Source organism: Zea mays, chromosome 1, assembly GCF_902167145.1.
Source record: "Zea mays cultivar B73 chromosome 1, Zm-B73-REFERENCE-NAM-5.0, whole genome shotgun sequence".
Lineage (NCBI taxonomy): Eukaryota > Viridiplantae > Streptophyta > Magnoliopsida > Poales > Poaceae > Zea > Zea mays.
In genome coordinates, this window is record NC_050096.1 from 150,171,342 (window position 1) to 150,243,430 (window position 72,089).

Consider the following 72,089-nt stretch of genomic DNA (forward strand, 5'->3'; position numbering starts at 1 on the left):
TAGGAACTGGGCTAGCGCGCTTTCCTATTTGTCGTCGAGGCTGGAACTGATGATCATGATCTTGCGTTCATCAGAGAAATCGAGGTTGATTCTTTTAGTTTCTTCATTCGATCGCATAGAGGTCGAGGTCAGGGCTTCATTCGAAGGGATTGTAAAATCTTCTTCCATCGGCTTGCCATCAACCTATGTAGGAAGGGCTACCGAGGGCCCGACAATGAGAGCCGTCTGAATGGCACCCTAGAAGCATTCGGTGGTGCCTTGGAAATCAGCACGCACGGTGATGATCCCTTGAGGACCTAGCATTTTGAGTATCATATATGGGTAGTGCGGGATGGCCATGAATTTTGCCAACCCCCGTCTCCCAATAATGGCATTGTACCCGCAGTCGAAACGTGCCACCTCAAACCTCAGGAACTTAGTTCGATAGTTCTCTGGGGTTCCAAAGGTGACGGACATGTAGATGTGTGCTAGAGGGTACTCCCCTTCGGTCGACACGATGCCGAAGAAAGGAGTATCCGACTTAGTGAGATCGTCGATGGCGACCCCTAGGGCCTGAAGCGTTCGGGGAAAGGTGATGTTGATGCTGCTACCACCATCCACAAGTACCTTCTTAACCTAGCATTCTCGGATTATAGGGTCGACGAGTAGTGGGTATTTGCCGGGGTGATCGAAGTTAAGCCACTGATCAGCTCGGCTGAAGGATATTGTGTGCTCTGACCATCGGTAAGGAGCTGGAGCGCTGTTTGTGGCCACTAGAACTTGTCGATCATTAAGTTTTTGTTGCATTTTGCTTTCTTGCACCACGTGGCCTCCGAATATGACATTGACCTCCCTGTCGATGCATGGGAAAGCTCCGCCTCTACCCCCTTCCTGCTGCTGAGGCTGCCGAGGCTCATTAGGCTCTCCTCGAGGTGGGGGAGGCGGTAGCGACTGGAATGGTCGGCCATGCCTGACGGAGTTTTTGAAATCCCTGCAGTTCCGCAGGGTGTGCCGCATGTCTTTGTGGTACGGGCACTGGGAGTCTAGGATCTCATCCAGTGTCCTTACCCCTCTACGGGGTGCACTGGGGGCTCGAGCGGCAGGTGGCCCGGCGGTGTGTACCTCCTCCCGGGGTCTATTCTCCCAAAGTTTGTCTGGTTGTTGGTTCATGTCCCTTCGTGGTGCTGGTAGTATGGGCTTTGCACCTCTAATGAGGTCTTGAGCCCGCTCATCCGTGGTGATGTAGACATCCGCCTCCCTGAACAGTGGTTCAGAGGTGGCGGTTGCTTTTTGAAGTATGGTTCGAACGAAAACTAGATCGTTGGATCCCCAATAGAAGTCTTCGATCACAGTCGCCTCAGCAACGTCGGGGATATGGTTCCTCATTGTTTGAAATCTTCTGAGGAATGAACGAAGAGTTTCATCATTCTGCCTCCTGATGGATTTGAGGTCCCACGGCTGCTCCGATTTATTAGAGAGGGACTAGAAGTTCGTGATAAACCAGCGACTGAAATCTCCCCAATCATCGATGCAGTGTCGAGGCAGATGCTGGAGCCATTGTAGCGCATCCTACCCCAGAACGATGGGCAAGTACGCCGTCATGATGTCCTCCGTTGCCCTAGCAGCCCGGGCGACGGTAGTGTAGACAGCCAGCCAACCCCCCGGGTCCTGCTTGGGTTCGTATTTGTCGATGTTAGAGATTTTGAAATTGGGAGGCCATTGGATGGCCCGGAGACGAGGGGTGAGCATGGAGACCCCACACCTATCCTCCTGTCGATGATCACGTCGTCGGTCCCGGGGAGGGGAGCGAATGTTAGGTCGCCTCAACCGTCCCCGGACCGAACTGTTAGTGGAGGCTGCTGCTGATTCGATCCTAGTCGTGCGGCTGTGTGCCAGTACACCATGATCACGGTCGTATTCCTCCTGGCGCCTTATTTCATTCTCATGCCGACAATCGCGCGAAGCACTGATGTTGCTCCGTGTGTCTCGTTGGCTGTTGATGGCGTGACACAGATTGTTCAGTGGGTGGGCGAGAGGTAGAAGACGATTGGCCGCCTGAGTAAGCACTCGTCGATAGCCCTCCACGTCTGGGGTTTGCGGGAGGCCATCGGCTATCTGAGCCAAGATCCCTCCAACTTCGCTCGACGTGTTCAATGCTCGGGCAAAGTCGGGGTACAGGTTTCGGGCGAGGAGCGGATTCTCCCATCGGAGCCTAGCATCTTTCTCAGCTAGCTCCCGCTCATGTTCCCGAGCTTAACGACGGTCTCGGTGGTGGGAGTTGCACTATTCTCAATGTGTTCTTTCATCAGGGGTCTCCCCCATCTTTGAGGCTTCGTCCTAAGAGACGGGTTGTGACGGGTCCCGCTCCCTAGCTTCATGGTGTCGTCGCACGTTTCGACGTCTGTTCCTCCATCATTATGCGTCGTGCTGGGGAGGCTCTTCCCCCAGTTCGGTGGATTCGTCATCAGAGTTGGGCAACGACCCTAGTCTCCCCTGAATGAAGAGGATGTCAGGGAAGAAAGGAGTAGGTGCATCGGTATGCTTCTTCTCATCCTCCTTTGAGGGCGGAGGTGTCGGGGTGATTGTCCATTATGCTTTTCTGCTCCGGTCCAGAATATACATTTCCCTTCGCCAGGTGATCCACATCCACTCCTTAGTAGGTGAGGTGGACAACGGAGTTCGCTGGGTTAGGGAGGTCGTGGTTGACTAGCCTTCTACCCTCTGGGGACTTCTGAGCCCAAACTTGCGCGGGACCATGCCCTGTCGCGCTGCTAGCGGGGGCATGGCTCATGCTTTCACTGTAGCTCCCTTTGGCGTTCCCAAGGAGGATTTCTTCTTGGGTGGGGTTGCTATGCGGTGCAGAGTTCCCTCTACATCCGCCACGCAGGAGATGGTCCTGAAGCAAAAAAACAGCTCCTGGGCTAAAGGTGATCTTGCTCTTGAAAATGATGGCCATGGAGTTAGCGTTGATCGACGACACATCCCTACCTGGCGCGCTAGCTATCGGTGTTTTGTGTCCGACCGCACACCCGGGGGTACCCTCGTGGTGCTTTTGTGTCACACTCGGGTTCTAGGGCACCAAAACCCGGGCGCGAAATAATCACCAAGTTGCTGGGACCAAGTCTCACACATATGATGACTCATGGTACAGAAATGAATGTCACATCTTTACTATATAATAAGATTTCTATACAAAATAGATAAATAATTACATCATATGCAGACAACGATCCAGCAAGCATAGTTGACTAAAGACGACGGCCTAGACCACTCACGAACTCATCACGGCTCCTTCATGCGCCTCATCCAGTGGTACCTGTCCTTGACTTGGGGGATGTGAGTACAACAAGGGTGAGCTCACATACGTTCATCGCTCAACAAGTTGTGGGGAATAATGTGCATGAACTCACCAAAGGTGGGAGCTCATGTGAAGTGTAAGGCTTACCAAAGGAGATGGTTAAAGCTAAGCATTGCTATTAAAGTTGGTCAAAATTTTATTAGCAGTTACTAAGTATAAGTAGATACCAACCCAATTAAATAAGAGATCACAATTGATAATAACACCCGTGATGCAATGCATATGACAGATTAAGTTTAGTTCCATAAATTAATCATGTGAGAGTCCTGAGCTGCTCATGACCGTGAGCACAACTGATATACCAGTTTTACACTCTACAGAGGTTGCGCCCTTTACCCACAAGTCATGTATCCCGTCTAGCCAGGGTTAGCTAAACCCTTAGACACTTTCGAGGTGAATGGCTAGGGATCCACTACGAGGCCTTTACAAAGTTCCACTAGCTTCAGAAAACCCGCTACAGTTTCTAGGGAGCGCAATATAGGAACCCCCATCCGAAAAGCCATCGCAGCATGATCGACCCGAGAACCTCCCTATACCGACAACTCCCCTACTGCCCTTGCCCCTTTCGGGTAAGGTAGTCCTCCACTAGCTTTCCTAATTAGTCAGCCAAGGGCGTCCCATTCCACCCTTGTGGTAGCACGTGCTTCTCAAGTTAAGCTTCGTGTTCCAATTAACGCAATGATCTTGTCATGAACAATAATTAAACAACAGTATAACTAGAACATGATCATAATGTAATATTAATCCCAAAACCAGGTAGAGCAATAGCAAAACTACCCAAAAGTTCAGTGGTAAACAAGGTGTGGGATAAACAAGTGTAGGGAAACCTATTAGGTCCCATCAGATTAACCTGAGCATGTCACAGTGATTGACAGGAACATTATTGGGTAAAGAAAAGTGATCAAGGGCACAACTTGCCTTAGACTCGAGATTCCTATGTACTTCATCAACTTGGTCTTCAAGTGACTCGTGACCTCACTTCTATTCGTAGCAATACATAAAATGGACAAGGAGTACATAAAAATAACATTACACCATACATGAGAACAAACAACGTAAGAATATTCTATGCGATGGTACGAGATCGTGGGTTTGAGAATTACTAGATTCAGAATTAGAATAATGAAGTTATGGTTTTCTGTAGTTTTAGGTGATTAAATAGTAAATGTATATTCTATGTTAATTAAGATATTGCAATAAAATGACTAATTCATCTTAATCCTATGTTATAGTTGTATTAGAATCATATTTTAGGTAGACTATAGGCATAGATTGATTTACAATGTCACATTAACCTTGATTAGAAAAGTCAATCAAATAGACAGGTATTTTATTTATTTCTAAAAACACTAAAACAAATGTTGTTATTATGTAGACAATATTAATATAAAGCCAACACAATTTGAACAGATTGAAACAAACTTAAAATGAGAAAGTTATGGATCTTCAAAGTTCTAGGATCCATTTTTGTACCAAAAAGCAATTTCCAGGATTTTATTCATTTATTACGAATTTAAATGGACTGCGTCTGTTATTTATAACAAGGTCGGGATCTATTTCGGAAGAATTTGGACTTAAGTGTAATGGTTTTACAACAGTTAGGGATGGTGGGTTCATTACGCAATAGCTTAGGATCTCTTATGAAATTATACCGCGGCAAAGGGGTATCGACACACGCTGGTCGCTGGATCGACAATCAGCGGTGCATATTAGATTGAGTCTTCATTAAAGGGGTATGTACTGGTAGCCATCGGATCAAGATCAACGGTCGATACAAAACAGGTGCGCGGATCAAATCTCGACCGCACGTGATTCGATCGACGACCCAGACCCATTCACCCTCCTCTGGGCCAGCCAGTGACGCTGGTCACCCACTCACCCTGCGGCGGCGCATTGCCGTGACCCACGAAATCCCACATCCAAACAACAAAACACCAAACCGACAGCTGCCACGCAAAGGGAATGGCAGGGAATACCTCGTCGAGGGTTTCTCACCGCGAGTCGTGCACCCCGAAGCTCCGTCCATGAGGTAGTGCGGCATTGCAGCGGGGACGAATTCCGGCGAGTAATTCACACCAACACCGCTACAGTCTGAGCCTGCCATCGCGATGAATATGTTCGGTTTGATCTCGTGACGGTCCTAGGCCCTACGCCCTCGCAGGAGTGATGGTTCTACCAGATTTGGCTTGCTGCGCCCATATTTGTTTCTCTCGGCCAATTCCATGGTGTCAGCTCAAGATGGGAGAGGGTAAATTCATGGGAGAGACTCGGGTATATAGTCGCAAGAGGGTGGGTCGACCACGCAACGGCTGACGAGATTTTCGCAGGCGGATTCGGAAAGATCCCCCAACGGCAGCGACGTGTTCAGTTGAACCGGGCTCGAAGATGAACCTGACAGCTAGGGCCCATGTAACAAAGGAAGCCAGGGCTGGCGCGTGCCCACGGGTGACCGACAAGCGGGCCCGTTGTGCCAGTGTAGACACTGGGCGGTGCGTGGAGGTGAGTGAAGTGGGCCGGCGCGGTGGGGAAGTTGGGCCGACCAGGTGGATTCGGTCCACAAGCAGATTTGTTTCTTCCTTTTTTCTATTTCTATTTTCTTTTCGTATTTCAAATCCCAATCAAACCATGTTTGAATTCTAACTTTCAAATTTATGCACAAGAAAAACTCCAACATGATGCAGGTATAATTATATTAATTAATTTATTCATGCAAAAAATGCTTCAATCATGCAACCCACACATTATTTTTCCCATTAGGAAAGCATTGTATTTGCATATGTAATCTAAGTAAAAGTTGTTAAAATAAACATTCACACATTTTATTTCCCATAAGTTATTTTATTTTAACTATTTTTAAGGAGTGCATTTATATATAGTTCATAAAGGGAATAATAAATAGATAAAAGTCTTTCTTGTGTTTATGGTTCCAACCTTTTAATTTTAAGTTTTTTATCTAAGTTTTGAAAACCAAATTATTATCAGATAATTTAGAAAGATGTACTTTATAAAGGAAGGAAATCATTATTAAAAGACATTTAAACACAAATCTTTTGGAGAACCTTTATAAATCCCAAAATATGATTTTGGGTGTTACATTTTGGTAGGACGGTGTCGAGGATCGTAACTCGATGGTTCGTGCTTGGGCATGAGAGAGAGACAAGCGGATTTCAGCAGGTTTGGGCCGCTTTGAAGAGCGTAATACCCTACTTCCTGGGGTAGCTTTGTATGTGAGTGGAGTTACATGTGGTGTCTATCGAGTTGTGGGATGCTAATTAGATGAAAATGGAGGAGATCGCCCTTGACCTTATATACACGACCGTGGGGTGCTTCCCGACATGTTGATATTACTTTTCCTGCTTATCTCCTAGTTAGTAGCAAACAACTTTCACTATCTCCAGCGTTTTAGGATGTCGGGCGCGGGAAAAGCGAACGACCTTGGCACGATCACGTCCACGCCGCGACTAGCTTGGGCGCGAGCCCTTTGCGCTCCTAGGTCAGCCTGCTTCTACTGTTTCCAAGCTGCGACTGCCATGTGGCCCCGAGCGAAGTTTTCGCCCCTGAGTGGACCCGGGGGATATCCATCCCCACACATTCGAGCATGCACACCAAGTGGCGATGGCCGCCTTGAGCATAGAGTTAGGGATGACGGTGAAAGCGCCACCGGCCTTGATTCCTAGAGGCAGAAATGCGAGCTTTGCGTATGCTTAGAGGTAGGCTCGTTCGAAGGTGTTCCCCGATCGTAGTATGACGGGGTCCGCCATGAATGCCTCAGAGATCAGGCATAGGAACTCTTCTGGCACCGCCTTAGTCGCCCACGCCTTAGGCCACACGGGTGTTGTGGGGAACAGATATCCCCCGGGTCCACTAGAAGGTAAGAAGGCCTCGCGAGAGGCTTTAGGCCTGTTATCTCGCTAGACCATCCCTTCGTGGGCTAGGAGAAAACTGCTGGCGGAATGGGCCAACACGCAAAAGAAGCAGACTTAGGCCCAAGCGACTCGTGGGACTTAAGCGCTATCCACAGCGCCCACCCGACTTTCCCGTGTGCGGCGACCTTGAATATCGGTGCGAATTAGGGATAAGTCGGTAAGATTATAGGAAGATCAGTTTAGTCGGTTCACTATTGTTTAGGAACATATCATCATCACATACGCATGTAGTGCCCCACGGTCAAATATATAAGGCCTAGGGGGTACCCCATCATTTCCAAGTCAATCACCAACCCGTCTCACTAGTCTCTCTCCATTCCGGAGATTCCTCTTGTAATCCACCACATAAAGATCCACACTAGAAAGTAGGGTATTACGCCTCTCCAAGCGGCCCAAACCTGTAGAAAATTGCTTGTCGTCTCTCGTGCATCTCGAACGAACCATTGAGTTATAGTCAATAGCATTGTCCTACCCAAAAGCACCGTGAGGGGTAACCCCTGGTGTGCGACCGGGCTCCAAACACCGACAGAGGAAGGACATACATACCCGGTGCAATATCCGGTCTACTTCATCAGCGAAGTTCTCGGGCCCTCAAAAATGAAGTATCCCTAAGTCCAGAAACTATTATACGCGATACTTCTAACCGCTCGCAAGCTCCGTCACTACTTTGACGACCACAAAGTCATAGTAGTCACAGGATTTCCAATAGGGGACATTCTCCGCAACAAAGAAGCTACCGGAAGGATAGCCAAGTGGGCGTGTGAGCTGGGAGCTCACGACATAGAGTTCTGACCTCGCACGGCAATAAAGACTCAAGCACTGGTTGACTTTGTATCAGAGTGGACTGAGCACCAGGTCCCAGACAACCCGGAGACTACCGAAGTATGGAGAATGTACTTTGATGGCTCACTGAAGTTGCAAGGAGCAAGTGCAGGGATTCTCTTCATTGCTCCTGGAGGTGTGAGAGCACCTAGAGGGGGGGTGAATAGGTGATCCTGTGAAACTTGAAACTTAATCCAGAAAAAACTTGATTAGGCGTTAGCACAATAATGCCAAGTGGCTTAGAGAGGAGTCTCAACAAAACACAACAACCACAAGAGATCAATCACAGAGATGGCATAGTGGTTTATCCCGTGGTTCGGCCAAGACCAACGCTTGCCTAATCCACGTTGTGGCATCCCAACGGACGAGGGTTGCAATCAACCCCTTTCAAGCGGTCCAAAGACCCACTTGAATATCACGGTGTTTTGCTTGCTTTACTATATCCCGTTTGTGAGGAATCTCCACACTTTGGAGCCTCTCGCCCTTACACTTGAAGTTCACAAAGAAGCACGGAGTAAGGGAGGGATGAGCAACACACTCAAGACAAGAAATCACAGCAACACCACGCACACAAGTCACAACAAGAGCTCACAACACAACTCAAAGAGTTCACAACTCAACTAGAGCTCTAATTGCTATTGCAAGGAATCAAAAGCGCGGAATCGATGTCTTAGTGCTTAGGAATGCTTAGAGAATGCTTGATGTACTCTTCCATGCGCCTAGGGGTCCCTTTTATAGCCCCAAGGCAGCTAGGAGTCGTTAAGTGCATTCTAGGAAGGCATTTCTTGCCTTCTGTCGACTGGCGCACCGGATAGTCCGGTGCACCACCGGACACTGTCCGGTGCGGATCTCTTTCCTTATTTGGCGAAGCCGACCGTTGGCGCCTTGGAGCCGTTGGCGCACCGAACACTGTCCGGTGCACACCGGACAGTCCGGTGCCCCCTTCTAGCCGTTGGCTCAGCCACGCGTCGCGCCCGGATTAAGCGGCCGACCGTTGGCCCGGCGACCATTGGCTCACCGGACACTATCCGGTGCACACCAGACAGTCCGGTGAATTATAGTCGTACACCGTTAATTTCTTCCCGAGAGCGGCAAGTTCGCCTGAGCCAGCCTGGGGCACCGGACACTGTCCGGTGCACCCAGACAGAGCTGACTTTGGCTGAACAAAGCCATCTCTCTTCCTATTCGATTTCTCCTGTTTCCAGTACTTAGACACAATACATTAGTCTCTAAAACAATGTACTAAGTCTGAGAAACATACCTTTATACTTGATTTGTACTTTGTCCACCATTTGACACTTAGGCACTTGTATTGGACACTAAATCACCAAAACACTTGGAAATGGCCCAAGGGGCACATTTCCCTTTCAATCTCCCCCTTTTTGGTGATTTATGCCAACACAACATAAAGCAAGTAGAACAAGTGCAAAATCAATTTAAATAAAAACTCAAATTTGTTTTGATTCAAATTTGACATATATGGATCATTCTTTGCCACCACTTGGTTTGTTTTTGCAAATCAAACTCAATTTCCTATCTCTAAGTCAAACACACATGTTGAACCATAAAGAGAGATATTTCACGAGAAATTGATCAAGGATTCAAAAACTCCCCCTTTTTCCCATAATTAAGCCTTCTCCCCACAAGAGACCAACTTTTGACAATAAGAGGCAAACAAGAGTATTTTGACAAACAAAAACTCTAACTCTACTTTTTCAAAATTCTCAAGTGGTAGCTGATCCATTTCTTGCTTTGGCCTTATTTTCTCCTCCTTTGGCATCAAGCACCAAAACGGGATCAATTTTGGCCCTTTAACCCCATTGCCTCACCAAAATCTTCAACTAAGAGTAAAAAGGCAATAAGTGTATAGAGATGAACTTGGAATAAGTTACTCTTTCATCGGAGTGCAGTGGAAGTCTTGCATGGTCCAAGTCCACCTTTTCCCTTTCAATTTACCTTTGAGACTAAATCAAGCAAACTCAAGCACATGGTTAGTCCTAAAGAGTCAAGTTGTAACACACCTCCCCCTAAATATGTGCATCACTTGCAAATGGACTTGTAAGGTCCGGGGAGTGCTTGTACAACTTGAGCACCATAAATAAACAACAAAATGCTTAAGGAACATGATCAAGGCATAAAACACATGTATGCTATAAATCAATCCAAGTTCCGCGAATCTAAGACATTTAGCTCACTACGCAACTTGCAAAAGGTCTGCTCATCTAAAGGCTTAGTAAAGATATCGGCTAGCTGGTTTTCGGAGCTAACATGAAACACTTCGATATCTCCCTTTTGCTGGTGGTCTCTCAAAAAGTGATGTCGGATGTCTATGTGCTTTGTGCGACTGTGCTCAACAGGATTATCCGTCATGCGGATAGCACTCTCATTATCACATAGGAGTGGGACTTTGCTCAGATTGTAGCCAAAGTCCCGGAGGGTTTGCCTCATCCAAAGTAGTTGCGCGCAACACTATCCTGCGGCAACATACTCGGCCTCAGCGGTGGATAGGGCAACGGAGGTTTGTTTCTTAGAACTCCAGGACACCAGGGACCTTCCTAAGAATTGGCACGTCCCCGATGTACTCTTCCTATCGACCTTACATCCAGCATAGTCGGAGTCTGAATATCCAATCAAGTCAAAGTTAGACCCCTTTGGATACCAGATCCCGAAACAAGGCGTAGCGACTAAATATCTAAGAATTCGCTTCACGACCACTAAGTGACACTCCTTAGGATCGGATTAAAATCTAGCACACATGCATACACTAAGCATAATATCCGGTCTACTAGCACATAAATAAAGTAAAGACCCTATCATAGACCGGTATGCCTTTTGATCAACGGACTTACCTCCTTTGTTGAGGTCCGTGTGTCCGTCGGTTCCCATTGGAGTCTTTGCGGGCTTGGCATCCTTCATCCCAAACCGCTTGATCAAGTCTTGCGTGTACTTTGTTTGGGAGATGAAGGTCCCATCCTTGAGTTGCCTCACTTGGAACCTAAGGAAATAGCTTAGCTCGCCCATCATCGACATCTCAAACTTTTGAATCATCACCCTGCTAAACTCTTCACAAGACTTTTGGTTAGTAGAACCAAATATAATGTCATCGACATAAATTTGGCACACAAAAAGATCACCATCACAAGTCTTAGTAAAAAGAGTTGGATCGGCTTTCCCAACCTTGAAAGCATTAGCGATTAAAAAGTCTCTAAGGCATTCATACCATGCTCTTGGGGCTTGCTTAAGTCCATAGAGCGCCTTAGAGAGCTTACACACGTGGTCGGGGTACCGTTCATCCTCGAAGCCAGGGGGTTGCTCCACGTACACCTCCTCCTTGATTGGCCCATTGAGGAAAGCGCTCTTCACATCCATTTGGAACAACCTGAAAGAATGGTGAGCGGCATATGCTAGCAAAATGCGAATGGATTCTAGCCTAGCCACAGGAGCAAAAGTCTCCTCAAAGTCCAAACCTGCGACTTGGGCATAACCTTTTGCCACAAGTCTAGCCTTGTTCCTTGTCACTACCCCGTGCTCGTCTTGTTTGTTGCGAAATACCCACTTGGTTCCCACAACATTTTGCTTGGGACGAGGCACCAGTGTCCAAACTTCATTTCTCTTGAAGTTGTTGAGCTCCTCCTGCATGGCCAACACCCAGTCCAGATCTAGCAAGGCCTCTTCTACCCTGAAAGGCTCAATAGAAGAGACAAAAGAGTAATGCTCACAAAAATTGACTAATCGAGATCGAGTAGTTACTCCCTTGCTAATATCACCCAAAATCTGGTCGACGGGATGATCCCTTTGAATCATCGCTCGAACTTGGGTTGGAGGTGCCGGTTGCGCTTCTTCCTCCATTACATGATCATCTTGTGCTCCCCCTTGATCACACGCCTCCTGTTCATCATCTTGAGTTGGGGGATGCACCATTATTGAGGAAGAAGGTTGATCTTGCTCCTTTTGCTCTAGTGGCCTCACATCTCCAATAGCCATGGTGCGCATTGCGGCCGTCGGAACGTCTTCTTCATCTACATCATCAAGATCAACAACTTGCTCTCTTGGAGAGCCATTAGTCTCATCAAATACAACGTCACTAGAGACTTCAACCAAACCCGATGATTTGTTGAAGACCCTATACGCCTTTGTATTTGAATCGTAACCTAACAAAAACCCTTCTACATCTTTGGGAGCAAATTTAGAAGTTCTACCTTTCTTCACAAGAATATAGCACTTGCTCCCACATACACGAAAATAAGACACGTTGGGTTTGTTACCAGTTAGCAGCTCATACGAAGTCTTCTTGAGGAGGCGGTGAAGGTAGACCCGGTTGATGGTGTGGCAAGCTGTGTTCACAGCTTCCGACCAAAACCGCTCGGGGGTCTTGAACTCTCCAAGCATCGTCCTTGCCATATCGATGAGCGTCCTGTTCTTCCTCTCTACCACACCATTTTGCTGTGGTGTGTATGGAGCGGAGAACTCGTGCTTGATCCCCTCCTCCTCAAGGAACTCCTCCACTTGAAGGTTCTTGAACTCGGACCCATTATCGCTCCTTATCTTCTTCACTTTGAGCTCAAACTCGTTTTGAGCTCTCCTTAGGAAGCGCTTGAGGGTCCCTTGGGTTTCAGATTTATCCTGCAAAAAGAATACCCAAGTGAAGCGGGAAAAGTCATCAACAATAACTAGTCCATACTTACTTCCTCCTATGCTTAGATAGGCGACGGGTCCGAAGAGGTCCATATGTAGCAGCTCCAGAGGTCTTGATGTAGTCATCACATTCTTGCTGTGATGCGCTCCTCCCACTTGTTTACCTGCTTGACAAGCTGCACAAGGTCTATCTTTTTCGAAAGTAACATTGGTTAGGCCTATCACGTGTTCTCCCTTTAGAAGCTTGTGGAGGTTCTTCATCCCCACATGCGCTAGACGGCGATGCCACAGCCAGCCCATGCAAGTCTTAGCAATTAAGCATGCATCTAGACCGGCCTCTTCTTTTGCAAAATCAACCAAATAAAGTTTGCCGTCTAGTACACCCTTAAAAGCTAGTGAACCATCACACCTTCTAAAGACAGACACATCTATATTTGTGAATAGACAATTATATCCCATATTGCATAATTGACTAACAGATAGCAAATTATATCCAAGAGACTCAACTAAAAACACATTAGATATAGAGTGCTCGGATGAAATAGCAATTTTACCTAACCCTTTTACCTTGCCTTGGTTCCCATCACCGAATATTATTGAATCTTGGGAATCCTTGTTTTTGACATAGGAGGTGAACATCTTCTTCTCCCCCGTCATATGGTTTGTGCATCCGCTGTCGATAATCCAGCTTGAACCCCCGGATGCATAAACCTGCAAGGCAAATTTAGGCTTGGGTCTTAGGTACCCAACTCTTGTTGGGTCCTACAAGGTTAGTCACAATTGTCTTAGGGACCCAAATGCAAGTTTTATCTCCCTTGCATCTTGCCCCTAACTTCATAGCAATCACCTTCTTATTCTTTCTACAAATGGCAAATGAAGCATTGCAAGCATGATATATTGTAGAAGGTTCATCAACTTTCCTAGGAACATTAACAACATTTCTCCTAGGCATATGAACAACATATCTCCTAGATATATCTCTACCATGCATATAGGTAGAACTAGAAGCAAACATGGCATGAGAGTCAAACGCATCATTACAACTCCTATAAGACTTTCTTCTATCATGGTACATAAAAGCATGGTTCTTTTTAGCACTACTAGCCATAGGGGCCTTCCCTTTCTCCTTGGCGGAGATGGGAGCCTTATGGCTTGTTAAGTCCTTGGCTTCCCTCTTGAAGCCAAGTCCATCCTTAATTGAGGGGTGTCTACCAATCGTGTAGGCATCCCTTGCAAATTTTAGCTTGTCAAATTCATTCTTGCTAGTCTTAAGTTGGGCATTAAGACTAGCCAATTCATCATTCAATTTGGAAATTGAAACTAGGTGTTCACTACAGGCATCAATGTCAAAATCTTTACACCTATTGCAAATCATAACATGTTCTACACAAGAGTTAGATTTACTAGCTATTTCTAGCTTAGCATTCAAATCATCATTTATGCTCCTTAAGCTAGAAATTGTCTCATGGCAAGAAGATAGTTCACAAGAAATCATTTCATTTCTTTTAACTTCTAACGCATGAGATTTTTGTGCCTCTACAAATCTGTCATGCTCTTCATATAAAAGGTCCTCTTGTTTCTCTAAAAGTCTATCCTTTTCATTCAAGGCATCAATCAATTCATTAATCTTATCTATTTTAGTTCTATCCAATCCCTTGAACAGACTAGAGTAATCTATTTCTTCATCACTGGACTCATCATCACTAGAAGAATCATAAGTGGCATTGTTTCGAGTACATACCTTCTTCTCCTTCGCCATGAGGCATGTGTGACGCTCGTTGGGGAAAAGGGATGACTTGTTGAAGGCGGTGGCGGCGAGTCCTTCATTGTCGGAGTCGGATGACAAACAATCCGAGTCCCACTCCTTGCCAAGGTGTGCCTCGCCCTTAGCCTTTTTGTATGTCTTCTTCTTCTCCCTCTTGTTCCCCTGTTCCTGGTCACTAACATTATTGAGACAGTTAGCGATAAAATGACCAATCTTACCACACTTGAAGCATAAGCGCTTCCCCTTTGTCTTGGTCTTGCTTGGTTGTCCCTTGTGACCCTTTAGCGCCGTCTTGAAGCGCTTGATGATGAGAGCCATCTCTTCATCATTTAGCCCTGCCGCCTCAACTTGTGCCACCTTGCTAGGTAGCGCCTCCTTGCTTCTTGTTGCTTTAAGAGCAAAGGGTTGAGGCTCATTGATTGGACCATTCAATGCGTCGTCCACGTATCTCGCCTCCTTGATCATCATTCACCCGCTCACGAACTTCCCAAGAACTTCTTCGGGCGACATCTTGGTGTACCTAGGATTTTCACGAATATTGTTCACCAGATGTGGATCAAGTACAGTAAAGGACCTTAGCACTAGGCGAACGACGTCGTGGTCCGTCCATCGCGTGCTTCCGTAGCTCCTTATTTTGTTAATGAGAGTCTTGAGCCGGTTGTATGTTTGGGTTGGCTCCTCGCCCCTTATCATTGCAAATCTCCCGAGCTCGCCCTCTACCAACTCCATCTTGGTGAGCAAGGTGACGTCGTTCCCCTCATGAGAGATCTTGAGGGTATCCCAGATCTGCTTGGCATTGTCCAAGCCGCTCACCTTATGGTACTCGTCCCTGCACAAAGAGGCTAACAACACAGTAGTAGCTTGTGCATTTTTATGAATCTGTTCATTAATAAATATAGGACTATCCGAGCTATCAAATTTCATTCCATTCTCAACAATCTCCCATATACTTGGATGGAGAGAGAACAGGTGACTACGCATTTTGTGACTCCAAAATCCGTAGTCCTCCCCATCAAAGTGTGGAGGTTTGCCAAGAGGGATGGAAAGCAAATGTGCATTTGAGCTATGTGGAATACGAGAGTAATCGAAAGAAAAGTTCGAATTAACCGTCTTTCTTTTGTCGTAGTCGTTGTCGTCGTTGTCCTTTTGGGAAGAAGTGGACTCATCGCTGTCATCGTAGTAGATGATCTCCTTGATGCGTCTTGTCTTCTAATTCTTCCCATCTTTGCGTTTGTGGCCCGAGCCCGAGTCGGTAGGCTTGTCATCCTTCGGCTCGTTAACAGAGGACTCCTTCTCCTTATCGTTGATCACAATTCCCTTCCCCTTAGGATCCATCTCTTCGGGCGATTAGTCCCTTTTTGAAGAGAATGGCTCCGATACCAATTGAGAGCACCTAGAGGGGGGGTGAATAGGTGATCCTGTGAAACTTGAAACTTAATCCACAAAAAACTTGATTAGGCGTTAGCACAATAATGCCAAGTGGCTTAGAGAGGAGTCTCAACAAAACACAACAACCACAAGAGATCAATCACAGAGATGGTACAGTGGTTTATCCCGTGATTCGGCCAAGACCAACGCTTGCCTACTCCACGTTGTGGCGTCCCAACGGACGAGGGTTGCAATCAACCCCTTTCAAGCGGTCCAAAGACCCACTTGAATACCACGGTGTTTTGCTTGCTTTACTATATCCTGTTTGCGAGGAATCTCCACACTTTGGAGCCTCTCGCCCTTACACTTGAAGTTCACAAAGAAGAACGGAGTAAGGGAGGGATGAGCAACACACTCAAGACAAGAAATCACAGCAACACCACGCACACAAGTCGCAACAAGAGCTCACAACGCAACTCAAAGAGTTCACAACTCAACTAGAGCTCTAATTGCTATTGTAAGGAATCAAAAGCGCAGAATCGATGTCTTAGTGCTTAGGAATGCTTAGAGAATGCTTGATGTACTCCTCCATGCGCCTAGGGGTCCCTTTTATAGCCCCAAGGCAGCTAGGAGCCGTTAAGTGCATTCCAGGAAGGCATTTCTTGCCTTCTGTCGACTGGCGCACCGGACAGTCTGGTGCACCACCGGACACTGTCCGGTGCGGATCTCTTTCCTTATTGGGTGAAGCCGACCGTTGGCGCCTTGGAGCCGTTGGCCCACCGGACAGTCTGGTGCACACCGGACAGTCTGGTGCCCCCTTCTAGCCGTTGGCTCGGCCACGCGTCGCGCCCGGATTAAGCGGCCGACCATTGGCCCGGCGACCGTTGGCTCACCGGACACTGTCCGGTGCACACCGGACAGTTCGGTGAATTATAGCCGTACTCCATTAATTTCTTCCCGAGAGCAGCAAGTTCGCCTGAGCCAGCCTGGGGCACCAGACACTGTCCGGTGCACCACCGGACAGTCCGGTGTACCCAGACAGAGCTGACTTTGGCTGAACAAAGCCATCTCTCTTCCTATTCGATTTCTCCTGTTTCCAGTACTTAGACACAATACATTAGTCTCTAAAACAATGTACTAAGTCTGAGAAACATACCTTTATACTTGATTTGTACTTTGTCCACCATTTGACACTTAGGCACTTGTATTGGACACTAAATCACCAAAACACTTAGAAATGGCCCAAGGGGCACATTTCCCTTTCAAGGTGAACAACTCAAGTATGCACTCTAGCTATCGTTTTCGGCATCAAATAATGCAGCAGAATATGAAGCACTGATCCACGGAGTAAACATCGTCGTATCGCTCAGCATCAAGAAGATGATTGTATATGGAGATTCGCTAGTGGTCATAAGCCAGATAAACAAAGACTGGGATTGCTCGACTGATTCCATGGGCAGGTACTATGCAGCCATCCGAAAATTGGAGGACAAATTCGAAGGATTGGAGTTCCATCACGTGGAAAGTGACCGCAACACGACAGCAAACGCGTTGTCGAAGCTGGGATCCAGTCGGGCCCAAGCTCCACTCGGGGTCTTCGTCCAAGAAATATCACAACCAAGTATCCTCTCAGATCAGATGGAAGAGTGCAACAACTTGAGCCAACCAGAGTCGGACCCCAATGACTGGAGAGAGCCTATCATCAGGTACATAAAAGATGAAGAAGAACTGGATGTCAAGGCGGCAACGGAACGCATCGCAAGGCAGTCAGCCCACTACACCCTCATAGGGGCATACTGTACAGAAGAGGTGCGACAGGAGTCCTCATGAAGTGCATTCACTCGGCTATTGGGAAGCAACTGTTAGATGAAATCCATGTCGGGCAATGCGGAGTACATGCAGCGTCCAGAACTCTGGTCGGGAAGGCTTTTAGATCTGGTTTCTATTGGCCAACAGCGAAGAGTGATGCTGTCGAGTTAGTCCAGAGATGTGAAGCTTGGCAATTCTTATCGAAGCAACAACATTTACCTGCACAGCAGCTGCAGACCATTCCTGTAACATGGCCATTTGCATGCTGGGGGCTGGACATGATTGGACCTTTCAAGAAAGCTCAGGGAGGCTATACTCACGTACTGGTTGCCATTGATAAATTTACAAAATGGATAGAGTACAATCCCATTGCCTCTTTGACCTCAGCCAAGGTAGTGGAATTCATACAAGACATAATATTCAGGTTTGGGATACCAAATAGCATCATTACCAACCTGGGATCCAACTTCACCAGCTCTGAATTCTTCGACTTCTGCGAGCAGCGGAGCATCCAGATTAAGTATGCATCAGTAGTGCACCCAAGAGCCAATGGCCAAGTAGAAAGAGCCAATGGAATGATACTAGAAGCACTCATGAAGAAAGTATTTGACAAGAGTGAAAAGCTTGCATGAAAATGGATCAGAGAGCTGCCATATGTGGTCTGGAGCCTGAGAACTCAACCCAGTCGAGCTCTGCATGGAAGTACCCTGTTCTTCATGGTCTATGGGTTAGAGGTAGTGCTGCCCACCGACCTAATATTTGGAGCGCTGAGGTTGACTTTCGAAAGCATAGCCGAAGCAGAAGCTACCAGGCTAGAAGATATCGATGTGCTGGAGGAAGAACGATTGAACATAGTAATTCAGTCGGCTAGGTACCAGCAGACCTTGAGGCGCTATCATGATAAAGCTGTGCGACACCGGTCCTTTGTAGTGGGAGACTTGGTCCTTCGTCGAATTCTAGCGGGGGAAGGACGGCACAAGCTGTCACCACTATGGGAAGGGCCATTCATCATATCAGAGATCACTCGACCAGGATCATACCGGCTTACTCAAATGGATGGCATGGAAGTGGGAAACTCATGGAATATAGAGCACCTCAGAAAGTTCTATCCCTAGCAAGGCCTCAAAAATTCTTGAAGAAACATTGTACTCTGTAATCTAGGGACTTCATCATCAATAAAGTTTTCGTTTTCGAAGGCATTCAGACTCTTGACTTACAGCTGACTTCGATTGGGCTGGGCTTGAAATCAGCACGCTTACTCGACTTAGGGTGGCCACTATACCCGACTAACGGAGCAATCGGCTTAAGTCGGCAACGACTTAAGTCGGTGCGACATGCTCACGCTTACTCGACTTAGGGTGACCACTATACCCTACTAACGGAGCAATCGGCTTAAGTCGGCGATGACTTAAGTCGGTGCGACATGCTCACGCTTACTCGACTTAGGGTGACCACTATACCCTACTAACGGAGCAATCAGCTTAAGTCGGCGACGACTTAAGTCGGTGCGACATTCTCACGCTGACCTGACATATGGTGACCATTGTACCTTGCTAACAGAGCAATCGGCTTAAGTCGACGACGACTTAAGACGGTGCAACATGCTCATGCCTACTTATCTTAGGGCGACCACTATGCCCTACCAGCCAAGTGATCGGCTTAAGTCAGAAAACGCCTTTAAACCAGCATGGCGCACTTGCTTTCGCGTTGTTTAGGGTGACTACTATACCCTAACAGCGAAATAATTAGCTCTTCAGGAAAAAAAGAACGTTTTACTTGTTGGCACCAGGGGCATGTTCTGGCACTCTGTTCACAAAATATTCGAGTTTTAACACAACTATCACATGCATATAGAATTCATATTACATGCTCTAAAAAAGATGCTAACTCGATAAAAAATAGTGCTTTGCAGGACATCACTGCATCGAAACATCTTTGCTGGCAATGTCCTTCACAGGTGCAATGGAAGAAGAAGGACAACTTGCAGCATCGGGCGCGGCCTTGACATCAACAACAATATCGTCAGGCACCACGACGCCGGGCCTCCTCATCAAGATCCGTCCAGCGCGAATGGCTTTATCCATAGCTTTGTCGCACTGAGCCTTCAAGACTGTGCAGCTGTCCTCTAAAGCTTTAAAGCCAGTCGAGTGACCTCTAGCTCCTGCGCGACAAGCTTCTTGAAAGCGCACAGATCCTTGATGGTGGAATCCTTGGTCGATAGCAGTTGTCCAAGTCGCAGAACTTCATCTTGGGATACCTGCATCTCATGGCGGTGATGATCTAGGTCAGACATGGTGAAGCGGTGGCTCCTCTCCAAGATGGTCAAGGAGTTACTGGCATCACGTACAACCGTCTAGATTGTCACGAGAGGCAACAAGTGCTCGCTTCTCCTCCTACAAATAGAAAACAACATTTAGTACCAAGGCAACAATAACATGACAGAGTCAGCCAAGGAAGTTTACCTCATGCGCCATCTTTTCAGAGTCAAGCTGGGCATTAAGAGAGGAGTTCAGAGAGCATGCACCGTCTAGAAAAGCAGAAGTCTGGGCCAAGTCAGCTTGACTTTGAGAATACTTCTCCTCAAGGTCAGAGCATCGTTGAGCCATATCCGACAACACAGCTGAAATGGAGTGCACGATTAAGAACAAGTTAATCAATCAAAACAGCTAGGGAAGCTGTAAGCTCACTAACCAGCATTCAACGCCTTCAGATCATCGATCTGTTTCTGGAGCAGCAATGGATTCCACTGCATCAGAGATAGAGCTTGTTTAGGAACAACAGCGTCGTAGGATTTCAACTGGGCAGATACTTCATCAACAAAATCCTATGATCATAGACATATGAGCAGAAGAAAGATAATTCACTAGTAGGTACAACATAGAGCAAAAGATCGACTCACCTAGAGATTGGAAAGGAACAGCGGTAGACCCAGTGCAGGAGGAGCTGGGGCATGGCTTGACGAGGGAAGGTCAGTAGGAACAATCTGAAGATCACTATCCGGGGTGACCTTAGCCCCACCAGCAGACAGCAGGCTCCTTGCATCTAGCTCGCCGACCTCTAAGGCGACTTGTCCAGTTAAAGCTGTGGAAGCACGTGCTGCCATCGCTCCATTGGACCAAGGTGGGGACGACCCGATGTGGACATCCATGGAGGCATTGGAAAGAGAGCAGACCTAAACACCCTCGGGGACTAGGTTGTAGTTTGCACTACCCACAAGAGCTGGATCGCTACCAGCAATAGCCTCGGGGGCTGGGTAGCTGCCAGCACCAGTCTCGGAGGCTGGGTCTTCTGCAGTAGCCACCTCTAAGGCTGAAGGCCCCTCAGCCACCTCCATGGGAGTCGGATGACTCAGATCAGCGTCTCTGCATGGAAGACTGCCCTCCAAGGTCGATGATGCACGAGACACCACTCGGGTTACCTCTTGCCCGGTGGAATCAAGCAACGAAAGCCCACCATCTGGGACCTCTGAACAGACGACCGGGATATAATCTTCAGAAGGCTTTGATAGCATGTCTTCGGGGACAACCTCCTCTAGTACTTGATCAAAATCTGATATTGAAAGCCCCTGAAGACTAACAAGTGCGACAGAGCTGGAGAGGGAATATCGCTACCCCCCTCGCTGCCTCTATAGTGCCGGCTGTTCTTGCGGATCAGCGGGACTTCTTCTTCTTCTTCCTCTTCATCCTTGTCAAACATGCACCCAGTAGCCTATGCATGATCACAACTGTTGGGCCTATGCTTCGTCGCCGAAGGTCTTCTAGGAAGAAGCGACCTTCGGCTGAAGCTGTTTGTGTAAGATGGCCGAAGGTCCCTCTTCATGAAGCTTCGGTGTCACAAACCGACTTAAAGATAGAATGACCTTTTAGTCCATAAAGGTCTGAGTCAATGTTGTAAACTTTTATAAGGGACATACTTGTAATCTCTCACAGGCTGCGCCCTGTGCCTATAAATAGTGAACAGTATTCCTTTACTGTTCACGCATTCCTGTATCTGCAATCGCATCATTCGGAAACCAATCTTTGCCAAGGCAGAGGTATAACTGTATTCAATAATTAAATATACTGAGTAAATGCAATGTGGTTCATTTATGATTCGTTTACCTTTGATACTCTATACTTTATGTTATTTTATACAATCTATTAAACTACAATTACGAAGATTTAATCTTCGTAATCGTATTGTCATTAACCTTCGTCCAAGGTCCATTAATCCCCAAAGGAATAATCCTTCGTTGGACGAAGGACATTTAACATTTAACACTCTATGTTGCTTTGTTCTTAATTCATAGCATTTGAGAACAAGTCCCCAACATTGGCGCCCACCTCCGGTGAACTCACTTCCACTTCTCGAACTGATGGCTTCGTTCAATGACCAAGTTGGAGCTGCTTCGGACCCGAAGCTGGTGCTCCCGATCACAGGTGGTTCGTCCTCAGAACCAGCTAACAAGAAACAAAAGAAGGAAGCACAGAGAAGGGTACAACATGTTGGGGTGCAAGGACCCTTCATCAAGTCAAGATGGTCCCACATTCCCATTACCTTCTCCCAAGAGGATCTTCATCTCAAGGATTACCCACACAATGATGCCATGGTTATCTCTTGTGTTATCAAAGGATTTCTGGTCCATAATGTCTTGGTCGACACAGGCAGTGCAGCTGATATCATATTTGCTAAGGCCTTCAGACAAATGCAAGAGCCAGAAGATAAGATTCATGATGCTACACATCCTCTCTGTGGCTTCGGAGGGAGACAGATTGTAGCATTGGGCAAGATCACCATGTCAGTAACCTTCGGGTTCATCAACAACACTAGAACTGAGCAAGTTGTGTTTGACATTGTTGACATGGAATACCCTTACAATGCAATTATTGGTCGTGGCACCCTCAATGCTTTCGAAGCAATTCTTCATCCTGCCTATCTTTGCATGAAGATACCTTCGGATCAAGGACCCATCGCTATACATGGAAGTCAGGAAGCTGCCAGAAAGGCCGAAGGTAATTGGACTGACTCAAAAGCAATCCATAACATAGATGGAGCTGAAGCTTGTGAACAGTACAAATTCAGAAGGGAGAAAGCAGCTTCAGCAGATCAGCCGAAGCCTATGCTCTTATGTGAGGACATAGCAGAGCAGAAGGTGCTGTTAGGCTCTCAATTATCCGAAGAGCAGGAGAAAACCTTGATAAGGTTTTTGTTCAACAACAAAGATGTTTTTGCATGGTCAGCCAATGATCTCTGCGGAGTAAATAGGGATGTTATTGAACATTCGCTTAATGTTGATCCATCCTTCAGAGCCAGAAAACAGAGGCTTCGGAAAATGTCAGATGATAAGGCCGAAGGTGCTCGTAACGAAGTCAAAAGACTCCTCAGTGCAGGAGTCATCAGAGAAGTAAAGTACCCAGAATGGCTAGCTAATACCGTTATGGTAAAAAAGGCTAATGGCAAGTGGCGAATGTGTATTGATTTTACAGATCTTAACAAGGCTTGTCCGAAGGATGAATTCCCATTGCCAAGGATAGACTCTTTAGTTGATGCAGCAGCTTCTTCAGAGCTCATGAGTCTGTTAGACTGTTATTCAGGCTATCATCAAATTTGGATGAAGAAGGAAGATGAGCCAAAGACTAGCTTCATAACTCCAAGTGGCACATATTGTTATCTTCGGATGCCTGAGGGGCTCAAAAACGCTGGAGGAAGTTTCAGCAGAATGACTGCGAAAGTTCTCCAGTCTCAGATAGGCAGAAATGTGCTAACTTATGTTGATGACATCATTGTCAAAAGCACGAAGCAGGAGAATCATATTGCTGACTTGCAGGAGACCTTCGCCAGTTTCAGACAAGCTGGTTTAAAGTTGAATCCAGAAAAATGCGTCTTCGGAGTAAAGAAGGGGAAATTTCTAGGATGCTTGGTTTCAACAAAGGGAATTGAAGCCAATCCAAGTAAGATTGAAGCTATACTTCGGATGGAGCCACCAACTACAAAAAAGGGGGCTCAAAGATTGACAGGAAGGTTGGCATCTCTCAATAGATTCATATCCAGATCAGCAGAGAGAAACTTACCATTCTTCGAAGTGCTGAAGTCAGCCGAAATCTTTCAATGGGGACCAGTCCAGCAGAAGGCCTTCGAAGACCTGAAGCAGTATTTAATAGATCTAACAGCATTAACTCCACCTGTGCCAGGGGCTCCTTTATTATTATATGTGGCAGCTTCGCACTCAGCGGTAAGTGCAGCACTTGTCCAGGAGAAGCTTGATGGCCAAGCCAGGAAGCAGGTCCCAGTATATTTTGTATCTGAAGTTCTCAGTATATCAAAGAAAAACTACACAGAATTAGAGAAGGTGTTATATGCTGTTTTGATGGCATCTAGAAAGCTTCGGCATTATTTTCAAGCTTACAACATAATCGTTCCTTCTTCACAACCTCTGAAGGATATTATGAGGAACCGAGAAGCTACTGGAAGGATTGGAAAATGGGCTGCAGAGCTCAATGAATTTTGTATTGAATATGTTCATAGATCTTCGATTCAGTCCCAGGCGTTAGCAGACTTCATTGCTGACTGGACGCCAGGGGCTCAGGAGGAAGAAGCAAATAAAGACGCCAAAGCATGGATAGTGTTTTGTGATGGATCTTGGGGAACCTTCGGAGCAGGAGCGGCTGCTGTGTTGGTTTCACCTTCCAAGGTCAAAACTTGTTATGCGGCAAAGCTTGATTTTAGTTGCACAAATAACATTGCCGAGTACGAAGCCTTGCTTCTAGGTCTTCGGAAGCTAAAAGCAATGGGAATCAGAAGGGCTATACTCAAAACTGATTCCCAGGTTGTTTCGGGTCATATTGACAAGAGTTGCAAGGCTAAGGATCCGAAGCTTGAAAAATATTTGGATATGGTTCGAAGAGTTGAAGCTTCCTTCGAAGGATTTTCTGTCAAAAATATCCCTCGAGGACAAAATGAGCATGCTGATTTGTTAGCTAAGTCAGCAGCACAGGGGCTGCCTTTACCTTCGGACGTATTCTTCGAAACAATAAAAGCACCTTCGGTGGAACTTCTTGAAAGGGCAGTCCTCAGTATATCTCCTGTGTATAGCGAAGATTGGAGAACTGAGATCATCTCTTATCTTCAGGGAAAATTCCTTTCAGATGACGAAGCTTATAACAGGAGGATAGAGGCAAGAGCTCGTCCATATGTCATGATAGAAGGGGAGTTGTACAAGCATGGAGTTTGTGCTCCACTACTCAAGTGTTTATCCAGAACCAAAGGTATAGAGTTGATGAAAGAGATACATGCAGGCCTGTGTGGATCTCACATTGGGTCTAGGCCGTTACTTGGAAAAATTTTCCGCCAAGGATTTTATTGGCCGAAGGCAGCTTCGGATGCAGCGGAATTAGTTCAAAAGTGCGAAGGTTGTCAGAGATGTGCACGAGATCAAAAACAACCTTCGTCCTTAACACAGCTCATACAACCCGTTTGGCCATTGCAAAGGTGGGGCCTTGATTTGTTAGGTCCGTTACCACCGGCCCAAGGGAACCTAAGATATGTTGTAGTGGCGGTGGAGTATTTTTCTAAATGGATTGAGGCAAAGCCTTTAGCCACAATAACTTCGGCCACCGTCCAAAAGTTTTTCTGGCAAAATATTGTTTGTCGGTTCGGGGTACCAAAGGCTATTACTGTGGATAATGGAACACAGTTTGACTCCGAAGCTTTTAGGGATTTCTGTGATCAAATTGGTACGAAGATCCATTTTGCATCAGTCAGACATCCGGAGTCAAATGGACTCGTTGAAAGAGCCAATGGCATCATAATGACAGGAATAATGAAGTTAATCTTCAATCAACCCAGGGGAAAATGGCCAGATCAGTTAACCAAAGTGGTGTGGAGCCACAATACAACAATATCAAGGTCTACAGGCTTTACTCCATTCAAGTTATTATTTGGTGACGAAGCAATAACTCCGGAGGAAGCTAAAACCGGATCAATAAGGGTAATGGCTTCGGCAGAATCAGGTTCCGAAGCTGCTTATTCTGTGGAAAAAGATGCTTTAGAAGGGATCAGGCTGCAAGCTGTGGAGAACATTAATAAATATCAAGCCGAAACAATTAAATGGCGAGATAGAAAGGTTCGGTTAAAGAATATTGAGCCAGGACACTTGGTGCTTCGGAGAGTGGCCAACCCAGAAACAGTGGGCAAGTTGCAGTTAAAATGGGATGGACCTTTCTTAGTAGCATCTTCGTCAAGACCCGGTTCATACAGACTGAAGGATATGGACGGCAACGACGTTCCTAGGTCTTGGAATGCGGATGAGCTTCGGCGATATTATGTATAACTCGATGTAATTTTTCATATTTTTCTTTCATGGCACCCTTTTCCTTTCCGAAGGGGGAGAAAGGTTTTTAATGGGGCCAGCACATGTAATTTCCTTTTTTAGTTCTATAAGAGCAAAATCCCCCAAAGAATGTAAATGTAAAAGCTGAGAACGCACCATCGAGTGCCAAAAAGTAAAGGCGAAGAAGCTCCAAAGTCGTTCCTAAGGGAATGCAGAGCTTACAGCGAAAAGTCAACGCTAATTCCGCCAAAAGTAAAGGCGAAGAAGCTCCAAAGTCGTTCCTAAGGGAATGCAGAGCTAAGGTGTGATTGTAGCTATGGGTATGACTTCGGATACGCGTTTGGACATCCATTTGCACATCACATCATAGCATTTGCATTCATAAACATTCATCTAGGCATATGTAGAATAATCATCATCATGGCATAAATGCTTGCCTTGGCAAAAAGAAAAAAAAGGGAAGAGCTTCGTTTATAAAAAGGAAAAGCTTCGGAGAAAAGGGAAATGTTGTTTTTTATGCTTCGTTGCGCACGAAAAGAAGGGAAGGTGTTTTTTCGCCTTCGGCTCAAAAAAGGAGAATTTCGTTCACATCAAAGCATTTCTCATTCATCAATGGAAGGGTAAGGATATATCACAAGGTATGAACAGAATTCATTAGAGACAAGTTTTAAGTTACATTCACAAAAATTATCTCAAAAGTTCCTCAAGTACTGTCTAGACTACTGTTTAATCTCCAAGGAGCTTCAGCTTCGGCGTCATTTTTAATCATCGGCTTCGGCTTTGTCATCCTACATGAATAACGTCGTTAGTCGAAATCGACCTTGCAAGAAAAGGTAAGCACAAGGTATGGTTTCTTACTGGTTCAAGGTGGCTACGAGCTTCGTCTCCAGCCTTTTCTCGCCCACCTTTTGTCCATATCATTTTTACAAATCTATTCGAGATACTCCGGGCGAGATCAGGAATGTCATCCAGGATTGATGGTGATAAAGTGAAATTTGGCCTATTGACAATCTTTGCATGATCGCAGCCAGCCTTCAGGAAAGCTGCAGCAGTGCCTCGAGAAGCCACCCAGGCACAGAAGTCACCATGCCCAGCTATGACTTCGTCGAGCTCGTCAATCTCCCCCTCAATATGTTCGAAGGTTTTCGGTAGATCTTCAGCTGAGGGGGTGAATTTTTCACTGCTGGCTCCAACTGAGTAAAAAATCTTTCTTAAGCGTTGAATGCATTTGTTGCTAAATTCCAGACATTTTTCTTGAAGGCTTATCAATAGTTTTCTCAAATCTGAATTTTGTTGAGCTTCGGCTTCAAGTTTTGCATTAAGCTCTAGCTTTTCTCGCTCGAACTGTTCAGACTGGCGGAGAAGCTTCGTGTTCAGTTCTGTTATTTTTGCTTCAGCTTCCGCCAATGAACCTTCGGCTGCCTGGAGCTCAAAGTTCTTTTTCTCAATAACATCCGATTGCTCCTTTATTTTGCTTTCTAAATTTTCAATTATAACTTCGTGCTTCTTATCTTCAAAATCTTGCTGCATTTGCAAGGCTTTGCTCAACAGTATACTCTGCACGAAAACAGCCTTCGTCAGACATGTTTTATTATTAGAAACAATAAAGTAAGAGACAAGTAGTTCACCTTGAAGTTGGAATAAAATAAGCTACCGACGATATGTTGTCGTCGGTAGCGGCTGATGTCTGTTTCTAGCTTCGGAAAACCGATACTCTTTGACAGAGTACCGATAATTTTGGCCCCAGTTTGATCTCGAATACAATCTAATTTTTCGTCATCAATGCCTCCGAAGAGGAGTGCTCCAGGTTTGTATCCGCATGATTTTGCATATTCTCTAAGCTCTTCTCTTTCAGCTTTTGACAGTTTTTCTCCAACTAAATTCTGAAACATGAAGGCTTCGTTTTCTGAAGCTTCATCAGCAATTTCTTTCCCTTTCTCCGATGCTGCGGTTGCGGCCCCTTCGACGGCGGTGGTAGCTTCTTCTGCAGCCATGTCTAGCAGTATTTTGTCAATGTGTTCAATTGTGCTCTCCAGGTTCAAATCTTCAGCTGAGGCAGCTTCGGCAGCTGCGGTCTCCGAAGGTGCAATTTCAATATCTGTCTCCTCTGCAGCCGCTGGTGTTTTCTGGGCTGAAGCTCTTGGCGGCGTCTTGTCAATTACCTCTGTCACAGTGATAATTCTTTGTTTCTTTGCCTTGATTGTTTTCTTCGATTTTTCGGGCTCCTTGTCCTTCTGAAAAAACTTTGTCAGTTGAGGGCCCAGTGGACTTAGCTTCGCAGGTAAGGATTCAGTCATTACCTTCAGAATTTCCTCAACGTCAGCGACAGAGGGTGATGCGGGGGTTTCTTCTTCGGATATTTTATGCTTCGGAGAAGATGCTTTTTTCCTCTTCGGCATTTTCTTCTTTGATAGTTCTTTTTCATCTTCATTTAAGGCTTCAGTTATCCTCTTTCTTTTTTGTCTTCCGGCACCTTTGTTCAGATTTTCGTAGTCAGGGTATTCGAAACCCAGGGCGTCCAGCACTCGGTTTAGTCTTCGCTTCGGACGGGTGCCGAAGGCTGCGGTCATCAACTGATCTTCTTTTTTAGAATAATTGCCAAGTATTTCATTGCACATCGCTTCAATCGTTTCCAGCCACTCTTGGCAAGGTGTTTTAAAGTATTTCTTAAACTTGAAGTAGTAAGGTAAACGTACAAGTTCACCTTCTTTCTTTTCCCCTTGCAGCTTCGGCATTTCCCATTCTTTTAAACTGGGAAAAACTTTGAAAGCCAAAAACTCTTGAACCAGGTCCCTTGTGCTGATATGCTCTGCAATAATTCTGAATTCACTCATTGCTTGTTGTGTTGGACCTTCGGGTGTCATGTTGCAGCGAGGTCGGGTTTCTCCGAAGATTAATTCAAGTGGACTTTGTACAAGCTTTTCCTTGTCGTCATCAACCTTGACATAGAACCACTCAGATTTCCAGCCTGCTGCCCATTTGCTTCGGTAGCTAATTACAGGAAACTTTGTAGTTTTCCGATAGGCGAAGTTATAACAACCAAAATTGTCGTGCAATCCATCCTTTCTAGCCTTCGTTTGATAATGCAACTCGTGAACCCGGCAAAAGCTGTCCGCAAATGGTTCCACTGCTTGGCTTCGGAGTGCCCAGATATAAACAATAAGTCTAACAATAGCATTGGGGTCAGCTGGTGAAAATAAATACCGAACCTCTTCAGTACCTCTGCAATAATCCCATGTAGGGGGAACCTTAATCCAGCTTTTAGAAAGCTTTTGAAAATAATAATTTCATCCTTCTCCGGCTTTGGGGTAGTCTCTTCTCCCCCGAAGCGCAATAGCTTCTTCTGATTTTCAGTAAAAAAGCCCGATTTTACCATCTTGGACAGATCAGCTTTCGAAACAGTAGATTTCCCGAAGTCCAAGTGGCTGGGCTTGCTTGGCATGGCAATGCAATAATCATCTTCAGAATCAGTTTCCTCCATATCTTCTTCTTCTGCTTCAGCGATTGTTTGTTCTGCTTGTTCTGCATCATCATGAGGGATCTTTTCCGAAGTCACCAGCCCGGATCGTTGCATAGCTTCGGAGATGGGAACAGTCTCCGAAGCTTCAGTCTCGTCCCCCTCACGCTCAACCCTGGCGGTAGAACGCACTCTGGCCATTTAATTATGAACTTGTGGAACGTTAATACTTTCTTCCTCCGAAGCGGGTATCAAACTGGAGCTTCGTTCGATTCCGACAGACAAGCTTCAGCGACGGTTAAAAATTTTGGCAGCAAAACAGTGTAAATAGCAGTGAATGCTGTGGTAACTTCACACCTACTCGTCTGTTTATATAGTGTTGCAGGTAAGAAGGCGAAGCGCCAGGATTTTTACACCAGGCGGACACCCGCTCGTACTCGCTGCGTGGTGGACCGCAGAGACCGAACAGTAACTCTGCAAGGTGGGGCCGCTACACGCTGAGAAATTGAATCGTTTCTCGACAACGAGCTCAGGGAAGGTGTTTTTTAGACCTTCGGCGCTCCGAAGCTTAAGAAACTTTTTTCACGGATCAAGCTCGTTACAAAAAACGATCTAGCACCGCGAAAGGGGCTACTGTTGGGCCTATGCTTCGTCGCCGAAGGTCTTCTAGGAAGAAGCGACCTTCGGCTGAAGCTGTTTGTGTAAGATGGCCGAAGGTCCCTCTTCATGAAGCTTCGGTGTCACAAACCGACTTAAAGATAGAATGACCTTTTAGTCCATAAAGGTCTGAGTCAATGTTGTAAACTTTTATAAGGGACATACTTGTAATCTCTCACAGGCTGCGCCCTGTGCCTATAAATAGTGAACAGTATTCCTTTACTGTTCACGCATTCCTGTATCTGCAATCGCATCATTCGGAAACCAATCTTTGCCAAGGCAGAGGTATAACTGTATTCAATAATTAAATATACTGAGTAAATGCAATGTGGTTCATTTATGATTCGTTTACCTTTGATACTCTATACTTTATGTTATTTTATACAATCTATTAAACTACAATTACGAAGATTTAATCTTCGTAATCGTATTGTCATTAACCTTCGTCCAAGGTCCATTAATCCCCAAAGGAATAATCCTTCGTTGGACGAAGGACATTTAACATTTAACACTCTATGTTGCCTTGTTCTTAATTCATAGCATTTGAGAACAAGTCCCCAACAACAACCCTTGGCATCAACCTCAGGAATGACCTCTACCGGGACATCATCAGGAACTGGTACAAAAGGGCCGACATCCTGATCCAAGCACGACAGTCGCCGAAGTCGCCTCTTCTTTCTTTTCTCCTCGACAGGTGCAGTCGGGCGGTTCACTTGGTGTGGACGCTTCGGGCGAGCACCTTCGGGTTTCCGAGTTTCCACCTCTTCACCAAATTCTTGCCCGGTTGTGATGGCCATCGGCTCGGTGCGGGTAGAGTCGGATGATTCCCCAGCCAGCAGGCTAAGCACAACATCTATCTCCGCGTCATTAGTGCTGGCTGGCATCTCAAAGTGAGTCTGCCTCTCATCCTCGGGAAGACTCTAAAGTGGAGCAATCAAAGCCTCAATATCTTCAGGAGAGGGTCGCACTCTATGACCTAGGCTACCGTCACGAGCAGGAGGGTTGGATACAAACTCAGAGAATGGCCTAAGTGGTGGCAGGTTCCATGCAGAAATAGGCCACAGGAGCACCAGCATTTGAAACCTTGCCCCTCAAGATCATGTCTAGGCGACTCAGCAAATCTTCAGTGGGAATCCTTCTGTTCGTGACCCGGGTAGAATCGTTGACACCGCTATACAAGTAAGCGGGGTAAACCCTGTCCTTTAAGAATGTTCTTGAATACGAAGTCAGCAACTATAGCCTCAGTAGTTAGACCCCCATCCTTCAGCGAGCAGATCTCGGCAAGCAGCACTTTGGCCTCTATTATCTATGAAGAAGTCGGAGATTCTATCCAGCTAGGTGTGCAAACATCTAGCTGTCTCCCTGACCGAGGGGGAGAGATTTGCAGTGGTTCTCCACAATGAACCACTCAAGGCGCCACCCCTTGATGCTATCCTTGAGAGGAATGTCAAGATACTCTGCTTTCCTCCCTCGGCGAAGCTCCAAACTTGCACCGCCAACAAGCTGGTGATGTCCCCCAGCCATCCTGGGCCGATAATGATAAAGATATTTCTAGAGACCGAAGTGGGGGAGAATCCCGAGAAAGGCCTCGCACAGATGTACGAAAATGGAAATTTGTAGAATGGAATTAGGGTTCAGATGCATCAAGTTTAGCTCATAGAAATCAAGGAGACCGCGGAAAAAGGGAGAGATGGGAAGAGCAAGCCCGCGAATGAGGAAAGGAATGTAAACGACAGATTCATGGGTATCCTCTGTCGGAACTGTGACACCGCGGCAAATCCGCCAAGAGCAGAGCTCTTTTGGAAGCGAAACCCCAACTTCAACGAGATGAAGGAGGTCGGATTCAGAAATGATAGACATATGGTTACCAGCGAATGGCAGCTGGCTGTTGGGGTAGATGGGCGGGATGATTGCAGCAACGGTGCTGTGCCTCTTCCGCTTTGGCGCCATCGCGATCTTCTGGCAGAACGAGCAGGATCGAAATCTTAGGGAAACAGAGGAGTGGTTCGAAGGGAAAAGGTGAAGTTAGGGCTCAGAAATCAAAAAAGCGCGTCGACGCGAGTATAAATGGAGTTTCCCGGGTCGGGCACTATTTCTAAAGTGTCAAGTCACTACTCGGGAAAGCAAAGTTTCAGGCATCACTCGGCGGTTACCTCTAAAATGCCGGTTGTATCAGGCATATGGGCGAACTATCAAGCGCGTAAACAGAACAAGCAGCAAAAGACAACAATCACTTGGAGCAACTAAAGTTCTTCATTAATATTGGAGGGGGTTACACAAACTCAAAAGCTGACTCATTATGAGTCGACCTTTCCCCCCTTTTTTACTACATTACATTACATTACTTCACTACTTACACTACACTACACTACTAACTACCACTACATTATTCTACTACTACTAATTATCTATACTAATATTTAGACCAGAGGCGCTTTGCCACTGGCCTTACCGCTGCCACTGCCGCCCTTGCCGCCACCGTTGCCACCGTCGCCATCGTCGCCGTCGTCGCCTCCACCGCCGCTGCCACCATCGCCTTCACCACCGCCCTTGCCACCTTCGTCGTCGCCTTTGCCGCCGTCACCATCACCACTGTCGTCGCCGCTGCTGCCGCCCTCATCGTCGTTGTCGTCGCCGCTCCGCTCCTCGGACGAGCCGGAGGAGTTCTCCTCATCCGAGGAAACCTCCGACTCATCCGACCCCTCGAGCCCGGAGCGCTCGATGGAACGGGTGTACATCCAAACCTCAGCGGCTAACCCCTGTGAGTCGTCCGAGTCATCGGACGACGTCGGGGGAGAAGCAAGAGCCAGCGATCCCTCGGACCCGGAGGAAACCTCCTCCTCCGAATACTCCGAATCGCCGAAGTCCTTCGAGGGAGGACTTGGGTCACGCTTCCGCTTGTCGCCAGCACGATGGGGCGAGCCTCGACCTCTCTTGCCTTTGCCCATGGTCGGATGGAGAAGAGGAGAAAGGGAGAAGAAAGTAACAGATGATCGAAGGATGAGTGAAGAGAACAACGGTGCAAGCAGGCTATTTATAGAGGCCGGGGTGACCGTCCACTTCCTACCACGCTCGCCGAACAGTCGCAAGTATTCAATAAGCAATTCAAGCCGCCTGAAAATGAGTCAGGCAACAGACGCCGCTTCGCGTAACACGACACCATTTGGACCAAGGTAAACTGCTCGGGCAGTATGATTACACCTCACGGTCACATCAAGTTACTACTCCAGGACAGTGTGCTAAACGCTCTGCATACCAAGACGCCCCTTGGTCACACCCATTGGGGGGGGGGGGTAACCATGAATTTTCAATAGATTTTCTGAAGAAGTCATATCCATACAGTATACGCAATGAATGTACTGAGACAGAAGGAAGAGATCGGTAGAGATCGGAGAAAATCCAATTATAGCTACTGAACCGCAAGTCTAATCAGCAGAGGCATTGAAGCGCAGAGCGGGGTGATGACCAGCCAAGAGCCATCTACCAAACGTCAAATCTGTCACCGATCAAATAAATTTCAGACCTAACAAGGTGTGGGCAGATAATATTGTTTGAATTCGCAAGAGCATGAGATGAAGACAAAATGCTAATTTCTAAAGCATAAAATTATGACAAAATGCTGATTTCTAAAGCATGAGATGAAGATCTTTGAGTGGATCATTTTAAAAAATCTACTCAAAGCTCGGGGGCTACACCCATTGGGTGGACATTCGATGCACCCAATAGATTTTTAATCCCAGAAGACAAAATGCTGATTTCTAAAGCATAAGACGATGACAGAATGCTGATTTCTAAGGCATAAGATGAAGACCTTTGAGTGGATTATTTTCAAAAATCCACTCAAAGCTCATGGGCTACACCCATTTTTAATCCCAGAAGACGAAATGCTGACTTCTAAAGCATGATATGATGATAAGACATTGATCTCCAAAGCATCAAATGAAGACCTTTGAGAAGACTATTTTTACTGAGTCACTCAAAGTTTAGGAGCAACGCTCAATAGGTGCACCTTCGGCACGCCCATTACCAGAGTGGAAAAATCATGCCACAAACTCGCGAGCTAGACCTAGAATCTTTAGGCTGATTATTTCAAAATCAACTCAAAGATTGTGGGCTTATGGGGGACAGATATCCCCCGGGTCCACTAGAAGGTAAGAAGGCCTCGCGAGAGGCTTTAGGCCAGTTATCTCGCTAGACCATCCCTTCGTGGGCCAGGAGAAAACTGCTGGCGAAATGGGCCGACACGAGAAAGAAGCAGACTCAGGCCCAAGCGACTCGTGGGACTTGAGCGCTATCCACAGCGCCCACCCGACTTTCCCGCGTGCGACGACCTTGAATATCAGAGCGAATTAGGGATAAGTCGGCAATATTATAGGAAGATCAGTTCAGTCGGTTCACTATTGTTTAGGAACATATCATCATCATATACACATGTAGTGCCCCACGATCGAATATATAAGGCCTAGGGGGTACCCATCATTTCCAAGTCAATCACCAACCCGTCTCACTAGTCTCTCTCCATTCCAGAGATTCCTCTTGTAATCCACCATATAAAGATCCACACTAGAAAGTAGGGTATTATGCCTCTCCAAGCGGCCCGAACCTGTAGAAAATTGCTTGTCGTCTCTCGTGCATCTCACACGAACCATTGAGTTACAGTCAACAACACCGTCCTATGCAAAAGCACCGCGAGGGGTAACCCCGGGTGTGCGGTCGGGCTCCAAACACCGACAGGTGTGGCAGACGACCCAGATGAGGGTGAGCATGCCACGATGCCGCGCACTGACGGTGCCACTGTTTACCATCAAGAAACGCTCGGGGGGACTGTTGCGACGACGACATTATGTCAGCGTGATCATCCAGGATAGGCAGGATGGCGGAGATCGCGCGGATAAGGCCTTCACGGGGCCCGGGGCTGGGGAGGGATGATCCAAGTAAAACTGACCATTTAATTGTGTTTGAGTAAGAGAATGTTGGTAAATAAAGCGATCTGGAGCATTGATTTAGGAGCGGGGATCTGAATAAGGTTATTTTGTCTAGTGTACCTAGCAATATTTTAACTTGTGGGTTATATAGAATAGATGTATAGATATACAAGAACATATCAAACATAACAATGTTTGTCTCTACTAAGAGGGTTTTACCAAATTTGGCTACCTCATGTGCTACCTGTTTGGTCGTCTTCAGCAGTTTACCCATCCTATCTTCTATCGCATCTTATATTTTGAACTTCGTTCTATGAATACTACAGTGTATTGTATAAAACAATATTTTGCATGGCTACGTACACAATCTGCTGGACTTACATTCACTTGAACAAAAGTCATTAAGGACTCTGATTTCTTACCTGTTACATTCAGTTGAACAAAAGTTATTAAGGAGTCTGAATTCTTTATCTAGTAAAGGGAATCGTGGACAGAAATTGTCAACTATCCCCTCCGTTTGATAAAAAACATTTGCATTTGTGTACGAACCATCCTCGAATCCAACGTCCTCTCCTCTCCGTACTTCCTCCGCAGCTACCCCCATCACATTCCCAAACCCTCCGTCGACCCCTCCTCCTCGATCTACACCGGCGATCGGCGGCGAGTGATGGGGTGGGCGACGCGGTTCCTGGCGGCGGTGTGCTTCTTTGCTGCGGGTGTCCTCTTCGTCCCCGAGGCTCTCCTTGGTTCCCCCTCCGGCGCAGGCGCCGTCACCGCTGCCAAGCTGGCCCACGTCCTCTCCTTTGCCACTTCCTGGGGCGCCGCCCTCTGGGCCACCTTTATCGGCGGCATCATCATGTTCAAGTAAGCTCACGGGCCCCCGGCTCTAAAAATCCCACTTTCCTCTCCCTCCTCTTGCCCCAGCCTATAAGAACCAAAAATTGCGAGGAGGGGAAAATCTGATCTAAAAATTCCATCGATTCATTGAGCCAAAGCAGTACTTTGTTCATGATGTTGAACCTTGTTCTTTGTAGGAACCTGCCGAGGCACATGTTCGGCAACTTGCAGAGCAAGATGTTCCCGGCCTACTTCACGCTTATCTCTGCCTGCGCAGCCATCTCGGTCGCCACCTTCTCGCACCTCCACCCGTGGAAGACGGCGTCCACCGTGGAGCGCTACCAGCTTGGATTCCTCCTATCAGCGCTCGGTTGCAATCTCTCCAACCTGCTAGTCTTCACCCCCATGACAATTGAGGTGAGCCTAATTACTCTTAGGCTTTGGTCTCTTTTCACTGAGGAGCGAATTTTATGAGCACCTAGGATTTGTTATGACAGTAGAGGGTTCATGGTTTGTAGACTTGACATGACCATAAAAATGTGGATCGGTTAGTAAATAATCATCACTAATTTTTAGCTGCAATTGTACAAAATTGAGCAATGCTTTAGAGATCAAACCTGATTAGTGCTGTGCTATAACTGTAAGGTGAATGTAATAGCTTGTAGTTAATTTGACTAACAATGGTGCTTTCTAGTTTGTTGCACCCAGTTATGCTGATTGATTTCTTGTTCACTAATGCTAGCAGCCAAATCATGGAATATCAGGCTTTTGGCTGGTTTTTTTTATGTTCTATTAGAAAGTTAATTTTGGATAGTCTTGGTTTGAACAATTCACCCTTTATGTTATTGCTTTTACTTGTGTGTAACCACTTCAACAAAATAGGAGTCGCTGTCAACAGGCTAATTTTTAACTCAAATGACAAATATACCTTGTGAAATCATTTGATGTTATTTTCTGCAGCTTAAAACATATACCTTTAGCATAAATATGCCTTGTATAATATGGTTGCTATTGCTATGATTCACAATAGTTTACGAAAATGGTTTCTCAAGCATTGTGGTTGAATAGCTTTCGACATTAAAAGCCAAGGGTATTTTAATTCAGATGTCCTTTTTAATATCCTGGTGAAAAATACTGTTATAATTATTCCTCTAATCAATAAATATACTTCACAATTGATACTACAGCCCAAGTTAAGTGTTAAATGACAGATGTTGGCATCACATTATCACAATGTCTCACACAACAAGGTGAGTCAATGTTATTAATTTGGTATAGCTTGCCAGAAATAGTACAAATGCTAAAAGAATTCAGAATTTGTGATGACTATGGTATGATTGCAGGAATCAAGTTTCTAAATAAGTCACTGATCACTCCTTATCTTAACTTGTAGGAAATTGAGTAATGCTTTATCTGGTGTGCAATTTATTAGAGAATAGAAATAGCAGCCGCTGTGTCATGACTGTCATCGTTGAAAGTTGGATGCAAAATCTGTGCATAGTCAATGGACTAATAATAGGTTTGTTTAGTTTAACTGCTCATGTAAATTTGATAGATTTCTTATAAGTTCATGGTAGTGACCTAGTTGCTGGAAGGTGATAGATCAGGACATTGGGTTCTTTTTGTTTCTGGTCTTGTTGAGTCTTAAAAGGTGTTTCATGCTAATCTACTATAAAGCTGACATTGCCGGTCTTGGTTTGGTTTGCGCCCGTAATTATTGCTCAACACTCAGTGAGCAAACCAGCTATCAATTTATTGTTTTTGCTTTGTTTGTGTAGCTTCTAAAAAACTGGGGTTGTTGTGAAACCATTTTCTGAATGCAATTATATTGTTTTGATTGGTCCACAGCAGCCCATTTCCTTTGATGGCATGCAAATGTGATTTTATGATATGATGTGTTGGGGACTTGTCCTTAAATGCTATGAATTAAGAATAAGGCAACACATAAATTGTTAAACGTTAAAGTCATTCGTCCTTCGAAGCATTATTTTCCTTGGGATATAATGAGTTTCGGACGAAGGTTATGAAGGTCATACCTTCATAGGCACAACAAAAAATAAAGAAGGATTCATATAAAGTATAAGAAATAATGTAAACACTTAAATATTATTATTAACTCATTTCTATTTTATTATTATGGCAAAATAGAAATGATAACAAATTACAAATGTACCTTCGGCTTGAGAGAAGGCAAAAGTACAAGCGTGACGCAAAAGCAAATGCCAAGTCCGCGTGAACAGTACGGGAGCACTGTTCATCTATTTATAGGCACGAGACGCAGCCCATATAAAATTACACTCATGCCCTTTACATTTGCTAATAACTCTATAGTAATCCATCGGGGTCTAAATAGCATTTTCCCCTTTAAGTCGGTTTCCTTTTCTGCCATCACGCCGAAGCTCCCCTGCGCATAGCTTCGGCTCTGCGCCATCCTTCGTATTCTTTGTGCTTCTTCACATTGTGGTTTTGACCTAAGTCCGAAGGTACCTGTTCATGTATCATACTCCAGAAACATTGTTAAATCATGTTTTTGAGGACCTTCGGAAGCCGAAGGCCCTCAACAGTAGCCCCTCGCAATATTAATTTGTTAGAATGATAAATTCAGATTGCGATATGGACGAAGGCCTTAAGCCGAAGGTCCGAAAAAACACCTTCCCTTTGCTAGAATAGCAACAGTCAATGACAAGCGGGGCCCTCCCACTTGCAACGCACTAGGCGTATAAATAAGAGCGCACGGCGAGCTCATTTGGCACGCCTTTTTGCCATCTGCTCTGCCTGCTCAATTTTTAGCTCTTGCCTACAAACGCTTTGCCTGACTTTTTAGATTTTTTAGCTTCGGCCTTAAGAGCACATTTTTGACATTTTCGAAGAGATGTCTCAAGACAAGAAAGTTGTTGAAACGAAGCTGAGCCTTTCTGAAGAGAAGAATCTTGGCTTTCTTGAATCAATAGCGAAGACAAATACAGAGAAGATTACTAGAGAGATTTTAGAAGGTTTATCTGAAGACACCGGTGATAGTGACAGTTATGATGTGGAGAGCGGTGGCGAAGACTCCGAAGATTGACCTTGGTGACCAAGTCATACAGTTTTCGGAAAATCAACTATTAAACAAAGTCATCTCGACAATATGAGTGGGAGATATTTTCGAGATATGTCTATCGTGAGGGCTGACAACGGAGACAGGACTTCTCCTGCTCCCGAAGAGAATGAAGTTGTGATCTTCCGAATCTTCTTCAAGGTTGGGCTTCGGTTCCCCCTAAGCAATTTTGTGGTTGAAGTTTTAAAAATATATCAGGTTTACCTTCATCAAATTACTCCCGAAGCAATCATAAGAATGGGAATCTTTGTCTGGGCCGTGAGGAGCCAGGGCTTGGAGCCAAATGCAAAAAGTTTCTGCAGTATGCACGAACTGTTATATGAGACGAAAACTTTGGGCAAAGAGCAATACCATAATAATTTTGGCTGCTATAGCTTCGTTGCTCGCTCTGGGTCAAGCTGCCCCGTGCCGACTTTTCGGAAGAGATGGCCCGGAGATTGGATGAAGGAATGGTTCTATGTGAAAAATGATTTAAAAACACGAGAGGATATTAAGGAGATCATCATGCGCCCTATCTGGCAGCGTTTCGGCCTCCGGAAGCCGAAGGTGGAAATTGATGAAGCAGCCGAAGAATGCCGAAAGGCCTTTGACATAGTTTGTTCTTTCATCGGGACAAGAGATTTAGTCCAGGAGCACATAGCCTTCAGAGTGTGGCCACTTGTAGAGAAATGAGTGTTACTGACCTTGATTAGCCGAGATAATCACCCCCACGGGTACTGTAGCATATATATAGGCATATAGGCAGACACTATGGGCCTTATGGGCCTTAACACCCCCTGTCAAACTCAAGGCGGAAGTGGAGGATTTGAAGCATTGAGTTTGATTAGATGAAACTGATGTTGTGCCCTAGTTTGTGCTTTTGTGAAGAAATCCGCAAGCTGTAATTCTGAGGGCACATATTGAAGATCAATGGTCTTCTGATGACAATGAGATCTAGTGAATGAGACATCAACACCAATGTGTTTTGTGAGTTCACGCTTCACTGGATCATGACAAATTTGTATAGCTCCAGTGTTGTCACAGCGAAGAAGTGTAGGCGAGTCACAAGAAACGCCTAGATCAGCCAAGAGCCAACGAATCCAGATAATCTCAGCAGTAGTAGTAGCCAGGGCTCGAAGTTCTGCTTCAGTACTAGATCTAGATACAGCAGCTTGCTTCTTGGATTTCCAAGCAATAGGGGATGATCCAAGAAGAATACAGTAACCAGTGATGGAGCGACGATCTATAGGATCACTGGCCCAGGTAGCATCAGAGTAAGCGTGAAGCTGAAGTGGGGAATTTGAGTCATAAAATAAACATTGTGTTTTTGTCCCCCGTAAATATCTAAGCACACGAAGTAAGTGCCCATAATGAACTGATGTAGGAGCAGAGACAAACTGACTCAAGATCTGAACCGCATGAGCAATATCTGGCCTGGTGACAGTAAGATAAACTAAGCTGCCAACAAGATGTCTATATCGAGATGGATCCTCCAAAGGTGTCCCATCAGTCGGACGAAGAGATAAGTGTAGATCCATAGGCGTGGCAACAGTGCGAGTATCACTAAGACCAGAACGATCAAGAAGATCTTGTATGTACTTGGCCTGAGAAAGATGGATACCATTTTGAGTCTGCAAAACCTCAATGCCCAAGAAATAACTGAGTGCCCCCAAGTCAGACATTTGAAATTCCTTACTCAGAGACGCCTTCACATGAGCAATATTATCTGGATCATCGCCTGTAATCAACATGTCATCAACATATAGTAATAACAATGTGCGTCCTCGTGAAGAAACATGAATGAACAATGCAGGATCATGATCACTAGAATAGAAACCACAAGCCTTGATGACAGAAACAAATCTATCAAACCAAGCACGAGGAGCTTGTTTGAGACCATACAAGGCTCGACGGAGACGACATACATGCCCTGATGGAACCTCTATCCCAGGAGGTGGATGCATATAGACTTCCTCATGTAAATCACCATGAAGAAAAGCATTTTTGACATCCATCTGAGAGATAGTCCAAGAAGATGAGGCTGCAACAGCAAGTAAAGCTCGGACAGTAGTCAGATGGGCCACAGGTGCAAAAGTCTCATCATAGTCAATACCCTGTGTCTGTTGAAAACCTCTGGCCACAAGACGAGCTTTATATCGCTCAATAGACCCATCAGATTTGGTTTTAACCTTGAATACCCATTTGCACGTGATAGGTACAACACCAGCAGGTAACGGAACAACATCCCATGTACATGTGCGATGAAGGGCATTTAATTCATCAGTCATAGCAAGCTGCCACTCAGGTATACCAGACGCCTCTATAAGATGATGGTTCAGCAATGACTGCACCAGCACGGGAAAACCCATAATGTTCTGGAGCTGCAATAGTGCCACGGTCACGAAGATGATACCCCTGATTAAAAACAACATGAGAGTCATCATTGTTAGTACAAGTATCAGCAACAGGATCGTCATCAGGACTGGCCGTGGGAGTAGAGCGAGGACGACGAATGTAAGTCTGAGTGACAGGTGGTTTGGAAGAGTAAGACGGAGATGATGTGGAAGTGGAAGGTGGTGTGATGGGAATAAGGACATCTGGGGTAGAAACAGTAGGTGGTGATACTGATGAAGTTTCAGAAATGGGAGGAAGGCTCATGAAGGAGGTAGACTCTGTGGAATAAAAAGAAGAATGAGTGGAAGAGTTGTAAAAGAAGGGACGATTTTCATTGAAGCTCACATCTCGAGAAATACGCATGCGACGAGAAGATGAATCATAACATCGATAGCCTTTATGTTCAGGGCTGTATCCAAGAAAAACACACTCAACAGATTGAGCAGTCAATTTAGTACGTTCACGAGGTGATAATAGTACATAATACGTACATCCAAAAACTCGAAGGTGGTCATATCGTGGAGGAGTTCCGAAAAGAACTTCACCAGGTGTTTTGCCAGAGAGTTTGGATGACGGTTGTCTATTGATGAGGTAAACCGCAGTAGAAACTGCTTCACCCCAAAAATGTGACGGGACAAAAGAAGATATCAACAAAGTGCGAGCAGTTTCTATAATGTGACGATGTTTGCGTTCAGCCACACCGTTCTGTGCATGAGCACCAGGGCAAGAAAGCTGAGCAAGAGTACCCTCTGAAGTAAAAAACTGGCGGAAATTATCAGATAAATATTCACCACCAGAATCAGAACGAAAGGTTTTAATGTGAGTGGAAAATTGAGTGTGAATCATACGAGCAAAGGTTTTATAAATAGAAATCAACTCAGAGCGGCGTTTCATGAAATAAATCCAAGTGTAGCGAGAATGATCATCAATAAAAATAACATAGTATTTATATCCACCTTTTGACACAAAAGGTGCAGGACCCCAAATATCAGAGTGAACCAAATCAAAGGGTTGAACAGAATGAGAATGACTAGTAAAATATGGAAGTTGTATTTGTTTTCCAAGATGACAACCCTTACAATGAAAATCAGACTCAACCGAAGTATGACCTAAGCAACCTGACTTTATTAGAGTAGACAATCTAGATCCACACAAATGACCTAGACGATGATGCCACTGGGCAAAAGACGCAACAGAAGCAAGGGTAGCTGAAAGCACATACGCTGGAGATGTAGCCAAGGAAGGAAGCCGCAAAGAGTCCAAGATGTAGAGGCGAGGAGCAGCTCTACGGCGACGGCCAGTCTCAATCACTTCCCCTGTGCGAAGGTCCTGTACAAAACAAGATGAGTCATCAAATCCGACAAAGCAATTATGATCCGTAATTTGGCCTACTGAAAGAAGATCCATAGATAGCTCAGGAACAAAGAAAATATTAGGTACTGTAAAGTGTGGATCTGAAAGAGAACCCTTATGAGTAATGTGGCATACAGTAACATCAGCTGTCTGCACTGAAGCACCATCTGTGACAGGTGTAGTAGAAGCCAACTTTGACTGATCAGATGTGACATGAAAGGAAGCTCCTGAATCAAGTACCCAGGCCGACTCTGAAGTACAAGCGGACGAAGTGGCAACAACAGCAACTGAGCCTCTATTAGATGGTCCTGGACCACGACCACGAGCAGCACGTCGTGCACGGAAATCAGTCAACTTATCAGGGAACTTGACAAAGCAAAGCTCAGATCGATGATTGGTCTTGCCACAATGATCACAAGGCTTAAAAATATTCTTAGGTTTCTGGGCAGCAGCCAACACACTGTGAGGATTACCACCAGTAGAGGACAGAGAATTAAGACGAGTCTCTTCAGCAAGTAAAGCAGACAACGCCTTAGCCATTGTGAGAGTGTCAGAACCCTGAAGTAAACGAGCACGAAGAGAATCAAACTCGGCCCGAACGCCCATAACAAATCTGTAAGTGAAGAACTTCTCAATAAACTTATGAGCCGGACACAGATCAGCGGTACAAGCAGGCACCATTGATGTCAAGGCACTCATCAGGCGATCAAAGGCTGAGTAGTACTCATCAATACTCATATCATTTTGCTCAATAACATGTGTCTGCTGCATGAGAGTGTGTAATAGAGCACCACTGTCCTGAACAAAACGCTCCTTCAAATGAGACCAGATGGCTTTAGCAGTTTTGAATTTAGACAAGCTCATAATCATCGACGGTTTGACGCTGTTCACCATAGCAGCCATTACTTTACCATCATTAAGCTGCCATGTTTTGATATCAGCAGCATTGCTACGATCATCAGCAAGAACAGGTGCCGCATCAGTCAAATGGAAGAGTAATCCATGTCCTCGGAGGGCAGTCTCAACACAGAAAGCCCACTCCGGATAATTTTGACCATCAAGAGTGATATTGACCACAATAGCATTTGTCGCCATATTGAATTGAAGGAAAAATCAGGGAGAACAGGAGACCTGAGACCAAACAAACCAGGGCAGACCGACTTGGACGAGTTGACGGAGGTCCTGGGCGCGGAAGCCGAGTTGAACAGCGGCTGGCGGGAGCAGCGATGTTGCAGATCCGCGGCCCTGTCCGCAACAGCGGCGGACGGTGCAGATTTTCTGCAGAGGACGGCGAGGTCTCTGCCCCTAGCAGAGAACGGCGCCCTGCCCCTGGCAGAGAACGAGCGGACGGCAGACGGCGGCCTGCCCCAGGCGGCTGAGGGCGCGCAGCTCCTGGCGCGGATCTCTGCCCCTGGCGGCGGCCGTTGAAGGAGAGAGGGAGATCCGCCGCGCGCAGCTCCTGGCGGCGGATGCACTGCCCCTGGCGGCGGCCGTTGAAGGAGAGAGGGAGATCCGCCCCTGGCGGACGGCGGATCGGTGAAGAAGGCGGTGGCCGAGAGCCTCTGGCGGCGGACGGCGCGATAGAGATCCCGCAGGCGCAGGCCGAGATCTGGCGGAGGACGATGGCGGCCGAGATCCGGCGGACGGCGCAGGCGCAGGCCGGCGAGATTCCCTGGCGGCGGACGGCGCAGGCCGAGCGGGATGGGGGAAGGGAAAACCGCGCGACGGCGGCAGAGGAGGGAAGGGGTGGCCGCGACGGCAGGCCGGAGAGCTGGCCGCGATGGCAGCACAACGACGGCGCGACGACGCCAAAATTTTGGATCAGGGTCGGGTTTAGACGTAAACCCTAACCGTAACCTTCTCTGATACCATGTTACTGACCTTGATTAGCCGAGATAATCACCCCCACGGGTACTGTAGCATATATATAGGCATATAGGCAGACAATATGGGCCTTATGGGCCTTAACAATGAGAAATGCCAAAGGAAACTATCAGCAAGTCTGACGAAGGTGGGCTGGTTAGGTTGAAATACACCTTCAGATATGAAGGTAAGTTTGTTGAGCCAGATGATGATTGGCTGAAATGTATCGAAGCTACAAGCGATGAACTGCTTGGGCCATATTCAAAGGCAGAAGATAACGTGTTATCTGCGGCCTTCGGAGGCCGGAAGAAGAAGAGGCTGAATAGAGTTTTCGATGCTATTGGGTTCATGTACCCTGATTACTGCTACCCGCCGAAAGGGTAAAAGAGAAAAAGTGCAACTTCTGTGAAATGTGATGCTTCAGCTGCTCTAAGCGAGCCCGCGCCAAAGAGGAAAAAGGTGAAGGTCCTTACTCACCGATCGCGCTTCATTGAACCGGCCACAGTGCCCGAATTTGGTGGTGAGACCTCGGCTACTGAAGCCAAAGGACCTGCTCTTACACAGAAGAATGAAGAGCCGGCTATGATGCCGAAGGTCGATAATATTGAAGAGATAGAGGCCGAGAAAACAAAGATATTAGAAGTTATAAGCCCTTCGGCAGGAATGACAGTGCCGAAGGCACAAAAAGATCTCACGGCGACTCCCAAGAGAAAAAGGATGGTCAATGTACTAGATATGCTGGAGACAATAAAGTCTTCAAGCACCACTCCGAGGAAAACTGCCGAAGCGTCAAAAACGCAAATTGAGACAAAACCATCTGAAGCGGAAGCTGCAAAGAGCCAGACCGAGGCCGAAGCTGGGCCTTCATAGCCCGCCAAGGAGAAACCCTTGGAAACCGGAGAAGAAGAAACGAAAAAAGAGGCTACAAAGCAAATTCTGCCTGTAAAAACTGTCTCTTCAACTCCCGAAGCATCTTCTGGAGTACCTGATTATATCGTACGACATGCTTCAGGCAAAAGGCTATCTGAAGAGGAAAAACGAGAAGCTCGATATTATGCCAAAAAATTAAAATATCCAAAGGAGGCATTAATATTCAACGGCAGCGGAGAAGAAGATTTCTTGTATTGTATCCCAGACAGCAAGGAAATTTCTGTCTGCCGGGAGATGAGCAAAAGCTTCGGATTCCCAATGCTAGAAGATGGGCTTTCGGTGCTATGGAAAGATGAACTGGCTGACAGCTTAGCATATAATAGCTTAAAGGTATGAGAATAAATTTTTTGTATTAAAAAACCGAGATTTGTTTTATTTGCTTATACTTAGTACCACACTTCTTTTTGCAGGGCCTGATTCTTAGCAACGCCCTCAGGGCGCAAAAAAGTGCTGAAGACGAAGGATGTACTATAGCTTTGAACAACCTTCGTTCCGAAGTAATTGAACTAAGGAACGAAGGTTTTGAAAAAGATAAAATATTAAACTCATTGGTGAATAAAATAAAAGAAGACGAAGCTACTTCCAAAGCCCAAGCTGAAGCCCAGAAGTGCGAAATTGAAGATCTTCGGAAACAGCTGGCTGAAGCGAAGTTAAAATGTGCTATCGCCGAAGCTGACCGAGACGCTAGTGACTACTGGAAAAAAACAGTTGTGGAGCTTCGTTCTTCAAAAGAAAGATGCTATGAAAAATCTGTAGCATGTGTACAAAAGATAAAAACCAGCTTCACCAATATTGGTGCATATTCGAATGAAGACAACTTCGTACTGGGCGATCCCGAAGGTCCAATCGAATGGATCAACGGCGAAGCCGAAGCCTTTGAGGAAGTTTTGAGTGGCAGTGGAGATGTCTGCGCCTTGACGCCTTCTCAGGTGCCAGGGGAATTGCGGCTATTTTGGAGAAGGCAGGATGCGAACATGTGAAGATTCTGGCCCAAGTCGAAGCTGCTTTCTCTATTGATGACACGAAGGATCCCTCGGCCGAAGCAAGCTTAGTTGGCGAAAAATTCTTTACTGACATTTGGGAAAATGGCAGTCGAGGGATAGCCCACGAGATAATAAAAAAGAGCGAAAAAGATACTCACGATACAAGAGAAGCAACGAAGGCAGCTGAGAAAGCTGCGGAACTCGAAAGATGGATAGGTAATGCCTAATTGTTTTTAACTTTATGTTTTATTTTTGTGACTTCAAACTTATTTACGTTTTGTATCGCAGCTGAACTATCTCCTACTCCAGAGCTCTTCGAGTCAATGGCCGACCCAGAAGCAGAAAAAGAAGATGAAATTACTAAAGTGGCCGAAACTATTATGGACGAAGCTGTTTCTTGACTGCTAAACGAAGCTGCGGAAACAGTTTTTAAAAAAGAATAGCTGTTATTGTAAAAACATTTGGAATGTAATATTTGCTGAACAAAGTGTGTAATATTTTATAGTTTTGAATGTAATATATAAGCTGTTTGTAATTCAATTATTTATGATGCATGAAACTTTTACGTACATACCGTTTTTGAGCCTTCGGCGAAAAAACACCTTCCCTTCTTTTCATGTTTCGTGAAGAATATCCATATTCCGTGAAAACATGCAATCTCCGTAAGCAGTAGATCTCGTTTCATATTAGAGTTGATGAAGCTGTACTTCTTCAAAACTTATTTTGTGTCTTGGCACAACTTCTTCGAAGCAATTCTCGAAGATTAACATTGTATCCCCTTTTTGTGCCATTGATGCAATATGATGTATGATGTTATGTTATGCGAATGATGTAATAATGTTATGCTATGCAAAATGATATTTGTGCCGAAGATTCACACACATTCCCACAGCAGAATACACAATCTCTTCCCCGTTTATTTTTCGGCTTCACCGCTTATTTTTCGGTGTATCAGCATTGACTTTTCGCTGTAAGTTCTGCATTCCCTTAGGAACGTCTTTTGAACTTCTTCGCCTTCTATTTCGGCGGTATTCGCGTTGACTTTTCGCGCTTCGCCTTATATTTCGGCGGAATAAACGTTTATTTTTCGCTGTAAGCTCTACATTCCCTTTGGAACGACTTTTGAGCAGAAAACTTACGCTGCGCTCCCTTAGGAACGACTTTTTGTTGCTTCGGCAAACTTACGCTGCGTTCATTAGAACGACTTTTTGTTGCTTCGGCAAAACTTAGGTTGTGTCCCTTAAAACGACTTTTTGTTGTTTCGGCAAAACTTACGCTGCGTTCCTTAGAACGACTTTTTGTTGCTTCGGCAAAACTTAGGCTGCGTCCCTTAAAATGACTTTTTGTTGCTTCGGCAAAACTTGTAATATGATTGTGAACCCCACGTTCTCTTGAAAACAACTTTCGTGGTTCGTCGACTTTTGGAACTTCGTGAGTCTGTGAAGAAGGTTTATTATATCATGACAATTACGAAGGTATTACAAGAAATTGAAAACAACAAAAGAACTAGACTTTCAATGATTGTTCCTTATTAAAAAAGAAAATGATGACGAATGCAAAAACTGTTTTAGAGGTAGGATATCTCTTAGTAGATGTGCTTTGATTCTGGCACAGTACTGTTGACTGTGTGAGCTTCGGACTGCTCCCTAAAGTCTCGCTACTGGTGAGTGTGCTGACTCCCTTCTGGCTGCTGGCCTTGGGGATATGCAGGTTGCATTGGTGGTGGAGGTGGAGGTTGTTGCCAAGATGCCTGAGGTTTGCTTGCCGAAGCAACAGAAGCTGCAGGATGGTTACCCACATACTCTGTTATGTACGGTGAATGATACGAAACAATATGCATAACTTGCTTCGGCTGGTTCTGTTGGGCTGCAACTTCTGCTATCTCCTTCTGTTTCTGGATGGTGACATGACATATCCTTGTAGTATGACCCTTGTCTTCACCGCAGAATAGGCAATAAATTTTCCTGGGCTGATCCCTAAACCTTCCATCGAAGCCCCTGGCGCCTCTGCCCCTTGGAGCTGGAGGCCGAGGATAGTTTTGTTGCTGCCCCGAAGCCTTAGAGGAATATTGCGGCCTTTGCTGCTGACATCCTCTATCGTCATTCTGAGTAGAGTGGATTGATCTGACGTGCCTTGAGTGAACTCTCCCTCCGAAGCCCCTAGTCATTTCGGAGAACCTGTAAGCTTCCTCCATTCTCTGCCGAAAGTCATTATCAGCGCGGATGTATTCATCCATCTTCTGAAGCAATTTCTCCAGGGTCTGAGGGGGCTTCCTGGCGAAGTATTGGGCCGTAGGTCCTGGCCGAAGCCCCTTGATCATGGCCTCAATGACAATTTCATTGGGCACTGTTGGCGCTTGTGCCCTCAGACGCAAGAACCTTCGGACATACGCCTGAAGGTATTCTCCGTGATCTTGCGTGCATTGGAACAAAGCTTGAGTAGTAACCGACTTCGTCTGAAACCCTTGGAAACTGGTGATCAGCATGTCCTTCAGCTTTTGCCATGATGTAATTGTTCCTGGCCGAAGAGAGGAGTACCAGGTTTGTGCAACATTCTTGACTGCCATGACGAAAGATTTCACCATGACTGCAGTATTGCCTTCATATGAAGATATGGTAGCTTCGTAGCTCATCAGAAACTGCTTCGGATCTGAGTGTCCGTCATACATAGGGAGCTGGGGTGGCTTGTAAGACGGGGGCCAGTGTGTAGCCTGCAGTTCTGCTGACAGAGGAGAAGCATCATCAAAAGCAAAATTTTCATGATGGATATCTTCATACCATTCATCCTCGTTGTAGAAGCCCTCTTGGTGCAGCTCTCTGTGCTGGGGTCTTCGGTGTTGCTCATCTTGAGTAAGATGACGTACTTCTTCAGTGGCTTCGTCAATCTGCCTTTGTAGGTCAGCTAGCCGAGCCATTTTTTCCTTCTTCTTTTGCACTTGCTGATGAAGCATCTCCATATTCTTGATATCTTGGTCCAACTCATCCTCTTGGGGTGTTGGACTGGTGGATTTCCTCTTCTGGCTTCGGGCCTCTCAAAGAGAAAGAGTTTCCTAGTTCGAATCCAGCGGCTGCGGAATGGCAGCCCCTGTCGCTGAAGCTTTCTTTGGCGGCATGACGAAGGTCGATGCTTGCCGAAGGTGGTCGAAAAGGGTTCACCGGAGGTGGGCGCCAATGTTGGGGACTTGTTCTTAAATGCTATGAATTAAGAACAAGGCAACACAGAAATTGTTAAACGTTAAAGTCATTCGTCCTCCGAAGCATTATTTCCCTTGGGATATAATGAGTTTCAGACGAAGTTTATGAAGGTCATACCTTCATAAGCACAACAAAAAATGAAGAAGGATTCATATGAAGTATAAGAAATAATGTAAACACTTAAATATTATTATTAACTCATTTATATTTTATTATTATGGCAAAATAGAAATGATAACAAATTACAAATGTACCTTCGGCTTGAGAGAAGACAAAAGTACAAGCGTGACGCAAAAGCAAATGTCAAGTCCGCGTGAACAGTACGGGAGCACTGTTCATCTATTTATAGGCACGGGACGCAGCCCATGTAAAATTACACCCATGTCCTTTACATTTGCTAATAACTCTATAGTAATCCATCAGGGTCTAAATAGCTTTTTCCCCTTTAAGTCGGTTTCTTTTCTGCCATCACGCCGAAGCTCACCTGCACATAGCTTCGACTCTGCGTCATCCTTCGTATTCTTTGTGCTTCTTCACACTGTGGTTTTGATCTAAGTCCGAAGGTACCTTTCATGTATCATACTCTAGAAACATTGTTAAATCATGTTTTTGAGTACTTTCGGAAGCCGAAGGCTCCCAACATGATGCTTGTTATGATTCCTGTTCCTGTTTTCTACAATGATTGCTCTGGTACTGTTGAATAGATTTGATGGTGGTTCTATACTATTGACTTGTGGTTTGCACAGATGGTTCTGCAATCTGCATTCACTACTTATAAAAGCGTATATTTTAAGGTTAAGTTGGTGGTAACCAAATGTTTTAAATTTCATAATTCATTATTGAAATTAGAATTCAAGCTAAGCTCTATATGACCGAGGTTGACAGCACAATGTTTCACACGACCCAAGCGAGTATTATACTATTAGTTGGCATTAGCATTACACAGTGGAATTACTGCACCTTTCATTGTTTTAGATAAAATGTTGTGTTTTAAGTATCTTGCAAGTGATTGTGGTGTTGTGTGAACCTTGTGTGGCCCATGACTAGTTGGCAGGCACAGGGTGCCCTGTAAGCTCATACTAGGCAAACTTGTTTCATATTATGTTCTTTTTACTACTGAGGCTTGCCTAAACTTGTTCATGTGACTTTTAAAAACTCGGCCGGGGAGGGAAAGACCGCCCTCCCGGTATTATATTAAGAAGAGACCGAAACAATGGTCCCGGCCGAGAAAATCCCCGAACCCTGGCCCCCCATCACTAACGGGCCGGCGTCAACTGTCCACTCTGCAACGGCCCAACCGGAGGGTGGCGCAGAGGACATCGTAACCCGAGAGCGGATGGGGCACAGCGAGGGGATTTTTTTAACCAAGCCTGAAAATTCGCTCCCGAGGGGAATCGAACCCAGGACTTGGAGGTGCTACTCGGAAGTCCTTAACCACTAGGCTAGAGGCCCTTTCGCATTGATTGTATGTCAATTTGCCTTAGAAAAAGGCTTCACTACTGCCAATACAACATTGCTAGTGAGGGAGCATATGATTTATCCTCTTCGTCCAACAACAATTAGCTTTTTCTGATGCAATATATGATCAACTTGTGGTAGTGCAAGTGTTTTGGCATTGGGTTTTGTCAAAATTATTTAAATCTGAAAACCAGAATTATGCTGCCAATATATTAAAAAAATGATATATTTTGCTTGAAACTCTGTAATACTGCAATGAAAAACATTTTTTTTTCTTGGACATCATGCAATTTGGACTAGAATTTAAGGTAACTTTTAGATGATAGATTGACACTATGGTGTCTTACTCAACCCAATGTGAATGCTAGAGGATAATGTGACTGGATCAAATTATGATATTTTATTGATCTTGCAAGTGATCAGGATGTTCTGTGAACACAGTGTAGACCATGTACAGTTTGGCAAGCACAGGGTGCCTTCTACTAGGCAAAATTCCTTCTATGAACAATCAATATGTGGCGGAACATGTTCATGTTTCTTTCATCATGGTAATATGTCTTTAGGGGAAAAGTGTACCCAAATATTCTGTATATCCGAGGAGAGGCTTCCCCAAATATTCAGCACATACTCAGGATGCTGCTGGCAATGACCAGTCCAACATTTTGTACTATAAGATCATGCAACAGTCTTATTTTTTTTCCCATTGCAATATTTATATACAGTATGACAATTGCACAACACTTAAGTTTTATTCCCTACTATTAACCAAAGTTCAAATGGGAAGTCAGAAACTAATTTGAGACTAGCTAGAACGTGCCCTCTTCTCCTACATCTTTTATGCAATTTCACCTGACATGATTGATCGTTGCTCACAGATGATGAAGAAGAGGCACAAGATTGAGCGGGACCTGAGTATCGGTGAGGAAGTGGGATGGTCAAAGAATCAGCAGGTGGCTAAATCCAACCCCACCCTTGCTGCAATGAACAAGAAGTTTGGGATGATCCACGGGCTGTCATCACTGGCCAACATCATGTCGTTTGGTAGCTTGGCCATGCACTCCTGGTACCTGGCCAGCAAGCTGGAGCTGTGAAGAGGAGCCAAGACGTCTTCCATCTCCGCGTTCTTGTGAATTTTATCACTATGGTGGTAATGGTGCACGTCAGGTTGTCAGATCGCTAGACTAAACTGTACGATTGCGCTATTGGCTTCACAAGATAATAAATTGTACTCCTAGTTAAAAAAAGAAATCCTGTGTTGCATGGAGCTCCCAAACTAGTTATTCAAAATCAGAATAATTCAGCCAACAACGTGGTATTTGTTGATCTTTCTTCGGTGGAAAATGCATGGTCCTCTTTGGAACAGAGATCTGCAAAACACGAAAATAGGGGAAAATGTAAGGTACCTTCAAGAATAGTCAATGTGCTAGCTTATATGAAAGAGACCATTAAGAGCTAGCATATCATTCTTAACCTAGCTCTTAAGACACTATTGGAGCTGCTCTAAAAATAAAATACTATACAACTTTAAATCCTATAAGATTTCATAATATAGGAACGTTTGGGAGGATGCTTTTAGAAGCAATGCAGAAAGACATAGGAAACGAACGCATATTATATACTCCCTTCGTTTTAAAATAATATTTATTTTAGCTCTTTATTTTATATCTATATTTAACTAGATGATGATAAATATAGACACATATATAAAACACTAGTTCGGTTCGGTATCCGTACATTGCTACGTTTTCTATAAATCACATAACAAAAAATTATAATTGCTTCCATGATCTAAACCAGAGGTTGTGATGCCGGTGGAGCTTGGTGGGTGGCCTCGGTCAGCTGACCTAATAGGGGTAACAGAACTGAGTTGCTATGAGATTAATAAAATTTGGTATGAATCACACATACAGAGTAAAAAAATGTATTGTGAAATATCATCCTTTTGACTTCTGTAGTTTACATATACTATTGTTGTATCTAAAATAAAATATGTTTCACAACACTCATTATGAAATTATATAACATAATCACATGCTTATATCAATGCTAGTATTTGTTAAGTCTCTTAATAGTGTGCGACCACCGACCGGTGTACCTAAAACTAAATATTACTCACAACGTTTATTATCCACGTATATGATATAATTCCATCAACATATATACTTCGACCTGCGTAGGGGCATAAAAGCTATATATAGATTGCTAAATCTATCTCCATTGTGATTTAAGTTTAATTTTGCCTCTACAAAGCATATGTTCGTCCCAATAATCTTCCATTGCTATTAATCACAAAACACTTTAAGACCTAGCTGATTTTACATGCTTTTAAAATCCGCAAATGATTTTATTTTCATCAGTAAGAACATAAATATCATGTAAGTCTATCTAATCATCTTTCATTATTGTGAACTAATTTATCTTATTTCTATAAAACACATGTTAGTCATAATAATTTTATTTTATCATTTATTATTAAAACTATCATTAATTATTAAAACTAAACTAAGGGCTAGATGCTTTCATTGGACACTATGGTGGAAACTATTAAACAAGTACAGTATTGCAGGGTACATTTGCTTCACTTGCTACATTCAGATTTCCTATAAGGAATCATAGAACAATCCTATTATTTGGAGGGTTGCTTGCTGCACATTACAATTGCACAATTACATTCTATTTACCCGTGACATCAGCCACATTTACATATATATTAGAGAATAAATGGCAGTGCCTTGCAAGAGACTATTTCCATGACCCAGACCCACGATCTCTTGGTCACAAGGTAGTGCTAGCAATTCCACTTCAACATGATGCCTTGCTAAGGAAGATGTTGCAAAATCAATCACCAAGCAACCACAGCCCCTGAACAAGGTGTGCATGTTATTTCAACTGACATGTCTCTGTACAAGGCTCAATATAACCTCATCATCTTCAAGCCAGAAAGCACACCTTGTTCTTTGGTCCAAATGCTGATTTGATGGCTTTCTTTATTGCTGTTGGTGGGAGGACCTTAAATGTCACACCCGATTTTAGAAGGCAAACCGAATGCGAACCATGTACGTGCCAGGATCAGCAATTCACGTACACAACAGTTACATAACCGGACATCATCACACAGTGTTCAAATAATAACATAAAGATGGTAATAGTTAATTACATTATGATGTCTGAGACATCCGCATAGTCATTAACATATATCAAAGTGCGAAAACGAAACATAGCTAAACACGGCCTTCACAGGCAGCCGACTGGGGATTTGCCGCTAACCCACGCCTAGAACTCATAGTACTCTTGGAACTCCTGGAAACCCTCCACCACGGCTTCATCTTCTCCTGAGTAGTGGTTCCAATTTGGACAACCTGGGGGGGGGGTTTGGTGTGTAAAGCAAGGGTGAGTACACATCAACATACTTAGCAATTGTCCCGTTTGGCTATAGTGGACTAGCTTTTATGTGGGGTTTTAGATCAAGCAGTTGCTTTTAGTTGGCCAGGTAATTATTACTAGTAGAGAGCCATGTTTTAACATTAACCCAAGTTGTTAACCCAAGAGTACTCTTTCCAAATGGAAAGAATACCAGATACCATAATCATAACCATCATCATCAAAACCATAATCATAATCATCATCATCCATAAACATAGTATCTTTGATCAAAGTGTCTCTAATCAATAGAGCTCCCAAGGCCGCTCATAACCGCGAGCACATCTGATATATCAGTTTCATAACACTCTGCAGAGGTTGCACACTTTACCCACGAGTTGTGATTCTATTTTGCCTCGGGCCGATCAAACCCTTAAACACTACCAAGGTGAGTTGGTAAGGTTTCACTACGTAGCCTTTACAAAGATTCCCTGAGGTTGTAGTCGCCCATTAGGTTTCCTAAATGTACCGCACTCCTCCCCAAGGGGCAAACCACCCTTGGCAGAGCGAGCCACATACACCGAGCCCTATTGACGGTACGACGATGAAGCAAACTACACCTCAGTTCCTCTAATTATTCAGCTAAGGGCGTCCCATACCACCCTCATGGTTGTACTATTTTCCCGGGTGGTCATCCAACGAACCAGTCCTTACGGAGAGGCACTCAAGAAACAGCTCGAGTCCCCTTAAATGTTACAAAGCCATCATCATAATCAAAAGGGGAAAACAACGTATCATAAATCATTTCACCGTGTTCATTGATTAGGGTGAAGCACTATCATAGAGCTAAACCAAAATGATCCAACCCACATAGGTAAACAATGACATGATAAACAAAGCTAGTCAATCCTAGGTATAAATTGTGTAAATGCGGGGAGTGAATTATAAAATGTATATGACATAGATGGGTCAAGGTACACTTGCCTTCACCAACCAGCTGCTGCTCAGGGTCTTCACCTGCAATTCCTTCAGACTCCGCCAACAAACTGTTATCTATACGAGTTCAAACATACATTCCACAAACTTAATATAAAAAGAAACAATACACCATATAATAGAATGCAACAAATAAGCAGACGCTTAGCGCAGGGCTCGCATCTACGACTATGCGAGAAAGAAAAATACAACGGTCGAGGCTACGGTCAAAAGGTGATTACCTTAAGTAGCTATGAATTAAAATACTTGTCTAAACATAACTATATTAATTTAACCATCGCGCTATGCATAAAATAAAGTTATGCTAAGCGCTTAATTATTATAAGCAAATTTATGTAAAGTTAAAAGGATTGTCGCGCGACGAAGCGCACGACAACACACGTGATCTAAACTGAAATTAAAGCGACTTGTCACGCGACGAAGCGTGCGACGCAACGCACGGGTTAAGCTGAATTTAGAACGAACCGTCGCGCGGCGAAGCACGCGACAGCACACAAGAACTAAACTGAAATTAAAATGAGTCATCGCGCGACAGCATACACTAATTAAACCAAATTTAAAACAAAACATCGCACGATAAAAACCGACGACGTAACACATTAACTAAACTAAAATTAAACGAACCGTCGTGCGACGAAGCGCGTGATGCAACACACTAAATAATCTGAAATTAAAATAAATCGTCGCGCGACGAAGCGCGCGACGCAGCACATGAATTAAACTGAATTGAAAACAAAACATCGCACGATAAAACGCGCGACGCAACACATTACCTAAGCTAAAATTAAACGAACCATCGTGCGACGAAGCGCGCGATGCAACACACTAAATAATCTGAAATTAAAATGAATCGTCGCGCGGCACAACACATGAATTAAACTGAATTTAAAACCTAATTGGAACTGAATTTAAACGCTACGCGCTAGGGCTGTGCGCACGGGGCCGCGCTGGAGGCGTGCTACCTCGCCGGGGGTCGCCACGCCGGGGCAGGGGTGCGCCGGGGGCAGGCCGCCGCCGGGGTGGCCGGACAGGGGGCTCGCGCGGGGAGGGCTGGGCAGGGGCGCGCGGGCGGGGATGGACAGGGGGGCACAGCCGGGGCCAGACAGGGATGCGCGCGGGGGAGGGAGGGAGGAAGGAGAGGAGAGGATAGGGGAAGAGAGGGGGAGCTTACCTCGGGGCTCGACGATCGGCGGCAACCGCTCACTGGAATCCCACCTAGGGCAAGGGGAGGTGGAAGAGAGGGAGAGGGAAGTTGCTGTGCAGGAAAAGAAAATGAGAGAGAGAGAGGGGTGGGGGCGCGTCTGGGTCGGGTCGGGCCGGGTCAGGCCGTGCCACGGGCCGGGCTAGCCCGCGGGCTGGGCCGACAACCCACTGCTCGCACTCTCTTACCTCTAATCAAATTTAAATCGTGAATTAAAAACCGAAACGAGACGAACACACGATTAGACACAACATCAGACAAGAAATATGCTTCGGCATGATGCAACACTCATGTCAACTTAGGTTTTTGTTTACAAGTGATACGAACACCGGTCTCTATACTGCTTTGAAAATGGGAAGGAGCGAAACGGGAAGAGAAAAGAGAGTAACGCCTGAATTTGGTGAATATCGGAGACGAAAATTTATACCCCCAAATTCAGGGCGTTACAAACCTATCCCCTTAGTTTGGGATACTTGGACATTAGATCATCTTCACGCTCCCAAGTTGCTTCTTCCTCAGAGTGGTGGCCCCATCTGACTTTGCACATTCTGATAGTGTTCCTCCGGCTGACCCTGTCTGCAGTCTCAGGAATCTATGTTGGCTCCTCTATGTAGGTCAAGTCTTCTTGGACTTCCAGACCTTCCACTAGCAACTGCTCCTTTGACACACGCAGACACTTCTTCAACTAAGACAAATGAAAGACATCATGCACCGCTGACAAATCTTCTAGCAAACTGAGCTGATAGGCCACTTCTCCACGCTTCGTGAGAATCTGATACGAACCAACATATCGGGGTGCTAGCTTTCCTTTGACTCCGAACCTTCTGACTCCTCTGATAGACGATACCTTCATGTAGGCAAAATCTCCCACTTCAAAACTTAGCTCTCTTCTTCTTGTGTCTGCATAACTTTGCTGCCTTGATTGCGTTATCTTCAGATTCTCCCGAACCATATTGATGTTCTCTTCGACTTCGAGCAAAATGTTGGGCCCAAACACATGCTTTTCTCCATGCTGATCCCAATGCAATGAAGTTCTACAACTCCTCCCATAAAGCGCCTGAAACGGTGACATCTTCAAACTGGCCTAGTAACTGTTATTATAGGAGAATTCTGCATAAGGTAGCCTCTTGTCCTGTAACGCCCCGAATTTTGCAGTTGAATTTTTTTTCTTTTCTTTACTCGCCAAAATTCGGGCGTTACCTTTTCTTTTTCTTTTTGCCCTCGCTACACCTTGACCTTTTCCAAAGCTAGCGGGATTCGGTTTGGATTTCCCGTGTAAGAAAAACCCTAAATACTTTATGTTGTTTGATGCACCATGCCGAACCTTGCATTTCTTTTGATTGCTTTGAAAGTGCAAATGCATTCATGTAGAAAGATCGGATTTCGAAAATGAGGAGAAGATCTTTTCTTTCTTTTTTTTCTTCTCTCTCTTTCTCTCTCCTCTTTTTCTCTCTCTCTCCCGCGCCGTGGGCCGACCCCGGCCGGCCCAGCCGCCCCTGGCGCCCCCCCTTGGGCCCAATTGGCCCATGCCGCCCCCACCTCCCCTTTTTCCCCAAATTCTTTCTCCCTCCCTCTCATTTTCTCTCATTTTCTCTCCCTCACCCTAAGCCGCCGCCGCCCCTACCCCCTGCCCTAGCGCCGCCCCTCCCCGTCGCCGATCGGCCGCCCCGCTCGGCCGCCCCGCCCCGCCCCGTCCCCGTCGCCGGTGAGCCCCCTCCCCCTCTCCTCCCTTCCCCATTTCCCCCCCTCCCCTTTCCCCTTGCCGCTCGGCGCCTTGGCCGCCGCCATGGCCGGCTCGGCCCGCCCCGCCCGGCCGCGCCCTGGCCGGCTCGGCCAGCCCCCGGCCGTGCCCCCCGCCGGCGCGCCCCCTGGCCGCCTTGGCTGCGCGCTCGCCTGGCCGTTTGGCCGGCTCGGCCGCCTGGCCAGCCCGACCCCCCCCGCGCGCTCGCCTGGCCGCCGGTTCAACCGGGCCGGCTCAGCCGCCCCGCCGCCCAGCTCGCCGCCCAGCCGGCCGGTTCAACCGCCCCTAGGGCCGGTTCAACCGCCCCCCCTCTGTTTTTTATTTTTTTTATTATTTTATTTTATTTACTTTCTGTGATCATAGCTATTTTATTTTAAGTAGGCTAATCGTTGTTCATATGCCATTGAAATAGGAAGTTTAATTTAAAATTCCGTTATGCTAATTGATTCATGTAGTTAATTGTTTATCTCGTGCGATGTTGATCAACTTAAAACGATTAGGTTCCCACTAGTGCATATAACAGAATTCTTTTGTTGAGAACCAATTGTAATTGATCGTTAGCGCATAAGATTTAACCCCCTGCGAGACCCTTTCCCGTTTCTTTCTAACCATAACAAATGCGATATCGAATGTCATACTTGATGCATATTCGCTTTATTTGTTTCCTTGTATGGTGTACTGTTCTTTTGTATTAAATGTGGATGGATGTATGTATGTTTGCAATCGCATAGAGAATGATCCGGTCGAAGAGCCCGAGGAACCCGCAGGAGAAGCCCCTGAGCAGCAGTCGTTTGGTGGAGGCAAGTGTCCTTTGACCTATCCCTGTCCTATTCATTCTTTAATTCACCCCCCCGCATTACATATTTATACCTAAGGATTGACTAGCTTTTGTTATCCATGTCCTTGTTTACCTATCTGGGTTGGATTATTACTGTTTAGCTTTATGCTATTGCTCAACTCTAATCAATGAACATGATGAGATTATCTATGATACGCTGTTTTCCCTTCTCTTATTATGATGTTGTACTTGTGACCTTCAAGGGGGCTCGAGCGGTTTCTCGAGTGCCTCTCCGTAAGGACCTGTTCTATGGATGACCGCCCGGGAAAACAGTGCAACCATGAGGGTGGAATGGGGTGCCCTTAGCTGAATAATTAGAGGATCCGGGATGTAGTTCACTTAGCCGTCGTGCCGTCAATGGGGCTCGGTGTATGCGGCTCGCTCTGCCAAGTTTGGGTTCGCCCCTTGGGGAGGAGTGCGGTGCATTTAGGAAACCTAACGGGTGGCTACAGCCCCGGGGAATCTTTGTAAAGGCTACGTAGTGAAACCCTGCCTATTCACCTTGGTAGTGTTTAAGGGTTTGATCGGCCCGAGGCAAGAGGGAATCACGGCTTGTGGGTAAAGTGCACAACCTCTGCAGAGTGTTATGAAACTGATATATCAGCCGTGCTCACGGTTATGAGCGGCCAAGGGAGCTCCAGTGATTAGTGGTACTTGATCAGAGACATTGTGGTACAGGTGGTTATGAGATTGATGGTTTTGGTTATGACTATGGTGCTGGTAAGTGGTATTCTTTCCGTTTGGAAAGGGTACATCGGGTTAATAACTTGGGTAAATGCTAAAACTTGGCTTTCTACTAGTAAATAATAATCTGACCAACTAAAAGCAACTGCTTGACTTATCCCCACATAAAGCTAGTCCACTACAGCCAAACATGATACTTGCTGAGTATGTTGATGTGTACTCACCCTTGCTCTACACACCAAACCCCCCCCCCCCCCAGGTTGTCAGCATTGCAACCACTGCTCAGGCGAAGATGAAGCTGTGGAAGGAGACTTCCAGGAGTTCCAAGATTACGACGAGTTCTAGGTGTGGGTTAGCGGCAACCCCCAGTCGGCTGCCTGTGAAGGCCGCGTTATCTACGTTTCTTTTCCGCACTTTGATTTATTGTAAGAACTATATGGACGTCTCAGACGTATGATGTAATCGACTATTTCCCTTATTAATACTATTTTGAGCACTGTGTGATGATGTCCATATTATGTAACTGCTATGTACGTGAATAACTGATCCTGGCACGTACATGGTTCGCATTCGGTTTGCCTTTTAAAACCGGGTGTGACATAAGTGGTATCAAAGCCGTGCTGACTGTAGGACCGCTAACCTAGAGTAGAATGGTCGTTCTAAGGACTATAGACCTCTGTCCCTACCTTGACTTTAATATCTCTTCAAAAGTTGGTCATACCGACCAAACCTATGTTCTACTATATATTATACCTTGCTAAAAAAATTGTGTTTCATTCTGATCCTTCGTTTACTTATTACTTGCTGGTCATATTAATTCTGTTCTCACCCTTCTGCTTGCGATGTCTTTTGTAGATGGCTCGACTTAGACACACTGCACGAAAGTCAGTCATCCCCTTCTTACCCTCCCGCCTTGCTGAGCGTCCGCTTCGCCGTCCCGTGGCCGGACAGTCCAGCCACTTGGAGAGACTACACCACCGCCTGCGTGAGGAGCAGGAGCGTCGACGACAGGAGCAGCAGAGCTCTTCCTTCTCGCTCCACCAGGAGATAGAGTCTGTGAGGAGCTGCTCCCCTGTGCTTCCTCTGGAGCCGCCCCCTGCACCACCACTGGGCGCCCCAGCTTCTGGAGTAGCTGCTGGAGGAGACCCAGACGACGGAGATGGCGACGACAGCTCGAGCCACGACACCGACTTCTCTGCTAACCCTGAGCTGGAAGGATGGGTTGCTCGACCCATCACTCGCGACGCTGCTCGCGGGTGTCACTTCCACGATGCGCTCGACACCCTGCTACGTCGGGCATTTGACCGGCATACTTGGTCCGTCGAGTATCGCTGTGTGGTCTACCAGCATAGTCGCGGGGTCTACCCGGACCGCTGGGAGGCAACTTGCTTGGTGCGCTGCCCGGAGGACAGTCTCCAGGGTGCGGAGGCCTGCTCAGAGCACTATTCTATCTCTGAGCGGGACTCAGCTGAGGCAGCCATGCAAGATGCTGCACGGCGTGCGCTTTCGCACTACTGCTCGGTTTTCGGTGGGGCAGCTGACGGTCTTGACCTGAAGTATTACCCCCGCCGTCCATCTGGCAGCACAGGAGGCGTGATTGTCTCACCTGTCGGTGAGGGCAATCCTAGGTTGAGCAGCACAGTCAACCTAGCCGCCGTGCTAAACACGGAGCTGGACCATGCATTAGACGAGCTGAGTAGGGCTCGTGCTGAGATCGCCCTGTTGCGGGCTGAGCGCGCGGAACGTCGTTATTTGGATGGTGGTTCCCCCGCTCCCGTTGGGACTCAGCACCCGTACCGCTCACCTCAGCGTGGACACCAGTCTTATGGCAATCCCGCCTGCAAGACCAAGATAACTCTAGAACCATAGATCGCTAGAGTTGGATCTTGTAATTAATACGAAATATATATACGTAGAAGCTTCAGTCTTAGCGTTAATCTCGGTCTTAGTTAGTCTTAGTTAGACAGGGTAGTTTGCTATATCCTGTGCATTTATGTTTGTCATGATGAACTATGTTTGGTTTGGATCTTTGTAATGATTGTTACCAGAGTGTGGGTACCCCCTGCATTTTGGTTTACATACTATGTTAATAAAGTTAGTTATATAGTTGGGAAACCTTTTATTCCACTTTCCTCTTTATCTGAGAAGCTGTGTGGTCTGTGTTGGAGATCAGTGAAGATGCTCATATGTTCAGTGCGGTTGAAGAATTCTATTCTCTTTTCTTATGCTGCAAGATTTGCCAGATCAGTTCTGATGTGTGGTCGCATTCTGCAGATGTCAGAGAACAGGCGTAGAGGAGGAAGGCGTGCTCAGCAGGAGCGAGCCGGTCAGCAAGATGAGGCGCCCCAGCAGCAGCAGCTGCCGCCCCCGCCCCCGATGTCGATTGAGCAGATGTTTCTGATGCAGACTCAGGCAGTTCAGGCCATCGGTCAGACTTTGGCCGCCATTCAGCAGCAGCAGCAGCAGCAGCAAGCACCACCTCAGCCTCAGATGCCTCAGATGCCCAGAGACAAGCGTGCTGAATTCATGAGAGGTCATCCACCAACGTTTGCTCACTCTTCTGACCCCATGGATGCTGAAGATTGGCTGCGCACTGTGGAGCGGGAGTTGCATACCGCTCAGTGCGATGACAGGGAGAAAGTCTTGTATGGTCCCCGTCTGTTGAGAGGAGCAGCCCAATCATGGTGGGAGTCTTACCTCGCCACCCATGCCAACCCCGACACCATCACCTGGGAAGAATTCAGAGGTAGCTTTCGTCAGTACCATGTGCCTGCAGGTCTGATGACAGTGAAGAAAGAGGAGTTCCTGGCTCTCAAGCAAGGGCCATCATCTGTCAGTGAGTACCGAGACAGATTTCTGCAATTGTCTCGCTATGCTCCTGAAGATGTCAACACCGACGCCAAGCGACAGTACCGTTTTCTGAGAGGCTTGGTTGACCCTCTGCAGTACCAACTGATGAATCACACCTTCCCAACATTCCAGCACCTGATTGACAGAGCAATCATGACAGAGAGAAAGCGCAAGGAGATGGAAGATCGTAAGCGCAAGATCAGTGGACCGCAGCCTGGAAGCAGCAGCCGCCCTCGTTTTTCAGGCAATCAACCTCAGCAGTTCAGGCAGAACCAGCGTCCACCTCAGCAGCATCAGCAATTCCAAAGGCAGTATCCTCAGCATCAGTACCAGAACCGTCAGAGCAATCAGTCAGGAGGTCAGTTTCAGAGGCAGAATCAGCAGGCACCTCGTCTTCCTGCCCCAGCAACCCAGCAGAACAGTCAGGCAGCACCAGCTCAGGTTGGAAACAGGGCATGTTTCCACTGTGGAGAGCAGGGCCATTGGGTGATGCAATGTCCGAAGAAGGCAGCCCAGCAGCAGTCAGGCCCCAATGCCCCAGCAAAGCAGAATGTGTCTCAGCCTGGAGCAGGCAATCGCTCTCAGCCGCGCTATAATCATGGAAGGCTGAACCACTTGGAAGCTGAAGCAGTTCAGGAGACCCCCGGCATGATAGTAGGTATGTTCCCAGTCGACTCCCATATTGCAGAAGTGTTATTTGATACTAGAGCAACGCATTCTTTCATTACTGCATCATGGGTAGAAGCACATAATCTTCCGATTACTACCATGTCAACCCCCATTCAAATTGACTCAGCCGGTGGTAGAATTCGAGCTGATAGCATTTGTTTGAATATAAGTGTGAAAATAAGGGGGATAGCGTTTCCCGCCAACCTTATAGTAATGGGTACTCAGGGAATAGATGTCATCCTAGGGATGAATTGGCTGGATAAGTATCAGGCAGTTATCAGTTGTGATAAAAGGACAATCAAGTTGGTGTCTCCACTAGGAGAGGAAGTGATGACCGAGTTAGTCCCGCCTGAGCCAAAGAAAGGAAGTTGTTATCAGATGGCTGTCGATAGCAGTGAAGCAGACCCAATTGAGAGTATCAAGGTAGTGTCTGAGTTCCCGGATGTGTTTCCAAAGGACTTACCGGGTATGCCACCAGAGCGGAAAGTTGAGTTTGCCATAGAGCTTCTTCCTGGAACCGCCCCTATCTTCAAGAGAGCTTACAGAATATCTGGACCAGAGTTGGATGAACTTAAGAAGCAAATTGATGAGCTGTCAGAGAAAGGTTACATCCGGCCAAGCACCTCGCCTTGGGCCGCCCCTGTCCTATTTGTGGAGAAGAAAGATGGCACCAAGAGGATGTGTATCGATTACCGAGCTTTGAATGAGGTCACGATCAAGAACAAGTATCCCTTGCCCAGAATAGAAGATCTGTTCGACCAGTTGAGAGGAGCCAGTGTGTTCTCCAAGATTGATCTGAGGTCAGGTTATCATCAGCTCAGGATCCGACCTTCGGACATTCCGAAGACGGCATTCATTTCCAAGTATGGGTTGTACGAGTTCACAGTGATGTCTTTTGGTTTGACCAATGCGCCAGCATTCTTCATGAACTTGATGAACAGTGTATTCATGGATTACCTTGATAAGTTTGTGGTGGTATTCATTGATGATATTCTGGTTTATTCTCAAAACGAAGAAGAGCATGCAGATCATTTGAGGATGGTATTGCAGAGATTGCGAGAGCACCAGTTGTACGCAAAGTTGAGCAAGTGTGAGTTCTGGATCAGCGAAGTCCTGTTCTTGGGTCATATAATCAACAAGGAAGGATTGGCTGTGGATCCGAAGAAAGTGGCAGACATTCTGAACTGGAAAGCGCCAACAGATGCTAGAGGAATCAAGAGCTTCATTGGAATGGCCGGATATTATCGGCGATTCATTGAAGGGTTTTCGAAAATTGCGAAGCCAATGACAGCGTTGCTAGGCAACAAGGTTGAGTTCAAGTGGACCCAGAAATGCCAAGAGGCCTTTGAAGCGCTGAAAGAAAAGTTGACTACAGCGCCTGTCCTAGTCTTGCCTGATGTGCACAAGCCCTTTTCGGTGTATTGCGATGCTTGTTACACAGGTTTGGGATGTGTGTTGATGCAAGAGGGAAGAGTTGTGGCTTACTCGTCCCGACAGCTGAAGGTTCATGAGAAGAATTACCCAATCCATGATCTAGAGTTGGCAGCAGTGGTTCACGCACTGAAGTCATGGAGGCACTATCTGTATGGACAGAAATGCGATGTTTACACAGATCACAAGAGTCTGAAGTACATATTCACTCAGTCAGAGTTGAACATGAGGCAACGAAGATGGTTAGAGCTGATCAAAGACTATGAGTTGGAGATTCATTACCATCCAGGCAAAGCAAACGTAGTGGCAGATGCTTTGAGCAGAAAGAGTCAAGTCAATCTGATGGTCGCTCGCCCGATGCCTTATGAGTTGGCCAAGGAGTTCGACAGGTTGAGTCTCAGATTTCTGAACAATTCGCGAGGAGTCACAGTTGAGTTGGAACCTACCTTGGAGCGCGAAATCAAAGAAGCGCAGAAGAATGATGAAAAGATCAGTGAGATTCGGCGATTGATTCTAGAAGGCAAAGGCAAAGATTTTCGAGAAGATGCAGAAGGCGTGGTATGGTTCAAAGACCGCTCGTGTGTTCCCAATGTCCAGTCTATTCGGGAGTTGATTCTCAAGGAAGCTCATGAGACAGCCTATTCGATTCACCCTGGTAGTGAGAAGATGTATCAGGATCTGAAGAAGTGCTTGCGTGTGCCAGAAGAGCAGTTGCCAGTGGAAGGTCTGGAAGTCCAGGAGGACTTGACCTATGTTGAGAAGCCAGCTCAGATCCTTGAGGTTGCAGATAGAGTCACCCGAAGGAAGACCATCAGAATGTGCAAAGTCAGATGGAATCACCACCCTGAGGAAGAAGCAACCTGGGAGCGTGAAGATGATCTGATGGCTAAGTACCCAGAGCTCTTTGCTAGCCAGCCCTGAATCTCGAGGGCGAGATTCTTTTAAGGGGGATAGGTTTGTAACGCCCCGAATTTTGCAGTTGAATTTTTTTTCTTTTCTTTACTCGCCAAAATTCGGGCGTTACCTTTTCTTTTTCTTTTTGCCCTCGCTACACCTTGACCTTTTCCAAAGCTAGCGGGATTCGGTTTGGATTTCCCGTGTAAGAAAAACCCTAAATACTTTATGTTGTTTGATGCACCATGCCGAACCTTGCATTTCTTTTGATTGCTTTGAAAGTGCAAATGCATTCATGTAGAAAGATCGGATTTCGAAAATGAGGAGAAGATCTTTTCTTTCTTTTTTTTCTTCTCTCTCTTTCTCTCTCCTCTTTTTCTCTCTCTCTCCCGCGCCGTGGGCCGACCCCGGCCGGCCCAGCCGCCCCTGGCGCCCCCCTTGGGCCCAATTGGCCCATGCCGCCCCCACCTCCCCTTTTTCCCCAAATTCTTTCTCCCTCCCTCTCATTTTCTCTCATTTTCTCTCCCTCACCCTAAGCCGCCGCCGCCCCTACCCCCTGCCCTAGCGCCGCCCCTCCCCATCGCCGATCGGCCGCCCCGCTCGGCCGCCCCGCTCGGCCGCCCCGCCCCGCCCCGTCCCCGTCGCCGGTGAGCCCCCTCCCCCTCTCCTCCCTTCCCCATTTCCCCCCCTCCCCTTTCCCCTTGCCGCTCGGCGCCTTGGCCGCCGCCATGGCCGGCTCGGCCCGCCCCGCCCGGCCGCGCCCTGGCCGGCTCGGCCAGCCCCCGGCCGTGCCCCCCGCCGGCGCGCCCCCTGGCCGCCTTGGCTGCGCGCTCGCCTGGCCGTTTGGCCGGCTCGGCCGCCTGGCCAGCCCGACCCCCCCCCGCGCGCTCGCCTGGCCGCCGGTTCAACCGGGCCGGCTCAGCCGCCCCGCCGCCCAGCTCGCCGCCCAGCCGGCCGGTTCAACCGCCCCTAGGGCCGGTTCAACCGCCCCCCCCTCTGTTTTTTATTTTTTTTATTATTTTATTTTATTTACTTTCTGTGATCATAGCTATTTTATTTTAAGTAGGCTAATCGTTGTTCATATGCCATTGAAATAGGAAGTTTAATTTAAAATTCCGTTATGCTAATTGATTCATGTAGTTAATTGTTTATCTCGTGCGATGTTGATCAACTTAAAACGATTAGGTTCCCACTAGTGCATATAACAGAATTCTTTTGTTGAGAACCAATTGTAATTGATCGTTAGCGCATAAAATTTAACCCCCTGCGAGACCCTTTCCCGTTTCTTTCTAACCATAACAAATGCGATATCGAATGTCATACTTGATGCATATTCGCTTTATTTGTTTCCTTGTATGGTGTACTGTTCTTTTGTATTAAATGTGGATGGATGTATGTATGTTTGCAATCGCATAGAGAACGATCCGGTCGAAGAGCCCGAGGAACCCGCAGGAGAAGCCCCTGAGCAGCAGTCGTTTGGTGGAGGCAAGTGTCCTTTGACCTATCCCTGTCCTATTCATTCTTTAATTCACCCCCCCGCATTACATATTTATACCTAAGGATTGACTAGCTTTTGTTATCCATGTCCTTGTTTACCTATCTGGGTTGGATTATTACTGTTTAGCTTTATGCTATTGCTCAACTCTAATCAATGAACATGATGAGATTATCTATGATACGCTGTTTTCCCTTCTCTTATTATGATGTTGTACTTGTGACCTTCAAGGGGGCTCGAGCGGTTTCTCGAGTGCCTCTCCGTAAGGACCTGTTCTATGGATGACCGCCCGGGAAAACAGTGCAACCATGAGGGTGGAATGGGGTGCCCTTAGCTGAATAATTAGAGGATCCGGGATGTAGTTCACTTAGCCGTCGTGCCATCAATGGGGCTCGGTGTATGCGGCTCGCTCTGCCAAGTTTGGGTTCGCCCCTTGGGGAGGAGTGCGGTGCATTTAGGAAACCTAACGGGTGGCTACAGCCCCGGGGAATCTTTGTAAAGGCTACGTAGTGAAACCCTGCCTATTCACCTTGGTAGTGTTTAAGGGTTTGATCGGCCCGAGGCAAGAGGGAATCACGGCTTGTGGGTAAAGTGCACAACCTCTGCAGAGTGTTATGAAACTGATATATCAGCCGTGCTCACGGTTATGAGCGGCCAAGGGAGCTCCAGTGATTAGTGGTACTTGATCAGAGACATTGTGGTACAGGTGGTTATGAGATTGATGGTTTTGGTTATGACTATGGTGCTGGTAAGTGGTATTCTTTCCGTTTGGAAAGGGTACATCGGGTTAATAACTTGGGTAAATGCTAAAACTTGGCTTTCTACTAGTAAATAATAATCTGACCAACTAAAAGCAACTGCTTGACTTATCCCCACATAAAGCTAGTCCACTACAGCCAAACAGGATACTTGCTGAGTATGTTGATGTGTACTCACCCTTGCTCTATATCAAAGCCGTGCTGACTGTAGGACCGCTAACCTAGAGTAGAATGGTCGTTCTAAGGACTATAGACCTCTGTCCCTACCTTGACTTTAATATCTCTTCAAAAGTTGGTCATACCGACCAAACCTATGTTCTACTATATATTATACCTTGCTAAAAAATTGTGTTTCATTCTGATCCTTCGTTTACTTATTACTTGCTGGTCATATTAATTCTGTTCTCACCCTTCTACTTGCGATGTCTTTTGTAGATGGCTCGACTTAGACACACTGCACGAAAGTCAGTCATCCCCTTCTTACCCTCCCGCCTTGCTGAGCGTCCGCTTCGCCGTCCCGTGGCCGGACAGTCCAGCCACTTGGAGAGACTACACCACCGCCTGCGTGAGGAGCAGGAGCGTCGACGACAGGAGCAGCAGAGCTCTTCCTTCTCGCTCCACCAGGAGATAGAGTCTGTGAGGAGCTGCTCCCCTGTGCTTCCTCTGGAGCCGCCCCCTGCACCACCACTGGGCGCCCCAGCTTCTGGAGTAGCTGCTGGAGGAGACCCAGACGACGGAGATGGCGACGACAGCTCGAGCCACGACACCGACTTCTCTGCTAACCCTGAGCCGGAAGGATGGGTTGCTCGACCCATCACTCGCGACGCTGCTCGCGGGTGTCACTTCCACGATGCGCTCGACACCCTGCTACGTCGGGCATTTGACCGGCATACTTGGTCCGTCGAGTATCGCTGTGTGGTCTACCAGCATAGTCGCGGGGTCTACCCGGACCGCTGGGAGGCAACTTGCTTGGTGCGCTGCCCGGAGGACAGTCTCCAGGGTGCGGAGGCCTGCTCAGAGCACTATTCTATCTCTGAGCGGGACTCAGCTGAGGCAGCCATGCAAGATGCTGCACGGCGTGCGCTTTCGCACTACTGCTCGGTTTTCGGTGGGGCAGCTGACGGTCTTGACCTGAAGTATTACCCCCGCCGTCCATCTGGCAGCACAGGAGGCGTGATTGTCTCACCTGTCGGTGAGGGCAATCCTAGGTTGAGCAGCACAGTCAACCTAGCCGCCGTGCTAAACACGGAGCTGGACCATGCATTAGACGAGCTGAGTAGGGCTCGTGCTGAGATCGCCCTGTTGCGGGCTGAGTGCGCGGAACGTCGTTATTTGGATGGTGGTTCCCCCGCTCCCGTTGGGACTCAGCACCCGTACCGCTCACCTCAGCGTGGACACCAGTCTTATGGCAATCCCGCCTGCAAGACCAAGATAAATCTAGAACCATAGATCGCTAGAGTTGGATCTTGTAATTAATACGAAATATATATACGTAGAAGCTTCAGTCTTAGCGTTAATCTCGGTCTTAGTTAGTCTTAGTTAGACAGGGTAGTTTGCTATATCCTGTGCATTTATGTTTGTCATGATGAACTATGTTTGGTTTGGATCTTTGTAATGATTGTTACCAGAGTGTGGGTACCCCCTGCATTTTGGTTTACATACTATGTTAATAAAGTTAGTTATATAGTTGGGAAACCTTTTATTCCACTTTCCTCTTTATCTGAGAAGCTGTGTGGTCTGTGTTGGAGATCAGTGAAGATGCTCATCTGTTCAGTGCGGTTGAAGAATTCTATTCTCTTTTCTTATGCTGCAAGATTTGCCAGATCAGTTCTGATGTGTGGTCGCATTCTGCAGATGTCAGAGAACAGGCGTAGAGGAGGAAGGCGTGCTCAGCAGGAGCGAGCCGGTCAGCAAGATGAGGCGCCCCAGCAGCAGCAGCTGCCGCCCCCGCCCCCGATGTCGATTGAGCAGATGTTTCTGATGCAGACTCAGGCAGTTCAGGCCATCGGTCAGACTTTGGCCGCCATTCAGCAGCAGCAGCAGCAGCAGCAAGCACCACCTCAGCCTCAGATGCCTCAGATGCCCAGAGACAAGCGTGCTGAATTCATGAGAGGTCATCCACCAACGTTTGCTCACTCTTCTGACCCCATGGATGCTGAAGATTGGCTGCGCACTGTGGAGCGGGAGTTGCATACCGCTCAGTGCGATGACAGGGAGAAAGTCTTGTATGGTCCCCGTCTGTTGAGAGGAGCAGCCCAATCATGGTGGGAGTCTTACCTCGCCACCCATGCCAACCCCGACACCATCACCTGGGAAGAATTCAGAGGTAGCTTTCGTCAGTACCATGTGCCTGCAGGTCTGATGACAGTGAAGAAAGAGGAGTTCCTGGCTCTCAAGCAAGGGCCATCATCTGTCAGTGAGTACCGAGACAGATTTCTGCAATTGTCTCGCTATGCTCCTGAAGATGTCAACACCGACGCCAAGCGACAGTACCGTTTCCTGAGAGGCTTGGTTGACCCTCTGCAGTACCAACTGATGAATCACACCTTCCCGACATTCCAGCACCTGATTGATAGAGCAATCATGACAGAGAGAAAGCGTAAGGAGATGGAAGATCGTAGGCGCAAGATCAGTGGACCCCAGCCTGGAAGCAGCAGCCGTCCTCGTTTTTCAGGCAATCAACCTCAGCAGTTCAGGCAGAACCAGCGTCCACCTCAGCAGCATCAGCAGTTCCAAAGGCAGTATCCTCAGCATCAGTACCAGAACCGTCAGAGCAATCAGTCAGGAGGTCAGTTTCAGAGGCAGAATCAGCAGGCACCTCGTCTTCCTGCCCCAGCAACCCAGCAGAACAGTCAGGCAGCACCAGCTCAGGTTGGAAACAGGGCATGTTTCCACTGTGGAGAGCAGGGCCATTGGGTGATGCAATGTACGAAGAAGGCAGCCCAGCAGCAGTCAGGCCCCAATGCCCCAGCAAAGCAGAATGTGTCTCAGCCTGGAGCAGGCAATCGCTCTCAGCCGCGCTATAATCATGGAAGGCTGAACCACTTGGAAGCTGAAGCAGTTCAGGAGACCCCCGGCATGATAGTAGGTATGTTCCCAGTCGACTCCCATATTGCAGAAGTGTTATTTGATACTGGAGCAACGCATTCTTTCATTACTGCATCATGGGTAGAAGCACATAATCTTCCGATTACTACCATGTCAACCCCCATTCAAATTGACTCAGCCGGTGGTAGAATTCGAGCTGATAGCATTTGTTTGAATATAAGTGTGAAAATAAGGGGGATAGCGTTTCCCGCCAACCTTATAGTAATGGGTACTCAGGGAATAGATGTCATCCTAGGGATGAATTGGCTGGATAAGTATCAGGCAGTTATCAGTTGTGATAAAAGGACAATCAAGTTGGTGTCTCCACTAGGAGAGGAAGTGGTGACCGAGTTAGTCCCACCTGAGCCAAAGAAAGGAGGTTGTTATCAGATGGCTGTTGATAGCAGTGGAGCAGACCCAATTGAGAGCATCAAGGTTGTTTCCGAGTTCCCGGATGTGTTTCCAAAGGACTTACCGGGTATGCCACCAGAGCGGAAAGTTGAGTTTGCTATAGAGCTTTTTCCCGGAACCGCCCCCACCTTTAAGAGAGCTTACAGAATATCTGGACCAGAGTTGGATGAACTTAAGAAGCAAATTGATGAGCTGTCAGAGAAAGGTTACATCCGGCCAAGCACCTCGCCTTGGGTCGCCCCTGTCCTATTTGTGGAGAAGAAAGATGGCACCAAGAGGATGTGTATCGATTACCGAGCTTTGAATGAGGTCACGATCAAGAACAAGTATCCCTTGCCCAGAATAGAAGATCTGTTCGACCAGTTGAGAGGAGCCAGTGTGTTCTCCAAGATTGATCTGAGGTCAGGTTATCATCAGCTCAGGATCCGACCTTCGGACATTCCGAAGACGACATTCATTTCCAAGTATGGGTTGTACGAGTTCACAGTGATGTCTTTTGGTTTGACCAATGCGCCAGCATTCTTTATGAACTTGATGAACAGTGTATTCATGGATTACCTTGATAAGTTTGTGGTGG

The 72,089-nt window shown here is 46.4% G+C and overlaps 1 protein-coding gene and 1 long non-coding RNA gene across 3 annotated transcripts; one reads left to right on the plus strand and one right to left on the minus strand.

The window, feature by feature from the left end:
• The first annotated feature begins 35,479 nt into the window (after window positions 1-35,479).
• pco137813 (uncharacterized LOC100274772) lies at window positions 35,480-52,425 on the plus strand. 2 transcript variants are annotated; one of them, XM_035965289.1, is made up of 3 exons: window positions 35,480-35,873; window positions 36,044-36,263; window positions 46,734-47,026. In XM_035965289.1, the coding sequence occupies exons 1-3, from the start codon at window positions 35,677-35,679 to the stop codon at window positions 46,851-46,853; spliced, it is 537 nt and encodes a 178-aa protein (XP_035821182.1). In that variant the 5' UTR covers window positions 35,480-35,676; the 3' UTR covers window positions 46,854-47,026.
• LOC118476058 (uncharacterized) lies at window positions 37,620-46,335 on the minus strand. The gene is made up of 2 exons (XR_004855331.1): window positions 44,551-46,335; window positions 37,620-39,626 (listed from the first exon to the last, which is right to left on the minus strand). It is a non-coding gene; the product is annotated as an uncharacterized lncRNA (long non-coding RNA).
• Window positions 52,426-72,089: the final 19,664 nt, after the last annotated feature.

Coding starts and splice junctions, on each gene's coding strand:
- pco137813 (XM_035965289.1), top strand. CDS start 35,677: ATGGGGTGGGCGACGCGGTTCCTGGCGGCGGTGTGCTTCTTTGCTGCG. Junction 35,874..36,043: donor GGCGGCATCATCATGTTCAA/GTAAGCTCACGG, acceptor TGTTCTTTGTAG/GAACCTGCCGAGGCACATGT. Junction 36,264..46,733: donor TCACCCCCATGACAATTGAG/GTGAGCCTAATT, acceptor TTTGTATCGCAG/CTGAACTATCTCCTACTCCA.